This window comes from Oncorhynchus tshawytscha, linkage group LG07 (genome assembly GCF_018296145.1).
Source record: "Oncorhynchus tshawytscha isolate Ot180627B linkage group LG07, Otsh_v2.0, whole genome shotgun sequence".
NCBI classification, from domain to species: domain Eukaryota; kingdom Metazoa; phylum Chordata; class Actinopteri; order Salmoniformes; family Salmonidae; genus Oncorhynchus; species Oncorhynchus tshawytscha.
Genome location: NC_056435.1, coordinates 37,489,368 through 37,561,456, shown reverse-complemented (window position 1 = coordinate 37,561,456; position 72,089 = coordinate 37,489,368). Strand labels below are relative to the sequence as shown.

The 72,089-nt window shown below is 42.4% G+C and overlaps 1 protein-coding gene across 4 annotated transcripts; it reads left to right on the top strand.

Moving 5' to 3' along the window:
* The first annotated feature begins 23,465 nt into the window (after nucleotides 1-23,465).
* Nucleotides 23,466-71,092, top strand: phc2b (polyhomeotic homolog 2b (Drosophila)). 4 transcript variants are annotated; one of them, XM_024427056.2, is made up of 15 exons: nucleotides 23,466-23,617; nucleotides 44,540-44,750; nucleotides 45,719-45,877; nucleotides 46,090-46,167; nucleotides 46,276-46,443; nucleotides 49,725-49,874; nucleotides 50,525-50,807; nucleotides 57,818-58,188; nucleotides 58,351-58,534; nucleotides 67,406-67,611; nucleotides 68,300-68,432; nucleotides 68,571-68,691; nucleotides 68,943-69,063; nucleotides 69,166-69,472; nucleotides 69,685-71,092. In XM_024427056.2, the coding sequence occupies exons 2-15, from the start codon at nucleotides 44,598-44,600 to the stop codon at nucleotides 69,837-69,839; spliced, it is 2,589 nt and encodes an 862-aa protein (XP_024282824.2). In that variant the 5' UTR covers nucleotides 23,466-23,617; nucleotides 44,540-44,597; the 3' UTR covers nucleotides 69,840-71,092. The 4 variants fall into 4 exon arrangements, with proteins under 4 accessions (XP_024282824.2, XP_024282823.2, XP_024282822.2 ...); XM_024427055.2 differs by having other exon boundaries at nucleotides 46,090-46,176; XM_024427054.2 differs by having other exon boundaries at nucleotides 44,540-44,762.
* Nucleotides 71,093-72,089: the final 997 nt, after the last annotated feature.

The window sequence follows — 72,089 nt, the reverse complement described above, 5'->3', positions numbered from 1 at the left end:
ATAAAAGAAGCATCATATGAGATTGATTGGATACTCACAAGAAATAAGAAGGCCTTCACATATATGGAGATTGTCAAAGCATGTTTTTTAACCTCAGTCAAATTATTGAATGCTGATTTCACAAACAAGGAAGCTGTTTTAAAGCAAATTAAGAGACTGCAACTCTCAGACTCGACCATAACAGGAGGCATATAAGACATTGGCGAGGGCATCAGGAACAACTGATTACTGACATATCCGTGGCGCCGTGTTTTTCAGAGGATATTCTGAAAGCCCTTGTCATTTTTTTTGCTGATAATAATATTGACTGGTCAAATCTGGCATCTATGTGCACTGACGGTGCCCCAAACATGCGAGGGAAGGAGACAGGACTCATAGGCCTGATGAGAAAGAGAGAGGATATTCCCGAATTTGTTACGTTTCATTGTAGCATTCATTAGGAAGCACTTGTGGCTAAACTCAAAGACTGTGATTTACAGAATGTGATGCAGCAAGGTGTGTACGTGGTGAACATTATTATTGAAAGGGCACTGAATCACCGGAATACCGGACAGAATACAGGGACTTGATATTTTACAATGACATGAGATGGCTGTCTCGTGGCAAAGTTTTGGAAAGATTTCTCTCCTCCTTCAAAACCGTGAATTTTTTTGCAAGCAAGGGGAGCGAGGAGCCAGAGCTGGATGATCAACAGTGGCTTTTTTAACTGGCATCACCTGCCACGTGAACACGATGAATCTCCAGCTCCAAGGGAAAGCTAAAAGTCCGGGGAAAATGCTGTGTGTGGTCAAAGCATTTCAAAATAAAATCACCACACTGTTCATACCTGACAGACAGTTTGTTAATTTACCAAAATTCAGAGCAGTCACCACATCCAACCCAGACATACTGCAACATTTTAGCTATGATGCATTTGTGCATGTGTTGAAAGAGTTGAAGTTGGAGTTTGAGTCCAGATTCAAGGATATCATGGATTACAAGGAGTTTTTCATCTTCATTGAGAACCCCTTTCATGTGTCATCCAGTGTCATCTCTGACCCCAGTCATCACAGCCCTCTGTCCTGACCGTGCTGGAATAGAGAGTGAGATAGTGGAGCTGCAGGCAAATGACACATTGCAAGGTGAACTAAGATCTGGAGCCTTGTGTCAGACACAGAGTATCCACTTCTGAAGCAGTGTGTGCAAAAGGTAACAATTTTGTTGTCAGCACCTATTCATGTGAAGCAACCTTTTCAACAATGAACATTGTGAAACAAAAACATAGAAACAGACTGACCAATGCACACCTGGATTGCCTCACAAGGATAGCAACAACAGACTATACATTTAGAATGAATTCAGTCAAGGAGCAGAAGGGACATTTTTGCTCATACAACTACTAAGGTAACCCTTAATATGGGTCTTATACATGTGATGTTGCCTATTTGATGTGTGTACAGTATGTATATATTTGTGATGTGCTGTACATCAAATCAATTGCATGTGCTCTATTACTCTGAATTTGTTCTCAATTGATAATTGGTAATATTGGAAGAAAAAGTATAACAAATTAAAGATGTGTGCAACCCTCTGAATGATTGTCTCAACCAAAAGTGGCCCCGTCACAAAAAAATAGTGAGTAAGTAGCACAAATCCAGAGTAATAGAGCACATGCAATTGATTTGATGTACACACATAGGTTATCTCTGAGTTGTATGCGCTCACTTCTTTAGCCGCCGATGGTATCAATGTGTCCATATGGCAGAGGCTGGTGCTCATGCCTTAGTGGAATTTGAACTTTGAGATTTTATCATTTTACTTCAGATTTTTGATAAACCATGTGACAATGGTTTTGAGAAACAAAAACGTTACTTTTGAAATGATACTGTTCCACGAAAATGCACATACATTTCTTTTAAATCACAACTTTCACGCAGATCCATAGAAATGGTAGGACAAATTGTAAGCTTCCCCCAAATTTGAAACTCAGGAGCTGCTTATGAGCTTTACTATAACACTAATTAAAGCGCGTGCACACATAGGAGGTTCCTTGAAAAAAACGTGCCCACCGATGGATATGAAAGGACCGTCAAACAGATTCGCTCTGCCGCCGGCTCTACAGACCTGATGCGGCACTGTTTTTAATTGTCTAAAAAGTTTTTAATTGCAAAGTTATCAATTGTCACTATCGACATGTTACTGTAGCTGCGTTCTATGTCTGTAAAGGGTTGCTGTAGATATAAATTAATTGCCTGGCCCTAGCGGTCATACATAAGTAATAGGGACATTATTCTGCATTGTAAATTGACGTGGTTTTTTATGTTTTTTTTTTCTTCTCGTTTTAATGATAAACAATAACAATAAATGTCAGTTTAAACGTCAAGAAAAAGTGTACACTTGTCACATCCCTATTCACAACCTCCTATGCAGGACAGCAGTTGTGGTTCTTGTGCTGAGCAGATTTTTGGTGAATGACAAAGATAACGATGATGTCCTCTAGACAGAAGAGCCTCCCCTCATTATGCAGACTGCTGTAGTGAGTCACTAACCTTTCTCAGCAAGGAATGTGTCACAGGTGTTTCTGATAACCAGACTGGACCGCTCCTGTTTGGAAGCCCATCCTACAATCTGGGCATTGCGACAGTATTCAAGACCATCCCAGACAAGGATAAAACAGAAGTTGTACTTCATCAGAGAGAGCTTTACAAAATCAGTGTTAGGCCTGTTGTTGTAGAAGATGGCTCAAATAGGTTAGTACAGTGTTCGTCAATGTAATCAATGATTATTCAACCTTTGCCCAGTGACCGCTGCCTCAGCTGACAATGTTTATATTTTTTCACAGCTTCATACAAATTAAAACACACCTCTCAAATGGTTTTGCTGGCCTTAAGTCCATGCTCTTCCCAGCAGCAACATACAATTGGACCTCTGTTATTAAGGCTAAAGCCATGGCATGTTAATCTGGACCCAAGGAGATTGTTGGCCTTCTGAACTGCTTAAAACTGTGGCCAACTTCCAAGAATCCTTTCCCAGCCATCTTGCAGCTAATGCTGAACAGCATTGAAACGTCATCTTCCCAATTATTTGCTCAATGGTTGTATGTTTGAGTTATCTTAGAATGATGAAGGATTATTCAATTGTTTTCCCTCTATAGGATGAAACTGGGCTTCGAAGACATCCCTTTGTTAAGATGGTGTTACAAAGCCAGCTTTAAGTGGAACTGTACTGAAGGAATTGCCATTTCTCATTGGCAGGTAATGGACATCACATGGTTTTCGTGACTACTAACATCTAAGTCCTACAGTATATTTAGGCCTGATAGTGAATCTGACCTACAAAAAAGTATGACTGTATTTTTGTAATAATGCAGTGCAGTCCATGAGAATAGATCAAGGAGAGCTTGTGTGTCATAAAGCACCATGAAAAAGTGTTTTAGTGCCAAAGCAATGAATTATAAAGTAAGAGACCTGATCCTGTTCCTTGTCACCGCTCTCTCATTTGAGACAGGAAATGCCATGTCTTCCTCATGGTACTCTGTCAGGATCAGAGGTGTAGATTGGTTGCTGAACAACACGAAACAACGTGATATTTTTACGTAAGCTTGCTTCACACCTGAGCCCATGACTCGTATGCTCCTCACCACTGTACAGTATTTACAGTAAACTCCCAGAGAACAAATTCACTCTCCTTCTTTTATGGCAGTTGTTAACATGATTTCCTTCCACTGTTCTGATATGAACCATGAACAAAATTGTGAAACACTAAGCAGGTATGTAACAATGGTAATAACTTTTACATTTGTAATGTCATAAAACTGGTCAATGTAACAACTTGCCGGATAACGTAATAAACATGTGGAACAAGGTAGATTCATATTATGCAAACCTCTACTACTTTGTGTGTCAACAAAGGCCTTATTTGTCAAGACAGACTTTGGAATAAGCAAATATCCAAACAATGCATGTGTGTTTAAATATGTCCCTCAACGCTGCCTATACATTGTGTCAGCTTAGCTATGCCAATTGATATCAGAAACATCAATTGACCACTGAACTGACACCCTGAAATGCCTTGAGAAATGACCCCGACTCCCAACTTTGCTTTACAGCATTACAGATTCAAAAAGTTTTGTCATGTTTGAGGGTATTACAGAAGACATTGAGCAAGCATACCACAACGCGTCTTTAATTATGATTATTTATTTATTTTTACAGATAATTGAAAGAGTCTTTGGCTTACACATGGCCAAAGTCAGACCATTAGCCTTCCTGTAGAAGCACTACTGTATTTGGAGGATTATTTCTTTGGATGTGTGGATTTGGCATACTGCCATGGGCCCAACCTAATGTCTGTTTGCATGTGAGCCATTACCAACCTTTCAAAGCACTTCATGGCTACGGACGTGAGTGCTACGGGTCTGTAGTCATTTAGGCAGGTTGCCTTTGGGTTCTTGGGCACAGGGACTATGGTGGTCTGCTTGAAACATGTTGGTATTACAGACTCAATCAGAGAAATGTCAGTGAAGTTGTCAGTGAAGACACCTGCCAGTTGGTCAGCACATGCCCGGCGGACACGTCCTGGTAATCTGTCTGGCCCCACAGCCTTGTGAATGCTGACCTGTTTAAAGGTCTTACTCACGTCGGCTACGGAAAGCGTGATCACACAGTCGTCCGGAACATCTGATACTCTCATGCATGCCTCAGTGTTGCTTGCCTCGAAGCGAGCATAGAAGTGATTTAGCTTGTCTGGGAGGCTCGTGTCACTGGGCAGCTCGTGGCTGTGTTTCCCTTTGTAATAGTTTGCAAGCCCTGCCACATAAGACGAGCGTCAGAGCCGGTGTAGTATGATTCAATCTTAGCTCTGTATTGACGCTTTGCCTGTTTGATGCTTCATCGCAGGGCATAGCAGGATTTCTTATAATCTTCCGGGTTAGAGTCCCGCACCTTGAAAGCGGCAGCTCTACCCTTTAGCTCAGTGCGAATGTTGCCTGTAATCCATGTCTTCTGGTTGGGGTATGTACGTACAGTCACTGTGGTGACAAGGTCCTCAATGCACTTATTGATAAAGCCAGTGACTGATGTGGTGTACTCCTCAATGCCATCAGAAGAATCCCGGAACATGTTCCAGTCTGTGATAGCGAAACAGTCCTGTAGTTTAGTATCTGCTTCATCTGACCACTTTTTTATAGACCGAGTCACTGGTGCTTCCTGCTTTAATTTTTTCAAGTAGGAATCAGGAGGATAGAGTTGTGGTCAGATTTACCAAATGGAGGACGAGGGAGAGCTTTGTATGCGTCTCTGTATGTGGAGTACAGGTGATCTAGAATTTGTTTCCCTCTGGTTGCACATTTAACATGTTGATAGAAATTTGGTAGAACTGATTTAAGTTTCCCTGCATTAAAGTCTCCGGCCACTAGGAGCGCCGCCTCTGGGTGAGTGGTTTCCTGTTTGCTTATTTCCCTATACAGCTGACTGAGTGAGGTCTTAGTGCCGGCATCTGTCTGTGGTGGTAAATAAACAGCCACGAAAAGTATAGCTGAAAACTCTAGGCAAGTAATGTGGCCTGTAATTTATCACAATATACTCTACCTCAGGCTAGCAAATTCTAGAGACTTCCTTAGATTTCGTGCACCAGCTGTTGTTTACAAATATGCATAGACCCCCCCGGCTGTTCTAGCTTGCCGGTGCAGCGAATATCCCGCTAGCTGAATATCCATGTCGTCATTCAGCCATGATTCCGTGAAACATAGTTATTACAGAATAACTACTATAAAAGCTGTACACATATTTGTTATGTTGTACTACACAATAAAAAACACTACAGTAGTACTAACTAAAATAATGAAGGCTAGTAAGAGCATAAAACACACCACTCCAATATAATGTAAAGTTGCTCCTAGTCTAACATTCAAAACCTTTCACACCTTATTTTTTTTGTTTTCCTTTATTTAACTAGGCAAGTCAGTTAAGAACAAATTCTTATTTTCAATAAGAAGGAACAGTGGGTTAACTGCCTGTTCTGCCTGTTCAGGAGCAGAATGACAGATTTGTACCTTGTCAGCTCAGGGATATGAACTTGCAACCTTTCGGTTACTAGTCCAACGCTCTATCCACTAGGCCACCCCAAATGATCTATTATGATTATGATCTAACCATAATCATTACTAAAGACAACATTCCTGTGAAGCAGGTTTAGACTGACACATATACTCTACCTGGAACCCAAAATAGTTCTACCTGGAACCAAAAAGAGTTCTCCTATGGGGACAACCGCAGAACCCTTTTGGAAACCTTTTTCTAAGAGTGTAGAGGTGTGGCAGAATTGACTTGTGAATTATGCATGCATCAACTGTGCAGGTGTGTTCCACTCTTTTCACACCATTTTGATACAAAGTGATTTTCATAGCAGTTTAGGAGAGCATTTTCGCTAACCCTAACCCTTTTCCTTTAACCTCAGTCTCCTAACCTGCTACATTAATTCTCCTAAACTCCTGGGTAAGTTCTCCTAACCTGCTACAATTATTCCTGGTGCGTGATGATTGACAGTGAACTTTATTTGAATTATTTGGCATGGTGTTCTCTCTGATTAGGTTGATGCTTTATGTAACACCTTAAAAAGCTCTCAAATTGGTCCTGTAAAATGGGACATTTTTTTTCCTCTGGGGTCCAAGTACCATTGGAAATGGATCTACCTGAAAAGATTTTGGCATTTTTTAGGGAACATGTTTGTGCTCATTTTAAATGCCAAAGTCTTGGCTGTATTCAATGGTGTGAATCATGCTATTCAACTACACAATGGATTCTACTCAATGGGGTAAGACATAGAAAGGTTTTTCTCAGATAGATGTGTCTATTAATGTCGTGTGTGTTGTAAATGACAAAAGCTGTAGGGTCGTTCCGCCAATTCAGTGTATTTTTTGAGATGTGTAACTTGGTGAAAAATAATATTTTAATTTCACCTAATTTTAACATTCTGCCAAATAAAGTAACAGGGTTGACCATAACAGGGTTGAAGATGTCATCTTAAATCATCCTGTAACGGATGTCGTCTAGAAATAGAGAGGAGGACCAAGGTGCAGCGTGGTAAGTGTCCATAATTGAATGAAGCAAAATGAACACTGAACAAAAACAATAAACAACAAACGAACAGTCCGTAAGGTGAATGACAAAACACTAAACAGGAAATAAACACCCACGAAAGACAGGTTGAAAAGGCTACCTAAGTATGATCCTCAATCAGAGACAACTAACGACACCTGCCTCTGATTGAGAACCATACTAGGCCAAACACAAAAACCAACATAGAAAAACAAACATAGACTGCCCACCCCAACTCACGCCCTGACCATACTAAAACAAAGACAAAAACAAAGGAACTAAGGTCAGAACGTCACACATCCAAAGAAAAAGTTGTGACATTTTGGGGTTAAATGGCTTAAAATCTTCCTCGAAGTCACAGAGGGTGCCCGGAGGAATATGTCAAAATGCTGAATTCATATACTGAATGAATATAATAATATATAATTCAAATATTTATTCATATAAAAATCTGATTAATTGAATTCTCCATGTGGTCTATATTAACAACACTTCATTTAATATAACAGGCTTTTAAAATACAATATTGGTGCACAAATGTCTACTTAAAATATCAAAGGGTTGCAAACGGCACTCATTTCATGGAACGGCCCAGTCGTAGCTGGGTCGGTGTAGTTTTGCAACAGTAATCTGAATTCATGCCAGCTTCCTCACCACAGTAATAGGAGGGGAAACCATTGCCAGCCTTCAGTGACAATACAAATGGACATTTTCTCTTGATAAGCAGCTTAGCAACCTTAGGACTTGTCTGAAAATGTGAGAGTGACCAATGTTATTCTCCTGACTGATGTGTAGATTATAAAGAGTGGTGCTAATTTTCACTTTACAGAAACGTACATTATTTTTCTGCTTCTCTCTTTAGACCTGAATAACTTTCTAAACTTGATGCCAGTCAGGCTGTATGAATAAGCCCAAAGAGTTTGTTGGATCACTCTCATTCCAGGCACTTGGCCACTTGGTCCCTTTCTTCCAACAGCGGTTATTGAGTTTGAGCTGGTGTGGACCAGAGAGGACAAGTAGAGTTTGGTAATTAACTGACTTGTGTGAGCATGGTATCAGGACCAATCCCATCAGGATTTACCCACGGTCATCCTCTCACTCCACTCTCTTCCCCCTTTCCTATCACTCGCTCACCTGCTCTCTGCCCATTAAGCTGGGGCTGCCACTATGTCCAGTGGTCTCTGCCATGGGGCATGTATGTGGCCGGCAGGCTTGAGGCCAGAGCGCACCATTAGCTCTCCCTCCCAAAGTGCTGACACACTCCTTTCTCTGCTGGGCCTCTGGTCTCTCTGCCCTTAGTGCCACAGGGCCCCTAAGCCCACTGTGATTAAGGTGCCTGACCCATGTGGAAGGGGAAGGGATTTGGGGAGCTCTAAATGTGTTTAATCCCACAGTAATTAAACAGTAAGAAACAGTAGGGTCATTCAGAAATATGGGGGTTTATTGTAAATGTATAACGTTCACATTCCCTTTTCCATTGTTAGAAATAGCCTCCTACTTATCTTTCTATAGTAGGGTGTGGTTGATTACATTCTTTCCCTCCATTCTGTATGTGTTGGTCACGGTTTCTTGATATCGATGCAGTTAGTAAGAATACTTTCAGTGCCTGGAAAAAATGGCACTTTGCAGGGTCCCTTTAATGACATATTTATATAAAAAGCAATGGTGTCAGTTTAATGTATGTGGTCAGCACTTAAGTTTGCAGGTTTCCATGGGACTCGCTGTATACAAACCCATTAAAAAAGAGGAATACCCTGGATACTGAGAGCAGCTAGTCTTTCTTGCCATAGTTACAATTGCAATAATTTCACTGCTGGCAATCGCCTCAAAAAGTATACAAACATCTGTAGTAGAGGGTTTATACAATGAACCATTAACTCTTAATTGATATATTGAATTATTTCTGGTTAGGAATGTAGAGGAATGGACAAATATTTACACATATCAGCCCACAATGAAGCATGTTAATTAGAATTTAGAAAAAAATACCAGTCAGAATGGCCTGGGACTGGTCTATGAAAACTTTTTACATTCACACAAGTGTCCACTCATATATGGATTTGGTTGGACACATTCTTTGCTTATCCAAACAAATACCTGTAATTCTGACTTGAAGTTGTTATGGTTTTCTTCCTGGGAAGGAGAGGAGGACCAAAATGCAGCGTGGTTATGGTTGAACTTCTTTAATAAAGATGATAACATGAACAATATACATATACAAAATAAGAAAATGTGGCGAAACCAAAACAGTCCTAACTGGTGCAAAACACAGAGGCAGGAAACAATCACCCACGAAATACCCAAAGAATATGGCTGCCTAAATGGTTCCCAATCAGAGACAACGATAAACACCTGCCTCTGATTGAGAACCACTCTAGGCAACCATAGACTTACCTAGAATACTACACTGAACACAACCCCATCAATCTACAAAACCCCTAGACAAGACAAACACATAATCACCCATGTCACACCCTGGCCTAACCACAATAATAAAGAAAACACAAAATACTAAGGCCAGGGCATGACAGAAGTGGAGTCCGAGAGCCCTAGAATTGAGAATAATTCAAAACTGTGAACTCTTTATGAACACAGTAATAGTGTGCTATGAGAGGATTAACCTGTGAAGAAGAAAGAAGAAGAAAAGACAGCTCATTATAAGCTCAGACACACATCACAGCTATTCAGACGCATGCCTCTGAAATCCCTTTCCCTCATTCATTATGTCCAATTAGGAAAACGTCACACGGCAGTTCCTCCTGGAACAGTGCAAAATAGAAAAACATACTGTCAACCACGATTAGAGGTGAGCCCCCTGTTTTCAAAAGTCATTGAAGCATCATTGAGCCTTGTAGGCCAAGCCAACACAGGGTAGGGTCTGGCTGCAGTGACCAGAGTTAGGATAGGTTCCTCTTCACAGGGCTCAGTCAGCTACTATACCATTACTGTACTCTACTGTACTGCCTGTTGGCTGACCCTCCACCTACCAGGACAATTGTAAAGTTTAATCTATTTAGGTAGCATTTTTTTGTTAAAACCAAATGTACCAAGATGTGACACAAGTCTATTTAATATGAAGGAATATTTATCCCCATCGTGTAATAAATGTTACATATGATATCTATGGCTCTATGTGGTTATCAAATGAAGAAGGTAGTGAAAACCCTGTAAGCTAGCTACCAGTTAACATTGGCTGTAAAGGGAAAGCGAGCCAGGCTATCACACACTGAGTCCCTTTGTCTACATGGAGGATGATGATGCATTATTAAAGCATTACAAGTGTGAGGCAGCGTGCGCCTGCCAGTACACTCAGGATCTAGCTGGTTTGGGCTCACAGACACTTGAGGTTGAGCTGTCAGAGGCTGGGTCTCCGTGCTGTTGCTCTCATTTCTCTACTTCTCTCAGATGTGCAAATTACCTCCTACGTCCATTCTCATTCTTCCTCTGAGTCATGCAGTAGTGTGAACCTGGGCAGCCTCTGTCTCACTCTCTCTAAACCTGTCAACCCACAGAGGTTTAAATCTAACACTCGCTGACATAATATGGCTACAGAAGTGGTGCAGATTGGGGGTTGGAAAGGAATGCTAATTTGTACAGTGCCATGCAGAAGTATTCATCCCCCTTGGCGTTTTTCCTATTTTGTTGCATTACAACCTGTAATTTAAGTGGATTTTTATTTGGATTTCATGTAATGGACATACACCAAATAGTCCAAATTGGTAAAGTGAAATGAAAAAAATTACTTGTTTCAAACAATAAAATTAAATAAAAAACGGAAAGTGGTGTGTGCATATGTATTCACCCCCTTTGCTATGAAGCACCTAAATAAGATCTGGTGCAACCAATTACCTTCAGAAGTCACATAATTAGTTAAATAAAGTCCACCTGTGTGCAATCTAAGTGTCACATGATCTGTCACATGATCTCGGTATATATACACCTGTTCTGAAAGGTCCCAGAGTTTGCAACACCACCAAGCAAGCGGCACCATGAAGACCAAGGAACTCTCCAAACAGGTCAGGGACAAAGTTGTGGAGAAGTACAGATCAGGGTTGGATTATAAAAAAATATCAGAAACTTTGAACATCCCACGGAGCACCATTAAATCCATTATTAAAAAATGGAAAGAGTATGTCACCACAACAAACCTGCCAAGAGAGGGCCGCCCACCAAAACTCACGGACCAGACAATGAGGGCATTAATCGGAGAGGCAACATCGAGACCAAAGATAACCCTGAAGGAGCTGCAAAGCTCCACAGCGGAGATTGGAGTATCTGTCCGTAGGACCACTTTAAGCCATACACTCCACAGTGCTGGGCTTTACGGAAGAGTGGCCAGAAAAAAGCCATTGCTTAAAGACAAAAACATGCAAACATGTTTGGTGTTCGCCAAAAGGCATGTGGGAGTCTCCCCAAACATATGGAAGAAGATACTCTGGTCAGACTACAATTGAGCTTTTTGGCCATCAAAGGAAAATTCTATGTCTGGCGCAAACCCAACACCTCTCATCACCCCGAGAACAGCATCTTTTTTTAATCTGCAGGGACTGGGAAACTGGTCGGAATTGAAGGAATGATGGATGGCGCTAAGTACTGGGAAATTTTTGAGGGAAACCTGTTTCAGTCTTCCAGAGATTTGATACTGGGACAGAGGTTCACCTTCCAGCAGGACAATGACCCTAAGCATACTGCTAAAGCAACACTAGTCAAAGCCCAGACCTCAATCCAATTGAGAATCTGTGGTATGACTTAAAGATTGCTGTACACCAGTGGAACCCATCCAACTTGAAGCAGCTGGAGCAGTTTTGCCTTGAAGAATGGGCAAAAATCCCAGTGGCTAGGTGTGCCAAGCTTATAGAGACATACCCCAAGAGACTTGCAGCTGTAATTGCTGCAAAAGCTGTCTCTACAAAGTATTGACTTTGGGGGGGTGAATAGTTACGCACGCCCAAGTTTTCAGTTTTTATGTCTTATTTCTTGTTTATTTCACAAAAATATTTTGCATCTTCAAAGTGGTAGGCATGTTGTGTAAATCAAATGATAAAACCTAAAAATAAAAAAAAATAGGAAAAATGCCACGGGAGGTGAATACTTTCGGAAGCTACTGTATCCTATTTTTCCCAAACTGTGTCTTCCAACACATGTTAGGTAGACAGAGTGGGGTCTGAAATTATTGACACCTTTGATAAAGATAAGCAAAAACGTCTGTATAAATTATTCAAATACTGAGCTATATTGCATGGAACATTTATTTGGGAAATTATATTTTATACTAATACTATTATTCAGAAAAATCTTTTTTTTAACAAGTAATATTTTTTGTTGTTATTGCCTTGGATTGAATTAGGACATATCATGATCAATAAATGTCTCAAGTTTTTTAAAATATATATTTTTGGGATGGGACTGCAATTTGCATCACTTCTGTAGAATCACCCATATACAGTGCTTTGTGAAAGTATTCGGCCCCCTTGAACTTTGCGACCTTTTGCCACATTTCAGGCTTCAAACATAAAGATATAAAACTGTATTTTTTGTGAAGAATCAACAACAAGTGGGACACAATCATGAAGTGGAACGACATTTATTGGATATTTCAAACTTTTTAACAAATCAAAAACTGAAAAATTGGGCGTGCAAAATTATTCAGCCCCCTTAAGTTAATACTTTGTAGCGCCACCTTTTGCTGCGATTACAGCTGTTAGTCCCATTCCTCCTTGCAGAACAGCTCGAGCTCAGTGAGGTTGGATGGAGAGCATTTGTGAACAGCAGTTTTCAGTTCTTTCCACAGATTCTCGATTGGATTCAGGTCTGGACTTTGACTTGGCCATTCTAACACCTGGATATGTTTATTTTTTAACCATTCCATTGTAGATTTTGCTTTATGTTTTGGATCATTGTCTTGTTGGAAGACAAATCTCCGTCTCAGTCTCAGGTCTTTTGCAGACTCCATCAGGTTTTCTTCCAGAATGGTCCTGTATTTGGCTCCATCCATCTTCCCATCAATTTTAACCATCTTCCCTGTCCCTGCTGAAGAAAAGCAGGCCCAAACCATGATGCTGCCACCACCATGTTTGACAGTGGGGATGGTGTGTTCAGGGTGATGGGCTGTGTTGCTTTTACGCCAAACATAACGTTTTGCATTGTTGCCAAAAAGTTCCATTTTGGTTTCATCTGACCAGAGCACCTTCTTTCACATGTTTGGTGTGTCTCCCAGGTGGCTTGTGGCAAACTTTAAACGACACTTTTATGGATATCTTTAAGAAATGGCTTTCTTCTTGCCACTCTTCCATAAAGGCCAGATTTGTGCAATATACGACTGATTGTTGTCCTATGGACAGAGTCTCCCACCTCAGCTGTAGATCTCTGTAGTTCATCCAGAGTGATCATGGGCCTCTTGGCTGCATCTCTGATCAGTCTTCTCCTTGTATGAGCTGAAAGTTTAGAGGGACGGCCAGGTCTTGGTAGATTTGCAGTGGTCTGATACTCCTTCCATTTCAATATTATCGGGATGTTTAAAGCTTGGGAAATCTTTTTGTATCCAAATCCGGCTTTAAACTTCTTCACAACAGTATCTCGGACCTGCCTGGTGTGTTCCTTGTTCTTCATGATGCGCTTCTTCTTCTCTGCGCTTTAACGGACCTCTGAGACTATCACAGTGCAGGTGCATTTATACGGAGACTTGATTACACACAGGTGGATTGTATTTATCATCATTAGTCATTTAGGTCAACATTGGATCATTCAGAGATCCTCACTGAACTTCTAGAGAGAGTTTGCTGCACTGAAAGTAAAGGGGCTGAATAATTTTGCACGCCCAATTTTTCAGTTTTTGATTTGTTAAAAAAGTTTGAAATATCCAATAAATGTCGTTCCACTTCATGATTGTGTCCCACTTGTTGTTGATTCTTCACAAAAAAATACAGTTTTATATCTTTATGTTTGAAGCCTGAAATGTGGCAAAAGGTCGCAAAGTTCAAGGGGGCCGAATACTTTCGCAAGGCACTGTACAGCACTTAGTGGGAATAGACACAGACATTAAAATGACACTATAAGCCTGGATCAGATTGGTGTGGCATCATGTAAGAAATGCCATGTTAACTTTTTTCTTTGGGAAGTGCCTCAGGTTTCTTGTAAACTCTAGAGCCGTTTCGGAAACAGGTGGCCCGCGGGCCAAAACCAGCCTGAGAGTGATTTATTTTGGCCCCCAAAGTAAAAAATTAAATAAATATAAACATTTTAGTTTTGGGTAAAAAAAAAAAAGACAGGAATTCAGCAACAACAAAAAATAATTTAGGAAATATGTTCCCAAGTATACCCACAAATAAAATAAGAGATATGTGATTGAGATCCACAGATGACGCAATCTCTATTGCACAACATACTGCCTTCATCCACCTGGACAAAACAAATACCTACAGAATGTAAGAATGCTGTTCATTGACTACAGCTCAGCATTCAACACCATATTCCCCTCCAAGCTCCTCACCAAGCTCAGGACCCTGGCACTGAACTTCTCCCTCTGCAACTGGATCCTGGACTTACTGGTGGGCCACCTGCAGGCAGTGAGGGTATAGGAAACAACACATCTGCCACACTGATAATCAACATGGATGCCCCTCAGGGGTGTGTGTGCTTAGTCCCCTCCTGTACATTCTGTTCACCCACGACTGCGTGGTCGCGCACGACTCCAAAACCATCATCAAGTTTGCGGATGACACAACGGTGGTAGGACTGATCACAAATGACAATGAGGCAGCCTGTCAGTCCTGGCAGTGTGGTGCCAGGACAACAACCTCAGCAGATTGTGGACCACAGGATATGGAGGGGAAAGCATGCCCCCATCCACATCGATAGGCTATAGTGGAGCGGGCTGAGAAGTTCAAGTTGCTTGGTGTCAACATCGCTAAGGAATTAACATGGTCCACACACACCGACACAGTTGTGAAGAGGGCACAACACTGTCTCATCACTCAGGAGGCTGAAAAATGTTGACATGGGCCGTCAGATCGTCAAAACGTTCTACAGCTCCATGATTGAGAGCATCTTGACTGACGGCATCACTGCTTGGTATGACAAGTGTAAGGCACCTGACCGCAAGGCACTACAGAGGGTGGTGAGTACGGCCCAGTACATCACTGGACCGAGCTCCCTGCCATCCAGGACCTCGAAACCAGGCTGCGTCAAAGGAAGGCCCTAACGTTTTTCAAAGACTCCAGCCACCCAAGCCATAGACTGTTCTCTCTGCTATTGCATGGCAAGAGGTACCAGTGCACCAAGTCTGGAATCAACAGGACCCTGAAGAGCTTCTACTCCCAAGCCATAAGACTGCTAAACAAGACTGCTAAATAGATCATCAAATGGCTATCCGGACTACCTGCACTGACCATTTGTTTTCACTAACTCTCCTGCACAGACTCTATGCATACACACCAGACTATGCACACACACCGGACTATACCCACACACTCAAACATACTTACACTGACACCCTAACAAACACACACAACATGCACACTGACGCCACACATACTCACACACATGTTCACACTCATCACCTACTGTATGCTGCTGCGATTTGATTTGATTTGATTTGCTACTGTCGCTTATCTATCCTGTTGCCTAGTCACTCAGCCTGATCTCATAGTCTAGATGTTACATAATAAATGTAATTTGTATGGTTACATAAGACAGAAGGTTAAGGCAAACACAAAAGTAGGTTGGATGGATTGGTGTATGATGTAAATGTCTAGCAAACCCAAAGGTTGCGTGTTTGAATCTCATCATGGACTACTTTAGCTAATTAGCAACTTTGCAACTATTTACTACTTTTTAGCTACTTTGCAACTACTTAATATGTTAGCTAATCCTAACCGTAACCCTTTAACCTAACCCCTAATCCTAACCTTAACCCCTAGCCTAGCTAATGTTAACCACCTAGCCAACATTAGCATTTTCCACCTAAACTCAGCAACCCAAAAAAAAGAAACGCCCCTTTTTCAGGACCCTGTCTTTCAAAGATAATTTGTAAAAATCTAAATAACTTCACAGATCTTCATTGTAAAGGGTTTAAATACTGTTTCCCATGCTTGTTTAATTAATCATAAACAATGAATGAACATTCACCTGTGGAAAGGTCGTTATGACACTAACAGCTTACAGACAGTAGGCAATTAAGGTCACAATTATGAAAACTTAGGAGACTGAAGAGGCCTTTCTACTGACTGAAAAACACCAAAAGAAAGACATTCCTTAATAGGATGTCGGTGGGCGGAGCTGGGAGTGTCGTCAGCGAAATGGGATACACCTGGGCCCAGGTGTGTTCCGGATTTAAAATACACCTTTTCCCCATTCATTGAGGAGACTCTCTCCATGCAGAAACACTGTTTGATTTTGGTTGTGGCATTTTTGTGGCTTGCTTTGGCATCTTGCAACACTCCTCATTATCACATCTATACACGCAACCACTCACTGACACTACTGATTACACACACCATTGTTTATTTGTATATAGGTTAAAGGTTACCTCAGTAAATAAATATATCTTTGTTATTCCTTATCTCCACGTCTCCTTTTTTGTTACGAGCTTCAAGCCGGTCTGGGTTGCAGCAGTCACTTTGCCCCTACCTCAATTAGCATACTTCGTACCCTTGCACATCGACTCAGTACTTGTACTCCCTGTATAGCCATGTATAGCCATGTTATTGTTATTTCTTATTCAATGTGTATTTACTCTCCCATGACAACAGTGTTTTTATCCCATGATATCCCATGACAACAGGATGCAGGACAGGGAGAGTACTGTAAACATTTATATCAAGCTAGCTAGTGAAATGTCAATGAATGTTTCATGTGTTTCGACCTGTCCCCAAATTAATATAGTTCAGAGTTCGTTTTGATATTTCAACCTACGTGTCTTGGATCACGTCTGGTGTGGATGTACAAAATCAACATGCGCACGTCTAGACAGCATGTACCCCTGCTCTAGGGTCTGCGCGGAATGGGCCAAACCACCACATGAAAGCCAACAGTTACAGCTCTGTCGTAGCGTTCAGCCTGGGTGGTTCCTGTTCACTCGCCTCAGGTGAACTCATTGTTTGCATTCACAACACTCCCATTCCATTGAACCAGACGGAGCAGTGCTGCACATTATTATCATTTGTATTTGAGGATGAACATTGAGTATTTGTCCCTAATGGGCACTGTAAATTTGACAGCACAAATCCTTTTTATTTGTATTGGATGTCGAGGGATTGTGTTAATGAATGTGTGCACTATGTAAGGTCATTCAAGCACACCTCAAATGAGGCAGACACCCCATCTCCTAATCTGCTCTTTGCAAAACTAGTGGGGCTTACAGCTCATGTTCAGGCCAGGGCTGAGGCTCAGACAAGGCCCAGAGTAGGACCCTGCGGATATGCCTGGAGAGTGAAAGGTTCTCACTGTTTGTGTGGCTGTCGAAAGGCCTAACAGGCAGCTACTACTAGAGGATAGACAGGATATACATTTTGGGAACAATTACTTATTTTACTATTGTTAATTGATGTTCTATAGTATGAAATGTACGGAATAGCACCACATCTGACAGCAAAGTGCTCTTTTACACACCAACTAGAATGTTGTTCTTTTCAAACCATTCCCATGAGAACACAGTGAAATCTTTTGAAGCTTTGTACTAAATAAAGAAATATCCTTCCTCACAACACAGCCAAACTCCCTAAAAATACAAACATTCAGGAGGACGCATTGAAGAAGTATGCAACAATGAAGAACAAACTGAGGATTTCTAGCACAAACACGGAAACTTAGGTCCGAGTGGCAACTCCAAAGCCACTCCCAAGCCCTTTCATTCAGGAACATTCAAAGAGGCATAACGAGGCGGGTAGAGTCACTTTGAAGCATAAATAAATCATTTGAGGATAAACCAGAAAGACCGTCTATTCAGGAAACAACCACATATACTGTAGAGTGTGTTACTTTAGGAATTCTCATTGTTCAAGATAACAATTAGCCATGTCCTTCCTACCATCTATTTTTAAACCCCTTTGAGGAAATCCAGACTGAATAACACTGAGATGACTGCCTCACCCAGCAGAGAGGAACGTTTTTAGTCCTGATTTTTGTCAATATAGTATTTAGTCACAGGTGAATATATAGTGTTTATGTTTTTCAGCTGGCCCAGGAAGCATGCAAAGCTGTTTGATTCTTATTATTGCATCTTTGCTCACACAAAGCCACAAAGCCACACACACATGACATGGTCTTTGTCCTTCATGGCTTTCCTTCTTTTTTTTGCTTTCTAAAGGGTCATTCTTATTTTGATCTTTTGAATGTCTTTTGCAAAACAGCAACATTGTATTTGTTGGCTTCATAAAGTAGTACCATAGTTAAAACGAGTCCAGTTTTTACTTGGTTTAAGTGGACTCCAGTGCGAGTTTCATGGATGACACTATATAGATGTTGACCTTACAGTATGTTGTCTTTTTTTTCAGTAACGCATTCTTGCAGTGAATCTATCAGTCAATGAAAGATTCATTTTGAGAATTAGAACTCACTGGGCCCAACAAGCCATGCCCTCTATGTCAGTATGACCAAGATGAAATCTGTGGTCAGAAGCTGTTTGTAACATATTGGCTCCCCCTTGTGGACCAACACACAAGTCCAAGGTCCTTAACCAAAGTATGAACAGCAACAGACAGACAATTTTTTATTTGATCAAACCAAAGACATGTTGCTCAAATTAACATGAACAGCTATTCCTATTAAAAGTAACCAATTTCCATGTAACTTTTGCCATACAGGAATAATAGTCACATCTGGATACATTATTTAATAGACGGTAACCTCTGAGTTCTTCTGGACTGGGGATGACAGTAGTACAATAAAGTAGTATAGCGTAGTGTAATAGTCTAGTGAAGTAATATCTGTTTGTCCTTTGGTAGCCTCTCAGACTGTCCCCCCACTGTCCATCCCCTAACATTGGCATTTCAAACACTTTGCGTCCTGCCAGAAGACCTCACACCTAGCTGACTAAACTCATCTCCACGGTGAAGGAAGTTTCTGATGAACTCCACCAACAACGTTGAGTAGAAACCAGGCTTTGTGGAATTCAGGTCCGACTACATCGATTCGACCAAGGTTAATACTTTAAAAAATATATATATGAAACACCTACCTCGTACCTATGTTTGTCCTCTGTAGTTGCATGCCTATCTTTGTTTGCTGAAATCAATACTTTTTCAATCACCAACTCTTTGCTCGTTTCTGTTTCTCGAAAATGGCAACTCAGCGAGAATGTGCATGTGCCTAGGTCTCCAAATGCTCATTGTCCAATCAAATCACACAATCTAAGCCTACGTCATCTGAGATTCAGTTGGCACATGCACATTCTGCAGATTTGCCATTTTTGGGAGTCTTTGAAGAATTGACCATGTGTGAATTGATATAGTCAGAGCTGAGTTCCACAAAGCCTGGTCTTTGCTCAACTCCATTGGTGTGGTTCAGCAGAAACATTGTTCACCATGGAGTTGAGTTTAGTCAGATACCTCACACCCAGCTTTCACAAAGCTCCCAGCCAACACAGTGCCACCTCTAGCTAAGCTGTCTTTACAGCCAAAGCCCAAAGGGCCATATTTTACAGGCACAATGATTGATCGTTTGTCATGTACTGTGTAGTGGTAGTCCTCAGCTGCCATGCAACTTCAAACCTTAGTGTCGTGAAATAATATAATGTTGTGATGTTACTCAAACTGTTGTTCATTTTCTTGATAGAATACAGAGCCCTGTCATGTCCATAATCATCATTACTTATTGTCATCATCAAAATTACATTCATCATCATCCAGTTTGGTAGCTAACAACATTGCATTAACATGTTGTTACATACAATTTAGTAATTGCGTTGTAATAGCATAGTGATAGCAGTTTTGATACATTAATGGAATAAGATATTAAGTTTATAGGTCTATTTCTATAAGGACTAACTTGTAAATGCTGTATATTTACAGGCTCTATGACCTGGCCATGTAGCTGGACATTCAGTAGCAACCTTGACCCTCCATGCCAGACAAGATAACTGTCTGCAACACATTACCAGGTGAGAGCAGGAGCTTACTCTGGGGTAACCTGCAGAGCCAAAATAGATATGCTATGAGGACAGCACTACCCTCTGTGATATGTGACACATTTTAGTTTGATGGGTGATGCACAGTGACCAACAGACATGTCAAACTGACTGGCACGGTCAGAGTGGAATTCTGACTAGCAGAGCTCACAGTGAGTTCAGGCCAAATGTTTTACCCGCCCATATCAACTTCTGTTACAGTTGTAACCTATACTAACCAGTCAAATATGTCTGGTATGTACTATACATACAGGGCATTATTTCTGCTTTCATACCAAACAATTATCTTATTACATGAATGCAATCCTTGTCCCTCATCATTGACTCTCTCCTATCAACACAGTGTAGGACTGTACTTTGTTTCCCGGATTCTTACGCTACCACAGAAATATTGTTTAATGAATTTCTCCAACTTTTCTTTTGTCACGCTGATCTCTTTGACACTCATTCAATAAAACATGCATCACTCATGCGTCACCCTTTAGCTACTGCGCTATAATACAAGGGACTGCAAAATCGAAGTTGAAAGATATTCACTTTAAAGTAACAAGTTCCATTAAACTAACAAGTTCCTAAAAGTCTATCTACCCTATATTGGAATATAAGTAGCCTACATTGACAAAAGTATAAGTATAAATGGCCTACCATTGAACATTGAAATAAGGAGGCTCTTACCTCAGTAACATATGGCCCCTTCATCAAGGCTGTTTTCTCGGTGGAGATGACCTGCATCTGTTTAACCCCATTGATAACAGTCATCCTCAAGTCTCTGTTACCATAACAATAAATACAACAGAAAGACCATCTGTTATAGGAGAATACAGAAACAGACTTCTGAATCTATGATCCTGGTGGGAAAAGAGAGACAAAGAGAGGAAAAAGAAAGTTAGCAAATGTCAGTCAGTCCCAGAATCCACAGACGACTCACTTATCTACACGAGTCCCTCTTTCTCTCTTCTCTTCTCATCACCTGACGCACTAATGCTATGAAGCTGTTAGCTTTTCAGGGAGACCGCCAGCCCATCATGGGGTTTCAGACATTTTCACTATATACAAGGCCATTCAGTGAACATGTGGCAGTAAGTATCTCAGGTTTATTAATTGAAATAACAACTAGGCCACCTCTCAAATCTGTGAGAGCAGACTGAAGATAGTGTGCCTCAGAGATGGCATTTTAAGACTTCATAGCTTGAGCTATGAAGTCATAAGATACCATCACAGAGGCACACTATCTTCAGCCATTTTTATCACATTTTGTTTGTATTATGCTGATTTTTATTTCAGCTTTTGGTTGGTTATGTGTTCCATGTAGATTTAATGTAATCATTGTAGAGATAGGGTACCACATCCTGATTAATGCAGCTTATTTTTCCACCAGCAGGTGGCTGTATTATTTTGATTACAGAGAAGTGTGTTACTTGCTGCAGCTCATTCCAAATGCAATGAGTCCATTCTCTACGAACTCCTCACATCTGGTCAACAACAGTACCACAACACAGAATCTGTTTATTTATAAATGTTTTATTATTATAACATGTTATTCCAATTCTTCTACTCACAACAGTATATATAAATACATCCATGTCGGCTTAGTTTCAGATCTAGGACGACATATATACTCCTATATACAGGTAGCAGTTGTTGTTCAGGGTTAACTGCCTCGCTCAAGGGCAGAACAGCAGATTTCTTTCACCTTGCCGACTCAGGGTTTTGAACCAGAGACCTTTCGGTTACTGTCCCTACGCTCTTAACCGCTAGGCTACATGCCACTGAGGGTGCCATCATTAATATTTCATTATGATTCTCATGAATAATACACACTCCATTATTGTTCATGATATGGTGTAAACATGAGTTTTGAGACTCACTCTAGTCAGCCAGAATGGTGTATTGAACACACCTCATCATGGTTCATTTGAGATACTGTATTCTATTGCATTATCCTGCTGCCTGACTCTTCAGCTCATAATAACAGGTCTTTAGGGAATAACCATGTTACTGGAATGTCCCGTCTATGAAGGTTCTGGGAGCTGGGTATCAAGGGGCTATGAAATAGCAGATAATTAACTCATGGTCCAACCAAATAAGTCATATTCTGATCAATTATTCAGCATTTGCAAGCCAATGAATACACTTCATCCTCGTGTTACAGGAAACATAATAGTGTCTCCCTGAAACATTAGCAATTCATCTAGTCTATGTCCTTATTATTATCATAGGTCAACATTTTGCCTCAGCCCCATGATTCAAAGTTGGTGGATAAGGCTTTGATGTATTTTTAATAAAGGTAGAAAATGACATCTTTAGAACATTTTAGATTTTTAAGAAATAGCCTGTCTGTCCCTTGGAGATGTAACACACAAGCACAATGATCATGTACAATACTTGCTGTTCTGAAGCTGACTGTAATACATGTTACTTTTAGCAGTAGCTTGCATGAGGGAGGGTGATGAATAGAAAATTAGATTCAGAAATGTTGTTTGGGTTAATGAGAGAAAAATTATGGAGAATCTGGCAACCTTTCAAGCTCACTGAGGCTTTAAATAGGTGTCTGATGGTACACAGCCCCCTGAGGTCAAGGATAAGGTTCTGTGCCACACATGCCCCATAATGAGGTTTCCCAAAATAAATGACATTTTATGGCACCATATGGACCATTACATCTGTGACCAAGCAACATTGCCCCGGAGCCACAGAGCCTAGTGCATTTTCATGCACTGTATTTATGATAGCCCTGACATTTGAATACATTTGCATGCATTGCAGCCCCTACCCTCTGACATATAACATGGGGTTGCAACCCTTCCCCCACCCCTGAATTCTACCTTGGACTAGTATTGCCATAATTTAGTGGAAGACAATAACAGTTTGCATGTAATTGTGGGTTTATATGATCATTTTGAAAATGCCAATTTTGACTTATTTGTTCAGAATTGATGCTGACCTCATTAGATGAGATATTTAACAATGCAACATTCTTTTCTTTTTTGCTCTCCCTTTCTTTTTGATCATACGGTATTTGCAAACACTGCGCTGTCTACATAGCTACCAATTTAAAGGCATGAGCCAATAAAAACCGGACAAGGGTTAAATCCCTATGTGTTGCTATGGAGACCATGACAGGTTCCGTAGTACCGATTTGACAGGCGCGTGGAAGGGTACCGGAGGGACCGGGTCTGAAAGGGAAGGGGGAGTGCCAAAGAGGTACACGTTCTGTCCATTGGGTGAATACATGTCACATGTTCTATTTCGGAACGCTAATGCATAGGTTTTTTTCCTCACACCCCTGTTCCTCCACTCTCGCTGGTTTATTCCAAGTGTATCGTATTCAACAATATCCAATAATGGTGTAGCTAGAATAGCAGGAAAGAAGCACGAGAGTATTTCCAAGCAGGGAAGTACAAGGCCTTCGTGGAAGGTATGGCAACAACATTTTATTTCGTCATGAAAGGCCGTTCTTGGCCTCGGTCTTCTAGTTGTACTTCTGCGGTCAATGACCGTGTTAGTCTGAGCATGTGCATGCTAGTCGTGAGGGACCTTTTTTGAGTTGACAGCAACCTTCCGTGTCTGACTGACAGAGCTGGCTGGCTAGCTACTAGCTAGACAAGAGGAACTTCCAGTGCATGCGTGCAATAAACAGGAACACACATCAGTTAGAAGGCCTACACGGAACTATTTTGTGGATTAGATTAAAAAATGAATTGTTTTTAAAAAACAGATGCAAGGATCAGTTAGCTGGTGCTCAGCTCTTGCATGCTCATTTGCATGGGTTGCACATCTACGAACACAGCGCTTCCCTCCCTGGACACTTGGAGGGGATAGGTCGGTGCCTTTTGAGACCGTGTCCCTTGAGTCACAATGTCGTGAGGGGGAAGGGTTGGTTATTTTGACAAGTGCAGCATGTCTGAACTAGAGGCCTTAATGGGTCCAAAACGTTGGACCCATTGCGAAATGGACCTGGGGCTTTCCCATCTGGACTCCATAGGCATAAATGTATATTTTTTTAATATAGAGACCCGTTCCTGAACGGACCCAAGGACAACCAGACCTGGCCAGAGCCGTTTCGATCCAAGTGAGGGAAGCAGCAGAAAAGTCAATTTTGAAGATGGTTTATTAACTGGAGTTGTTAAAGCATGAGGTAGAGCAAAGTGGCGCTCTTAGCAGGGGCTGTGCTGTGCGTAGGCTACTGTGAGTGTGAGCAAGTGACACTGGGAGGAGAGAGGGAGCGAAGGTAACAAACCAAGCCAACTTGTGCCATAGTTGACTAATAGCTGCCTTAGCTAGGTTATGTGTCATCCAATATGATTAACATTACTACTGGCCTTGCCTGCATGAAACCGGGAGAAGCGAGTTAAGCTAGCTAGCTAGGCTAATTGAGGCTGCATGCGCATTCTCATCCTACAGTTACAAACCACATCTCCATTCAGAATATAAAGTAGCAGCCTACCTGTTGGCTCTTGGTCATTGTAGCCTATCCTTCTTTAATTAACTGGTTAGATATCTTCTAACTTTTGCCCCACACGGAGGCTCTATGACTGTAGCCTATTGCTGCTTTGGTAACTTATGATTGACCAACAACAAGCAGCAGCATAAATTATACTCTTTATTTCTTGCAGAAGTCATGTTCGGATCTGTATTGGTACTTCCGGACAAGTCAGTTAAAATTACACATTCCCGTGACCGGTGACAATCAGATCTGACCCGTGACATTATTTCAAATTCTGGATCCAGACCCCTATGGGTCCTGGATCGGGTCTTGAGTGTTTGGGTACAGGTGGTACCGTGTAGACCTGTAGTCTGAATGTTCATTGTCGTAACAGGCTAGTTATAGTGTCCTTGGCTCTTTCAGTGACCCAAATGAGACCAACAAGATAGGCTACATGACTACCCCACAACTCCGTTCAATGTGTATGTTTGTGTATGTGCATATTACATACTGTGCCTTCAGAAAGCATTCATACCCTTTGACTTATTCCACCTTTTTTTTTTACAGCCTGAAATCAAAATGAACTAAATATATTTTCTCACCCATTAACACACTATATTTGCATGTTACATATTTTTGTATTTATTCTTACAGCTCTGTCAAGTTGCTTGTGATCATTGCTAGATAGCCATTTTCATGTCTTGCCGTAGATTTTCTAGATGATTTGAAGTCCAAACTGTAACTAGTAACTCAGGGAAATTAAATGTCTTGGTAAGCAATTCCAGTGTATATTTGGCCTTGTGTTTTAAGTAATTGTCCTGCAGAAATTAGATTTTTTTTTTTCTTCCCAATGTCTGTTGGAAAGCAGACTGAAACAGTTTTTCCTATAGGATTTTGCCTGTGCTTAGCTCTATTCTGTTTCTTTTTATCATAAATAACTCCATAGTCTTGCCAAGCATACCCATAACATGATGCAGCCACTGCTATGCTTGAAAATATGAAGTGGGACTCATTGATGTGTTTGATTTTCCCCGAACATAACACTTTGTATTCAGGACCTAATGTTAATTTCTTTATTTTAATTTAGTGCCATATTGCAAACAGGGTGCATGTTTTAGTTTTTTCTGTACAGGCTTCCTTTTCACTTTGTCATTTAGGTTAGTATTGTGGAGTAACTACAATTTTGTTGATCCATCCTCAGCTTTCTCTTATCACAGCCATTAAACTCTGTAACTGTTTTTAAAGTCACCATTGGCCTCATGGTGAAATCCCTGTGCGGTATCCTTCATATTCGGCAAATGAGTGAGGAAGGATGCCTTTGTCTTTGTAGTGTCTGAATCTAGGCTTATTCATACACCATCCAAAGTGTAATCAACAACTTCACCACACTTAAAGGGATATTCAATGTCTGCTTTTTTATTTTATTTTTACCCATCTATCAATAGATGCTCTTCTTTACGAGGCATTGAAAACCTCCCTGGTCTTTGTGTTTGAAATTCACGACTCAACTGAGGGACCGATAGATAAGCGACAGTAGCAGCAGCATACAGTATGTGTGGGGTACAAAGATGAGGTATCCGTGAGAAAATAATTTTTAACACTACTATTGCACACAGTCCATGCAATTTGTGACTTGTTAATCCAATTTTTACTCCTGAACTTATTGAGGATTGCCATAACAAAGGGGTTGAATACTTATTGCCTCAAGACATTTCATCTTTTCATTTTTTATTTATTTGTAAACATTTCGAAAAACACAATTCCACTTTGACGTTATGGGTTATTGTGTGTATGCCAGTGACAAAATATTTAATTCATTTAAAATTCAGGCTGTAGCACAACAACATTTGGAAAAAGGTGTAAATACTTTCTGAAGGCACTATAACAATAGTCACTATGTTAGCTGTCAAACTGGAGAAAAGTATGCTCTATTACAGTGAAGCGCCTAGAATTTCCTCTAGGCTTTTGAGGTTAATTGTACTGGGACTCAATTTTATTGCTCAGTATGACTGAAAATTATTATGGATAGAGTATCTCCCCTTGGACCCCAGGCCACAGTGCTCTGGGAGAATCATTTGGAGTAGTGTGTTCAAATAGTACATTCTCAATTTACAGTCATACCCATCATAGTGTGCGTTAGTGGCAGGTTGGCATTTATTGAGATGACTCATACTGGAAGCAGCTCTGCAGTGGTCACTAGCTGGCACAGCCACAAAGTCAAAATCAGATTTGAACCTTATCCCTAACCTTAACCAAACGCCTAACCTTAAATTAAGACCAAAAAGCACATTTTTGTTTCTATTCATTTTTACGATAGAACCAATTTAGCATTTGCAGCTTGCTCATCCAGTGGAAACGGCTCAGTTCTGCCTCAAGGGCAAGACTCATGACAAAAAAACTTCTGTGTGTGTGATTCTCAACACACTCATATTACCCAACCTAATCACCTGTTCGGGTTTCAGAATATATGACCACAACATGCTATTTGCCAAGGCACTGATTCAATTTCATTCAAGGCTTCTGAAAGACTTTTGAAAGATGCAAATCTATGCTATTGGAATAAAGTAGCATTATTTTATGGTTTAGATCCTAATCTGTAAATAAGCAGGAGGGGGCACTGACCTTACCCCTTGGCTCTCCCCTGTCCCACCATAATGCCTCATCAAATATTTGTATTTATTTACCTCCTTATGGAGAGCTAATCCTTTCCCCACAGAGGTCATCATTTTGGGGCGGCAGGTAGCCTAGTGGTTGGGGCAGTAACTGAAAGGTTGCTGGATCGAATCCCAGAGCTGACAAGTCCTTCTGCCCCTGAACAAGGCAGTTAACCCATTGTTCCCCAGTAGGCCGTCCATTGTAAATAAGAATTTGTTCTTAACTGACTTGCCTAGTTAAATAAAGTAAAAAATAAAATCCCCCACAGGGAAGAGGCCTGGTCATGGGGGGGATTGGTTTCTGCAGACTTTAGCTGTATGAACCCACCAGCTCAGGCCTCTTGTCTTCTACCAGGGAATACCAATTAAGCCTAGCTCTCCACTGCATCCCAGGGAAAGAGGGATAATTAAAGACTGTTGCTGTCATGGCAGTCTGGGCCCCTTTGTGGATGGACGCTTGGCGTTAGTTTGAACCAGGAGTGTCAGTGAGTGTCTGCTGGCTTGTAACTGAAAAGTAATATTTTTTTCATCCACGACTAAAACAAGATTAGTTGTCGATTTCACTTTATTGACTGAAACTAGAGTTAGTTCAAAGTTAGCAGTAAGACAGTTCATGTCTAAGGGCAGGCTAGCCTATATTTACCATTATGACACTGAGGTGTCACAGCACATTGTGTCCCAGTGCAAACATTTCTTAAAACATTGAGAATGGTATCAGAGCAGAACATCCAGCCAAGGGTTTTGGAAGACCTTGGGAGACCCTGACTATCATGACAAAACAAGGGCATAGCAGGCCAGTCACCCAGCTGCATCGAAGATAGTTTACTGGTAAGGAGTCAAGTCAGTCAACATCTGGTTTTGCCAGTCTTGTCTAGTCCTCCCAGGGGCAGGCTGGCCCACAGCTGGCATAGACATGCTAAATGTCTTCTAATGAGGCCAGGGCTTTCAATACTCTGTGCTCACTACCAGTGATCATGCCTGACCTATTTCTCCCTTTGTAGGGGAATGGTTCTTTTGAGATTGAGTCATAGAATAGTGTCTGGGTTGACGCATATTACTAATCTGCGGCTTTGGGAGTGCTGTTTGATACAGGTATTTATAGAGTGGAGTAAGTGAGGAATGTTCGGTATGGGAGGAGATACTGTGGTTTTGTTATTTAGGTTTACAGGGGAGTCAGCAGGATTTTAACACGTAACAATTAGGCTAAAGGCATCAGCATGTTTCAGTTCGGGAACAAGTGTGCTCTCATACTCTCTTAAAAGACCTTTGCTTGAAGTACCGCAATAGTATGGTTTGTTCGTTTTGAGACACCTTAGTCAGTATACACTTCCTCAAAATACTCTGAATTAATCTAAGATAACTCAAGAAATCTGTTTATTAATTTTGATGTTTTTGCCCGGGGACCTTAGTCGTGCAATAGATGTTTGGTGCAGTATTTCACAATTAAAAATGTGCATGAAAACAAGACTTCTCTCGTTGAATGACACCAAACTTTATTGAAAATTCCTTACTGTTGACCAATCACTGACGAAAGGACATAGACTTCGGCTCTGGACTTTGGCTTTCCTCCAGAAAAAATGTGTGCCCGAAAAAACCCTCACCAAAGTCAAAAACGTCACAAAATGTTATCATATTTCCAAAAACTCTTCCGAATAGTTTTGTCTGGAAAGCATGCAGACGCCTTAAGTGGCATTCTATATTAAGATGTAGAGGTCCCTTGGTACATCTGGTGTGGGTGTTGTAGTATGCCCCACACTGCCTTAGGGAATGGGCCACGTGTGGCGGAGTGTCAACACTCACACACATACGCACAAGACACCACTGCCATGCATCCAGTACACACACCTGGAAGGGGGCCAGACTCTCTTTGTACTACTCAGCTGTGTAAGACAAGTCTATCAGAGGCAGACGGCTCAATTACACCTCATTCCTATCGGGCCTCTGGATCAAGGGAGACTTTCTCGCTCTCGTTACACACTCTAACAAATGTAGTACACTGACTGGCATTTTGGACAGTACTCATTGACCATTCTACAACCTCAAGGGATGGCCTACATTTGATTTCCATGGAGTGAACAAAATCGACAGCATTAACTTAAATTGTAAGTTATTAGCATTCTCACAAATCAATTTCGTACTTCAGAATCTCTTAAGAACCACAAGATGGCATTTCAACATTTAATTACTACGAAATTCTACATTCTGTGATCAATTTGAAATTGAACTAAATTAATTCATAATGATCAATAAGAATTCAGTCGATGACCCGTGGATTCTATGAGATGCCACCAAAGGTTTTATAAAAAGGAATGTCACTGCATTTGCATCTGGGTTGAATAAATCACAATGAAAGAAGATATTTGAAATGTTTTAACTGTTCTCAGCACACTTTTCAGACCAGGTAGCTGTTACTTTTTCCAAAGTCAAGACATAACTTTAATTTATTGATAAAACCAAGCAGAATTTGCCATCCATTTGGGTTAGATTCAACCATTACTTCCATGGTAATCGTTTGCCATTTACTGGCCAACAAGCTATGCAGTAATGATTGATTAGCTGATATAGCAACTATTGAATCAGTAATTCCCGTTTCAATCGGAACCCAAATGAATCAATCAAAGCTTCTACTGCTTCTTCAAAGAACTGTAAACCTCTGATTGTAAAATCCACATCAAGCCAGACAAAGTCCTTTCTAAAAAAATTAAGAACCACTTATCTCAGAGGAAGCCACCTTGCTGGGAGCCCAAATCTCTCTCAATAAATTTAAAAGGGCATTGGATACCATCAATAAAGGCAAATCACCTGGCTGGGATGGTATTCCTCCTGAGATCTATTTAACATTTTGGAATCTGTTATGTTCACTATTGCTCAAAATAATTAGCTGAGCCATTCACGAAGGGTTCATTTGTGAGCGATGTGAATACAGCAATAATTTTGCTTTTATTATTTTTTTTAAATGTAAGGATGCCACCTAGTGTTATCACCATCACCCACTATCTTTGATAAACACACATTAAACTGTTTAACAAAATGTTGTCCCATCTAGAGACTTTCTTACCCAAATTTATCCACAAGGTTCAAAGCGGGTTTGTAAAAAGCGTTCATCCTCAGATAACCTCAGACTGTTACATATCTTAGAAGCTTCATCAGAAACAACAGCTCCTTAGGCTGTATTATCCCTCAATGCAGAAAAAACTTTTGATAAACTAGTATGGTCATATATCACTGGTCTGTCTTTAAAGACATGGGAATTGACTTTAAAATCTACTGATCACTTCATATCATTATACATAGACAATATTTTACTATATCCAGACAATGTTGTACTCTATCCAGACAATGTAATCTCAATTGCTTCCAAAAACATTGAAGATCGTAGATATATTTCAGCTTCATCTCAGTTTATAAAATGAGTCTAACCAAATCAGCCGTACTGCCTCAAGACCCTGATTGAGGCCATTCCCATTTTAAATATTTGGGAGTAGATATATTTCCTCCTTTCAGATGAAACCATTGCCAGAAACCTTTTAACAGAAGCTCAAATCAGTTTAATCTGACCTCTGTAGATGGAATAATATCCTAGTTTCTTTAACTGCTACAAATATCAGCAAAATTAATATATTGCCACGGCTACATTTCTGTAGTTCAATGCTTCCCATGGTTCCCCCTTCTGGCTATTGGGTTGAAATTCATAGTGCTGTTTCAAAATATTCTGTATTCTGAACTACGTTCAAATAATTGTATTAAACATTCGTGACAGACGGGATGTATGTTTCTGTCAATGGAAAAAAGTGTGACGATGCTTTCAAAGCAAGGGATAGCCTCAGCACGTCAGGGCTAGCTAATAGGTAGAGAGCATGTTGTAGTTCTCATACTATACTGAACAAAAATATAAATGTAACATGCAACGACTTCAAAGATTTTTAGTGAGTTACAGTTCATATAAGGAAATCAGTCAATATAAATACATTCATTAGGCCCTAATCTATGGATTAGAGGTCGACCGATAATGATTTTTTTAACGCCAATACCGATTGGAGGATCAAAAAAAGCAGATACCGATTAATCAGCTTTATTTATTTATAATAATGACAATTACAACAATACTGAATGAACACTTTTATTTTAACATAATATAATACATCAATAAAATCAATTTGCCTCAAATAAATTAAACATGTTCAATTTGGTTTAAATAATGCAAAAAAAAAGTGTTTGAGAAGAAAGTAAATGTGCAATATGTGCCATGTAAAAAAGCTAACATTTAAGTTCCTTGCTCAGAACATGAGAACATATGAATGCTGCTGGTTCCTTTTAACATGAGTCTTCAATATTCCCAGGTAAGAAGTTATAAGTTGTAGTTATTATAGGAATTGCAGAACTATTTATCTCAATACCACTTGTATGTCATATACCTTTGACTATTGGATGTTCTTATAGGCACTTTAGTAATGCCAGTGTAACAGTATGGCTTCCGTCCCTCTCCTCGCCCCTACCTGGGCTCGAAGCAGGGGCACATCGACAACAGCCACCCTCGAAGCATCGTTACCCATCACTCCACAAAAGCCGCGACCCTTGCAGAGCAAGGGGAACAACTACTTCAAGGTCTCAGAGCGAGTGACGTCACCGATTTGAAATGCTATTAGCGCGCACCCCGCTAGCTAGCTAGCCATTTCACATCGGTTACACCATCCTAATCTCGGGAGTTGATAGGCTTGAAGTCATAAACAGTTCAATGCTTGAAGCACAGCAAAGAGCTGCATGGCAAATGCACGAAAGTGCTGTTTGAATGAATGCCTACGAGCCTGCTGCTGCCTACCACCGCTCAGTCAGACTGCTCTATCAAATATCAAATGGGTGGCAGCCCTAAGTCTAAATATTGCTGTTTCATTGCACAACCTTCAATGTTATGTCATAATTATGTACAATTCTGGCAAATTAATTACGGTCTTTGCTAGGAAGAAGTTGTCTTCACACAGTTCGCCATGAGCCAGGCGGCCCAAACTGCTGCATATACCCTGACTCTGCTTGCGTGGAGCGCAAGAGAAGTGACACAATTTCCCTAGTTAAAAGAAATTCATGTTAGCAGGCAATATTAACTAAATATGCAGGTTTAAAAATATTTACTTGTGTATTGATTTTAAAGAAAGGCATTGATGTTTATGGTTAGGTACACATTGGTGCAGCGACAGTGCTTTTTTTTCATGAATGTGCTTGTTAAATCATCACCCGTTTGGCGAAGTAGGCTGTGATTCGATGAGAAATTAACAGGCACCGCATCGATTATATGCAACGCAGGACAAGGTAGATAAACTTGTAATAATTATACCCTGATGAAGATAGCTTGGCTGTCGAAACGTTGGTATTAAATTTTTGCATCTGAGCTCCAAGAGTGTGCGGCTTTCTTTTATTTTCAAGATAACACATGGATGATGATATTACAAGTTTAACTAGTGATTGTTAGATTCTTTTTTTTATAAGATAAGTTTAATGCTAGCTAGTAATTTACCTTGGCCTCTTGCTGTACTCGCATAACGCAGTCTCCTCGCGGAGTGCAATTGGCCACAATCGGTGTCCAAAAATGCAGATTATCGATTGTTATGAAAACTTGAAATCGGCCCTAATTAATCAGCCATTCTGATTCATCGGTTGACCTCTACTATGGATTTTACATGACTGTAAATGCAAATATGCATCTGTTGGTCACATATACCTTTAAAAAAAGGTGTGGGCGTGGATCAGAGAACCAGTCAGTATCTAGTGTGACCAACATTTGCCTCATGTAGCGTGACCAATCTCCTTCGCAAATCTCTTTCGCATAGGCTATTGATTGTCCTGTTGAATGTTGTCCTACTCCTCTTCAATGCCTGTACGAAGTTGCTGGATATTGCCGGGAACTGGAACACACTGTTGTACACGTCAAACCAGAGCATCCCAAACATGCTCAATGGGTGACATGTCTAGTGAGTATGCAGGCCACGGAAGAACTGGGACATTTTCAGCTTCCAGGAATTGTGTACAGATCCTTGAGACATGGGGTGTTATCATGCTGAAACATGAGGTGATGGCGGCGTATGAATGGCACGACAATGGGCCTCAGTATCTCTGTGCATTCAAATTGCCATAGATTAAAATGCAATTGTTTCGTTGTCCGTAGTTTATGCCTGCCCATACCATAACCCCACCGCCACCATGGGGAACTCTATTCACAACGTCGACATCAGCAACCACTCGCCCACACGACGCCATACACTTCTGCGGTTGGACCTACTACCAATTTCTCTACAACGACCCTGCAGGTGGCTTATGGTAGAGAAATTAACGTTCTATTCTCTGGCAACAGCTCTGGTGGACATTCTTGCAGTCAGCATGCCAATGGCACGCTCCCTCAACTTGACATGTGGCATTGTGTTGTGACAAAACTGCACATTTTTAGTGGCATTTTATTGTCCCCAGCACAAGGGGCATCTGTGTACTGATAATGCTGTTTAATCAGCTTCTTGATATGCCACACTAGTCAGGTGGATGGATTATCTTGGCAAAGGAGAAATGCTCACTAACAGGGATTTAAACAAATTTGTCCACAAAATTTAAGCAACACTTTTTGTGCGCTTGGAACATTTCTGTGATCTATTATATCAGCTCATGAAACATGGGACCAACACTTTACATGTTGTGTTTATATTTTTGTTTAGTGTAGTTTGCGGTCTTTCCAGCTTCAGTTTGACGTGATTGTGTTAGAAGTGTAGTTGGCTAGCTCCTATGAACAGTGTCCTGACAAAGCACACTCAACCTCTAAATTGTGCATCATTATCTCAAATCAAATTTTATTTGTCACATACACATAGTTAGCCGATGTTAATGCGAGTGTAGCGAAATGCTTGTGCTTCTAGTTCCGACAATGCAGTAATAACCAACGAGTAATCTAACCTAACATTTTCGTCATCAGCTACCTTCAGCTACAAGTGCAAAGGGATGAAGAATATGTACATAGATATATGAATGAGTGATGGTACAGAACGGCATCGGCAAGATGCAGTAGGTGGTATAGAGTACAGTATATACATATGAGATGAGTAATGTAGGGTATGTAAACATTATATGAAGTGGCATTGTTTAAAGTGGCTAGTGATACATTTTTTTTACATGTATGGCAGCAGCCACTCAATGTTAGTTAGTGGTGGCTATTTAACAGTCTGATGGCCTTGAGATAGAAGCTGTTTTTCAGTCTCTCGGTCCCTGCTTTGATGCACCTGTACTGACCTCGCCTTCTGGATGATAGCGAGGTGAACAGGCAGTGGCTTGGGTGGTTGTTGTCCTTGATGATCTTTATGGCCTTCCTGTGACATCGGGTGGTGTAGGTGTCCTGGAGGGCAGGTAGTTTGCCCCCGGTGATGCGTTGTGTAGACCGCACTTCCCTCTGGAGAACCTTACTGTTGTGGGCGGAGCAGTTGCCGTACCAGGCGGTGATACAGCCCGACAGGATGCTCCCGATTGTGCATCTGTAAAAGTTTGTGTGCTTTTGGTGACAAGCCGAAATTCTTCAGCCTCCTGAGGTTGGCGCTGCTGCGCCTTCTTCACCACACTGTCTGTGTGGGTGGACCAATTCAGTTTGTCCGTGATGTGTATGCCGAGGAACTTAACTTTCTACCCTCTCCACTACTGTCCCGTCGATGTGGATAGGGGAGTGCTCCCTCTGATGTTTCCTGAAGTCCACGATCATCTCCTTTGTTTTGTTGACGTTGAGTGTGAGGTTATTTTCCTGACACCACACTCCGAGGGCCCTCACCTCTTTTTTTGTAGGCCGTCTCGTTGTTGTTGGTAATCAAGCCTACCACTGTAGTGTCGTCTGCAAACTCATTGGATGTATCATTTATCTAAGTAAATGTCACTACAAAACAGATTAAGCAAATGCAACTACTTTGTTGTTATTCTGGCTGCAATGTTTGACTTGACTGTGTTATCCGTAGTTGGCTGGCTAGCTAGCAAGGGATAAGAACTTTGCCAGCATGGCAATGGAACATTTAGAACAAAAGTCTGGGTCGCCTCCATAGATACAGAACAGAAAGACTGAATGACTGTGTCGGGTCTCTGGCAACCGAACCGATATAATGGACGACCAGCCGGCTTGGGTAGCAACCCTAGATTTGTGTCGGGACTATGTCTCGTGGAAGGATGAAATAGTATGAATAAATTTATCAAAATAATGTTTTTATATGAAAATATGTCAATTATTTGAATATGTTTGTAACCTGTTGTATAAAACTGTTAATGCCCTTGAAGCCAGTGTTTGCCGGCCCGAGACGATCCCTGCGCCAATATACCCTCTGGCTTCTTTGGCATTATCACTTAAATATGAGATGCATTTCAAACTGTGATATGTTTTTGATGCACAAGGAATAAGCCTGGATGTACATCAAAAGCATATCACAGTTTGAAATCTTCATCCAGGCTTATTCCTTCTAAATTAGGCCCACGAGATCATTGTTAGATATTTTGGAGGATGAATATTCTGCAGTACCCTAGATACAGGAACAGTGAAAGGAATTGGTTCATGCCAAAGCTGTCCCACAGAAGAAGGGAAAAAAACGTATATGCCTTCTAAATATAGATGAGTGTTTTTTCCTTTTAGAGCCCCAGAAGAGCGTCTTGGAATAAGAAATGGGCATATTGAGTTAAAGTTGTGGTCCACACCATTAACTCCACACCTTTTTAACTCAATATGCCCATTTCTTATTCCAAGCGGCTCTTATGTGTCTTGGGATGGCCAAGAGACAGGAAGTCCAGATAAACAGTGGTAGGGAGGGTTTGTGGGGTAGGCTAGACGCCAGCCTTTCTCAGAGGACATGTTTGTTTTCCAATACAAACAAGCCACACCATGGCCATCCCAAGCCCTGGGCTGTCAGTCAGACATTGCATCAAAACAGATCTGACTCATGACAGCCTTCCCTTACCATTCCTCCCTCATCTCCAACCCTTCCCGACCCATCCCAGTCCCCAAGCTCATTTTCCTTGCTTTGGAACTCAAGGTTCATGCTTTCTCCTCCACCGGCAGGCAGCTAGGCTAATCTATATGCTAATGAGAAGATTATAATCAATGAAAGCTATGCCTGCCAGGCCCCAATCAATACGTTACAGCAGCAAACCACTGAAATGTTTGCATTTCATACAGCCAGGCATGTTATAAGGTTTGATGGTCATTGGTGTTTTTAATGTGGTGCCATCATCAAGCAGCTGATTACACATGTCTGTCTATTATTCTATAGGCAATGCATAGGCCGTAGTATTTTTTTTATATAGTGACGTTTGAATTCCACTGAAACCAAAAACCAATTTAATTTTGCTCATATCTATAGTCCTCTTCAATTATCTTTTCAATTAATGTGCGCTATAATGAAATGCCTCTTTTATAATTGTGGCTCTTGTTCATGTTTCTGTCAGATATAATTTAGATAATTAATTTGAGAAATATACTCAATAAATCTTTCAAACATACCATAATACCCAATAATATTGCATATTTTTTTCCAGTTCCTATTAGCTTATTTGCTAGAGCATTCCCATGACTAGCATATATGATCCTATCCTGAATGCTCGTTGTGTGTGTAGACTATAATAATTAATGATTATAGACTGTTATAGACTGTTATGTCCTTATGCAATAATAACAGATGGAATCAAATTTTCTGTAATAAAAAAACAAAAAATATATTTAAATAGATGGGACTAAACATTTACAGATTGGGTTTTGTACTTACCCAATATGGTTTTGATGCTGGTTAGAATATTATGTGGCTGAGGCTTCATGCTACCAAATTCAGTATTCTGGCAGGGGGAGGGTAGAGGGTGAAATCATTACCACCATCTATATTAGAGGGGGTGCTGCCGACCAATCAGCATGCTGCACTGCATGGGGATTCCATAGGCACCCTGTTGGTTGTCGCTAGGATACCACATAATCAGGAGGAAGGCAGGGGATAGGTTGGTGGGCTGTGTCTGTGTTGATGCTGGGATGGGGAACAGAGCAGAGTGTTCGTAGGGGATAGAGAGAGAGGCTGTGGTTTGGTTTGCTCCAACACACAGACACAGTCAGACAAAGAGGAGCAGCATCCTACAGGACCAGGGTCCCAGGGGATGGGGCATCACACTCCTGCAGCGCGCTGGGGGGGCCAGAGGAGGTAGGAGCATCATGGGCTTTGTCTCTGTGGCACCCCTCTTTCTAGTATAGCCATAAGCCTTGCTGTAAAGCCATTAATGTACATATCCTATGCTCTTTTCCTATATTGATCATGGTTTTTGACTGTGTTTTGCGATATATTTTTGTGTCATTACAAATTGGCTAGAGCTCGTTACGTGATGGGGGCTCTTGTCCTTGCTGCACTTAGCTCTGTATAGACAGCCTGTCTGTCTTTAACGCTCTTGTCCTCTGAACTATATGCAGATCTTCAGACATATGGTTATTTTAGTCTTGGAATGACAAGAGCAAGCCCATGAATCAAATAGAATTTATTTCTGTTAATACTGGATGTAGGGGTTTGTGGGCCATGGATTTGTAAAATCTTGGTGTGTAGGGGCTTGGTTTATGATACTGTCCACTCCTAGTGTAGCCCCGTGCTCTAATCAACCCAATGCAGAATTCCTGCTGCCTGGCAGCCGAGCTGGTCGAGTGGGGGTTCCATGACTGATGGATGAGTGATTCCTCTTGGAGAGATGGGGGCAGCAGCGTTGCCAGAGGGGAATCCCTCCCTGCCTAAACAAGCTTTAAGACCCAGGCTGTTCCTGTGGAATGCTTCACCATGATGAGGAGGACAAGGCTTTGTTCGAACTAAAATCACTGTGTAACCAGACTAGATGTCAGGCATAAATTTCTCACTGGGGCAGGCAAGTTAATTATAGGGGGGACATCCAGATGTGAAGTAATGCTCTCAATGATTGGAATTATTGGCAGGAAAAGGCTTTTGCATTGTAGCTTATAGCCATGGATAACCAGTAAACATATGGCACCTATTAGCTAGTCCAGTTCTGCGTGTGGTAGTACACACTACCAAACTTTACAGGGGAACAAGGTGAGGTTTGTCTTCACTGGATGGTTCTTAACCTACCGTGCAATGTAGGCCTAGGCTGTATCAAATGACACCTTGCCTTAACCCACTGAAAATATAATTAAGAGGGGAGAGGAAATAGCTTAGGAATTGCTGCATAGTTACTACAGACCTTTTTAATTACTTCCATCGCAACCCTACCCCAACCACTCACACAGTCAAAATCCACAATCCATTCCAAACACTCAACCTGAGCCCTATGCCCCCTCTCTTCCTCCAAGCTCCCTTAACCCCTCAGCTGTTCTGCTCTCTCAGCCACTCCATCTCATCTGCCCAGTGTACTCTGAACCTCACGTCCTCTGCTAATGGAACAGTATGGCACTAGGGGGACAGTCAGTCAACTGGGATGCTTCTGCTGCTCTAGAGTCCACTACTAATCTGCTAATTTTCACATGTTGGAGACAGAAAGGGTTCAGTAGCCAAATGCCTAATATGAGCCTGATAGTAGACAGTTTCAGTATCGGTGTACTTTAACTTTGTTAAAGTCATTATCACACCAGCGGTGATTAGATACTTTTATTTAACTTAAATGTGTCACTGGAATTCATTGTTTTTCAGAATGTACTCTTCTCCCCTTATTTCACATCATGCTCACCATTAGACATGTTGAAGAAAGTGAGTTGTTGCTGTGGTAATCTGAGAATGGTGGGGAAAGTTTATTTAAAAAGGCCCCTGAAACTCAATCTCGGTTATGTATTTCAATGCAAAATCAAACACAACTGAATGGCTTTGTTCACTAGAGAGCTCACGCATAGTGTGATGGGGCCTGTGATGATGTGGACTGCATCTAGGCCTAGCTAAAGTATTGGGTGACATTATCTATTTTTTGTCTCTACTCCAGCACTTTGTATTTTAAATGCTACAATGACTGAGGTTAAAGTCCGGACTATCAACTTTAATTTGAGGGTATTTTCAATCATATTGGGTGAACCATTTAGAAATTACAGCAGTTTGTGTACGTAGTCCCCCCCATTTTATGGGACCAGAAATATTGGCACATTCACTTCTAATGTGTATTAATGGTGGTGGAAGATTGTTTTATTAAGGCAGTATGCTAGGGCTGTCCCCAACTAAAAAACAATATTGGTCGAACAAGAGTCATCTGTTCCTTCGACTGGTTGAAACGTGTATTTTTACATATATAGACACACCCCATGTGTTTTTAATAAAATCAACTATATGTAGGCTATTGTCGGATGCTTTAAGCACACTGTAATTTAAATAATCAAGACACACAAATGACTTGAGGGAGCCAGAGAAGGCCTAACCAGAAGGGGAAAAAAGCTTGTTCCCGAACAAACCACCTCCCACTGCTGCTGGCCTTCGCAGATTCTACCATTACGCTTCCGAAGTTGATGGTAGTAGGCTACACCAGGGTTCGGCAACCTTTTTCATTTGGAGTGACAATTTATCTTAACATTTGTACCAATCCACGTGCCAGTTATGATTTTCATATGCACCTTTTCATGGAACAGTTTTAATTTATTTTATTTTATAATAAAGTCTTCTCTCAATAATTTGTCACGTGATTAATAACAATTATATCTATCTAAATGAAAATGATACAAATCAAAAAGTAACTTCTATTGCCATTGCCAACTATGTTATGTACTAATACATTAAGCCTACAAATAAACATTGCAGCCTGCAGGTAGAAAATATTCTGATTAAAAAAAAATATATATATATCTATATATCATGTTGGCTATGCCTGGCCTGTCTGCAAGGAACTCGAAACATTGTATCAACTTGGTCCAGCCTCAAGCTTGCACAAACAAATTTGCAACATCCTATAAAATATTCTGGGTCCTCAGTTTCCAGAGCCAGTGAGCTCCAGACAGACACAGCTGTAGACTATTTGTGCAAGGGATAAGAAGAAATCAGGTAGGCCTATTTTATGATTTTTTTTCCCTTTCACATCGAGTGGTTATCAAAAGGGAGAGTGCTGGAAAGATTTTTCCAAGTGGGCTAAATTGAGGATCTATTGTCATTCTCAATGGATGTAAAAACAGGCTTTGTGTACTTTCTCTTAAAGGTAAAGAAGATAAAATTACTTTGAGAAGCTCCACAGCTCATTAGTGGTGGTGAGTTAAGACAATCAGAAATACTATCAGATCCCCAAATGGGCACATGTATAAGCCTACGCTTACTCAACATTGACATGAGCACTCCAAACAAAACACAATGTAATAAACTGACAACCTGTAAATGGAATGAAATAAACCAAAACTTGTTCATCTCAAGTGTAGCTTAGGTTGTGCGAACAATATGTCCACTCCAATATGTTGAATGCATTAACAGAAGTTACAGTAGCCGAACAAACATTGTAAATCAAACTTTATTTGTCACATGCGCCGAATACAACAGGTGTTGTACCTTACCGTGAAATGCTTACTTACAAGCCTTTAACCAATAATGCAGTTCAAGAAAGAGTTAAGAAAATATTTACCAAATAAACTGAAGTAAAAAAATTATAAAAAGTAACACAATAAAATAACAATAAACGAGGCTATATGCAGGGGGTACCGGTACTGAGTCAATGTGCAGGGGTACAGGTTAGTCAAGGTCATTTGTACATGTAGGTAGGGGTAAAGTGACTATGCATAGACAGTAAACGGCGAGTAGCAGCAGTGTAAAAATTAATGGGGGGTTTGGGGTCGTCAATGTAAATAGTCTGGGTGGCAATTTTATTAATTGTTCAGCAGTCTTATGGTTTGGGGTAGAAACTGTTAAGGAGCCTTTTGGTCCTAGACTGCTTGCCGTGAGGAAGCAGAGAGAACAGTCTGACTTGGGTGACTGGTGTCTGACAATTTTCAAATCAAATTTTATTGGTCACATACACGTGATTAGCAGATGTTATTGCGGGTGTAGCGAAATGCTTGTGCTTCTAGCTCCGCCAGTGCAGTAATATCTAACAAATTACGCTACACACACTCACACACATCTAAGTATGAATGAATAAAGACTATATACATATGGACGATCGGCGTCAGAGCGGAACTTACTAAGATACCATAGAATAGTATAGAATACAGTGTACAGGCCCGGTTTATGAGATGAGTAATGCCAGATATGTAAACATTATTAAAGTGACTAGTGTTCCATTCCTTAAAGTGGCCAGTGATTCCTAGTCTATTCCTATGGGCAGCAGCCTCTAATGTGCTAGTGATGGCTGTTATAGCAGTCTGATGGCCTTGAGATGATGGCCTTGACATTTTGGGGGTTTCCTCTGACACCGCAGAGTATATAGGTCCTGGATGGCATGAAGCTTGGCCCCAGTGACGTACTGGGCCGTATGCAATACTCTCTGAAGCTCCTTACGGTCAGATGCCGAGCAGTTGTCATACCAGGCAGTGATGAAACCGGTCCGGATGCTCTCGATGGTGCAGCTGTATAACTTTTTGTCTGGGGACCCATGACAAGTCTTTTCAGTCTCCTGAGGGGGTCAATGTGTTGTCGTGCCCTCTTCACGACTGTCTGGACCATGATATTTCATTGGTGATGGGGACACCAAGGAACTTAACTCTCAACCCGCTCGACTACATCGATTTTAAAGGGGGCCTGTTCAGCCCATCTTTTCCTGTAGTCTAGGATCAGCTCCTTTGTCTTGCTCACATTGAGGGAGAGGTTGTTGTCCTGGCACCACACTGCCAGGTCTCTGACATCCTCCCTATAGGCTATCTCATCATTGTCAGTAATCAGGCCTATCACTGTTGTGTTGTAAGCAAACTTAATGATGGTGTTGGTGTTGTGTTTGGCCATGCAGTCGTGGGTGAACAGGGAGTTCAGGTGTGGACTAAGCACACACCCCTGAGGGGCACCTGTGTTGAGGATTAGTGTGGCAGATGTGTTGTTGCTTACCTTAACCACCTGGGGGTGGCCCGTCAGGAAGTCCAGGATCCAGTTGCAGAGAGAGGTGTTTAGTCCCAGGGTCCTTAGCTTAATGATTAGCTTTGTGGGCACTATGGAGTTGAATGCTTAGCTGTAGTCAATGAACAGCATTCTCACATACAGTGGGGCAAAAAAGTATTTAGTCGGCCACCAATTGTGCAAGTTCTCCCACTTAAAAAGATGAGAGGTCTGTGATTTTCTTCATAGGTACACTTCAACCATGACAGACAAAATGAGAAAAAAAATCCAGAAAATCACATTGTAGGATTTTTAATGAATTTATTTGCAAATTATGGTGGAAAATAAGTATTTGGTCAATAACAAAAGTTTCTCTCAATACTTTGTTATATACCCTTTGTTGGCAATGACAGAGGTCAAACGTTTTCTGTAAGTCTTCACAAGGTTCAAATACTAGAAATACACAAGGTCTAAATACTTTTTTGCCCCACTGTAGGTGTTCCTTTTGTCCAGGTGATAAAGGGCAGTGTGGAGCGCAATTGAGATTGCGTCATCTGGATCTGTTGGGGCGGTATGTGAATTGGAGTGGGTCTAGGGTATCCGGGATAATGCTGTTGATGTGAGCCATGACCAGCCTTTCAAAGCACTTCATGGCTACTGACGTGAGTGCTACGTGGCGGTAATCACTTAGGCGGGTTACCTTAGTCCCTGTGCCCAACAACACTATGGTTAAACACGTAGGTATTTCAGACTCTGTCAGGGAGAAGTTGAAAATGTCAGTGAAGGCACTAGCCAGTTGGTCCGCGCATGCTCTGAGTACACTTCCTGGTAATCCATCTGTCCCCGCGGCTTTGTGAATGTTGACCGGTTTAAAGGTCTTGCTCACATTGTCTTCCGAGAGCGTTATCACACAGTCGTCCAGAACATTTGGTACTTTCATGCATGCTTCAGTGTTGCTTGCCTCGAAGAAGGCATAAAAGGCATTTAGCTTGTTTGGTAGGCTCACGTCACTGGGCAGCTCGCAGCTGGGTTTCCCTGTTGTAGTCCGTAATAGTTTTCACACCCTGCCACATCCGACGAGCATCGGAGCCGGTGTCGATTCGAAATTATGGGACTTAACGGTAAATGTAGTACTGATGATACTGGTGTGCCATCCCCGCGGCCTCCGCAATGGATTAGTACACCGAGACAGCAAGACATGACATAATTATTATATATATATTTTTGCAACTGCTTGACTAAAAAATGTTTGATCAACCAAACAATCGTCCGGTCGACTAAATGGGGTCAGCCCTACAGTATGCATATTTTCCCAGTTTCTTTCCACCAACAAGTTAAGGAGGAAACTGACGTCTTTCTCGGCGCAAATCATAATCCATGGTTCGTTTGTTTTAGCATTTATCAGCATTTTATAGTTTACACATTTCTGGCTCACTACAATTCAGTAGAAAACACATAGCAGTTACCAAGCTACATTCATTGGAAAATATGTTTACATCCAAATATTATTAGCATTTTGCCATTGCATTTCTTAATTGTTAAGCACGTTTGTTACTTCCCGGTTCTACTGATGTTTTCCTGCGCTCTGCCAAACGGCGTCCTTGCAGAGGAACACACTATTATTGATTGGCATGACATCATTGGGGAAGACCATTTGGCCTAATATTCTATTATTATGGTATGTGTATTTGAAAATATGAATCCAGTAAATATTTACTGGAAACGCATTGAGAATTCCTGTTCACCCTACGCATCGTGCCAATAGGGTTAACCCACTTTGTGGGAATTGTAACATGGCTGATATAGAGATGATCGCCACACTGCCCCCTCCCAATGGGAAGGCACGCCCTCGTGCTTCAACTACTCAGCCCCCTCACACGTCCAGGCTGTGCGTTCAGGTGCATCACGCAAATAGGGTTAACCCACTTGGTGGAAATTGTAATGTGGCTCATATAGCGAGGATCGCTACTATGTCTATGCCCAGTGTCTATGCCCAGTGTCTATGCCCAGTGTCTATGCCCAGTGTCTATGCCCAGTGTCTATGCCCAGTGTCTATGCCCAGTGTCTGTGCTCAATTATGTGTCCCATGTTAGCACAAGTGCTGAAATGAGACAAGTACAGTATGTATACATGCAACATTTTGCATCATCTTAGGGAAGTCATGTCATTCTTATACAGGCTTATAGGCTTTAGGGTTGCTTCATGAAGTTACAATGAATAGGCCAACACAGTGACTGCACATGACATGGTTGGACATGGCCCAATATGTCTGAGCCCTATGGCTGTATTGTAACTCTCCTGTTTTGTAGGTTCAGGAGAGCTTGTCCAAAGGGCAGCAGGGGAAGGGCCAAACGAGGAGAGGGCACCATGGACAATGAACATGTGCCTCCAGCCTCCAGTGCCAGCAGCACTGGGACCACTGCCTCCAGCACAAGTACCACCAGCAGCAGCAGTGCGGGGAGGCAGGCTGTGCCTCACATCTCTGTGTACAGCGGGATTCCTGACAGGCAGACGGTTCAGGTAAACTTCAGGGTAAAAAGAAACATGCCAGTCCAGTGTTACACACACATTCACATGTTTTGCATGAACTGTCTTCCCATTGCATTCCCTGCAATAATACAATTATTGTCATTACTCTACTGCCATCTGCTGGTAAAACATGCATGTACCGTAAACTGCCCAGTATTGCACTTAGCTCACTATAGAATTTTGGAATGCTATGGAATGCTCATAATAAATGAGACACTGCAATTTTATAATTTTATCTCATTGTTTATTCGATGTAGTACACTGGCATCATGCAATCTGTCAATACTAATGACAGCTGATCAGTGTTGCTATGTTTCCACGTTCCAGGCTCGGTCCTCTGCTATTTGACCCTTGACTGATGTGAAACCCAGCCTGAATTAGACTGTCAGCGTTTTGAAGGGTGACAGACAAGTCTTAGGTCTCTTCTATCCTTTACCCTTTCTCTCATCTGCATGCTCTCCTCTGCCTTAGCAAGAGAACTAGCAGCATTGTCACTACTTGCCTACTCAACATAGTGGACTCCTGGTCCTTTGGGCTCAATAAGAGAGAAGTGAATGGATGTTTCCATCACAATCACCACCCTCTCTGCCCCCTGGAGGCTTAGGTCAGAGAACCTCTATTAGGCCATGTGCCCTGGGTCAATCCCTTTCTCCTGTTGCCTTAGCAACTGTGGTGAGGTTGTCAGTCAATTTGAGTCATGAATAAAGGACATGCTCAGGGACCGAAGGACTTGGCATTGGATGAGAGAATACATTGGTGAGCCTACTCTCCCTAACAGGAGGAACACATTTCCACCCAAGGAATCTCTCTACCTGCTTTTAATGGATCTGTAAAAACAATGTAAATGGGAACTTATTTTTTCCAAGTATTACTCCAACTCTGTAAGTCCCCTTTTAAAGCCTGTTGTTGAGAATATTACCCCAACCGCTAACCTGTTTCTTTCTCCTTGTGTACTGAAGGTGATCCAGCAGGCGTTGCACCGGCAGCCCAACACGGCTGCACAGTACCTGCAGCAGATGTACGCAGCGCAGCAGCAGCACCTCATGCTGCAGACAGCAGCACTCCAGCAGCAGCACCTGAGCAATGCACAGCTCCAGAGCCTGGCCGCCGTACAGCAGGTGAGCAGCGGAGACGTAAGGAACTGTTAAACTAGGGAATGAAACAGGCCTCCAACAAGGCTGGGGGCTAGTGTTAGGGTTTTGACAAAGATGAGAGATGAGGCCAGTGCTGGGGTTTGGTTGGTCAATCAAACAGTTATCTTCAGATGAAGAGGAATCTAAGTGTTGACCCCTACATACTCCCTTAACGGTTCTCACCTGTCATGTCACAGGCCAGTATTGCGGCAGGAAGGCAGAGCTCCACCCAAAATGCCACTTCGTCCCAGCAAACAGGATCATCCCAGACCACAGTGAGTGCAGTGAGTCATGTCTAGTAACTAAGGGGTTGGGTTCCAAGATGTGTAGTGTTTTTGTTGAAGTTTTTTTAATCCTTCCTGTCTTCCCTGTCCTGTCTCCAGATTAACCTGACCACGTCCCCGGCTGCAGCCCAGCTGATCAGTAGAGCCCAGAGTGTCAGCTCTGCACCCGCCGGCAGCATCTCCCAGCAGGCCGTAATCCTGGGAAGCCCGTCCAGCCCCACCACCCTCACTGCCAGTCAGGCTCATATGTACCTGCGTGCACAGATGGTAAGCCCCCAGAAGCATGCCGACTGGCACATACACTAGCTGGCTCAGCCGCACTTCTGGAGGCTTTGTGTGATGAAGGGCAGTGTTGGGGAGTAGTGAACTACATTTTGCAGTAGCTTGGTGGTAGTTGAACTAAATTCAAATCTTGGTAGTGTTTTATTTTGCAATGTAGCTAACTACTGAAACTACACACCACATAAAATAGGGGATTTCCTTTTTTTGACATCAGACCTGCCTAGTTCTCACTTGAAACAGTTTTTTTGTTTAATAGGCTAAATTACACATTCTGTTAACATCTGACTCCAGAGCACAGGAGGTTGGTGGTACCTTAATTGGTAAGGAAGGGCTCTTGGTAGAGGAATCAGTGGAATGGTATCAAATACATCAAACGCATAGTTTGATGCCATTCCATTTGCGCCGTTCCAGCCATTATTATGAGCAGTCCTCCCCTCAGCAGCCTCTACTGCTCCAGAGTGATCTGTTCTTCCAATTTTTTTGTCTATGACATTTAGTTATGGAAATTTATCATGAAGTAGTGACCTTTAGTTAAGTACACTTATATTTCTCTTAAAGGGTAGCTTTAGTGTTGCTTACCTTGTTCCAATGTGAAGTAATTGGTAGCTTAATAAACTATATTTTCAGATAAGCCTCCCCAACACTGAAGTGTTTGTTTGTTTGCTGTTTGTGTCGCCACTGTTTATTTTTTATTTTTTTAACATTTTATTTCACCTTTTATTTAACCAGGTGGGCAAGTTGAGAACAAGTTCTCATTTACAACTGCGACCTGGCCAAGATAAAGCAAAGCAGTTCGACACATACAATAACACAGAGTTACACATGGAGTAAAACAAACATACAGTAGAAAAATAAGTCTATATACGATGTGAGCAAATGAGGTGCGATAAGGGAGGTAAAGGCAATAAATAGGCCATGGTGGTGAAGTAAATACAATATAGCAAGTAAAACACTGGAATGGTAGATTTGACAGTAGATGAGTGTGCCAAGTAGAAATACTGGGGTGCAAAGGAGCTAAATAAATAAATAAATACAGTAGGGGAAATTATAGATGGGCTATGTACAGGTGCTGTGATCTGTGAGCTTCTCTGACAGCTGGTGCTTAAAGCTAGTGAGGGAGATAAGTGTTTCCAGTTTCAAAGATTTTTGTAGTTCGTTTCAGTCAATGGCAGCAGAGAACTGGAAGGAGAGGCGGCCAAAGGAGGAATTGGCTTTGGGGGTGACAAGTGAGATATACCTGCTGGAATGCGTGCTACGGGTGGGTGCTGCTATGGTGACCAGCGAGCAGAGATAAGGTGGGACTTTACCTAGCTGGGTCTTGTAGATGACCTGGAGCCAGTGGGTGTGGCGACGAGTATGAAGCGAGTGCCAGCCAACGAGAGCGTACAGGTCGCAGTGGTGGGTAGTATATGGGGCTTTGGTGACAAAACGGATGGCACTGTGATAGACTGCAACAATTTGTTGAGTAGGGTGTTGGAGGCTATTTTGTAAATCACCGAAATCGAGGATTGGTAAGATGGTCAGTTTTACGAGGGTATGTTTGGCAGCATGGGTGAAGGATGCTTTGTTGCAAAATAGGAAGCCAATTCTAGATTTAACTTTGGATTGGAGATGTTTGATGTGAGTCTGGAAGGAGAGTTTACAGTCTAACCAGACACCTAGGTATTTGTAGTTGTCCACATATTCTAAGTCAGAACCGTCCAGAGTAGTGATGCTGGACGGGCGGGCAGGTGCAGGCAGCGATCGGTTGAAGAGCATGCATTTAGTTTTACTTGTATTTAAGAGCAGTTGGAGGCCACAGAAGGAGAGTTGTATGGCATTGAAGCTCGTCTGGAGGGTTGTTAACAGTGTCCAAAGAAGGGCCAGAAGTATACAGAATGGTGTCGTCTGCGTAGAGGTGGATCAGACACTCACCAGCAGCAAGAGCGACATCATTGATGTATACTGAGAAGAGAGTCGGCCCAAGAATTTAACCATGTGGCACCCCCATAGACTGCCAGAGGCCCGGACAATAGGCCCTCCGATTTGACACACTGAACTCTGTCTGAGAAGTAGATGGTGAACCAGGCGAGGCAGTCATTTGAGAAACCAAGGCTGTTGAGTCTGCCGATAAGAGTGCGGTGATTGACAGAGTCGAAAGCCTTGGCCAGGTCAATGAATACAGCTGCAAAGTATTGTTTCTTATCGACGGTGGTTATGATATCGTTTAGGACCTTGAGCGTGGCTGAGGTGCACCAATGACCAGCTCTGAAACCAGATTGCATAGCGGAGAAGGTACGGTGGGATTCAAAATGGTCGGTGATCTGTTTGTTAACTTCGCTTTAGAAGACCTTAGAAAGGCAGGGTAGGATAGATATAGGTCTGTAGCTGTTTGGGTCAAGAGTGTCCCCCCCTTTGTAGAGGGGGATGACCGCAGCTGCTTTCCAATCTTTGGGAATCTCAGGTGACAAGGAAGAGCGGTTGAACAGGCTAGTAATAGGTGTTGCAACAATTTCGGCAGATAATTTTAGAAAGAAAGGGTCCAGATTGTCTAGCCCAGCTGATTTGTGGGGTTCCAGATTTTGTAGCTCTTTCAGAACATCAGCTGACTGGATTTGGGAGAAGGAGAAATGGGGAAGGCTTGGGCGAGTTGCTGTGGGGGTGCAGTGCTGTTGACCGGGGTAGGAGTAGCCAGGTGTAAAGCATGGCCGGCCGTAGAAAAATGCTTATTGAAATTCTCAATTATAGTGGATTTATCGGTGGGGACAGTTTCCTATCCTTAGTGCAGTGGGCAGCTGGGAGGAGGTGCTCTTATTCTCCATGGACTTTACAATGTCCCAGAACTTTTTTGAGTTTGTGTTGCAGGAAGCAAATTTCTGCTTGAAATAGCTAGCCTTGGCTTTTCTAACTGCCTGTGTATATTGGTTTCTAACTTCCCTGAAAAGTTGCATTTCACGGGGGCTGTTTGATGCTAATGCAGAACGCCACAGGATGTTTTTGTGTTGGTTAAGGGCAGTCAGGTCTGGAGAGAATTGTGCATGAGCCTGCTGGAAGAAGTGTTGTCCTGCATGTCAAACTGAATCAGTTCAGTCTGATTAGATTACATTTTATTCCCTTAAAGATTTGTTGACACACCATGCATAGGAAGAGTGAGCTTGAGAGAGTGTGAGAAAGCAAGAGAAAGATCAGCTGTTTACAGTATAATTTATCTCTACCCAAAACCAAGGAGAGATTATTTACATATACTGTATGTTGGTGTGATTTATTTATTTTCATTTTTTTTTCAGGCACAGCAAAGTAACCTTGTGCAAGTAGCTAGGAGCCTAGGCCGTGCTGTTCCGTTGTCCCCCCAGCTCATCTTCACACCTACGGCCACAGTGGCTGCAGTCCAGTCTGAGAGCTCCACGCGGTCCTCTGGACAACAGTCCTCCTCACAGGTACACTATTATTATCTCAACTCTATAGGCTAATGCCATACACACAGTGCTGCTGTAGTAACCTGGAGCAGCACTAGAGGGCATAGATCAACACAAGTCACCATAATTCAAACGAGGGGTATAGCCAAGGCTTAAAGTTATCCTTCACTGCGACAGACTTCCATCATGATGATGCATGAGTTTATTTTTGGGATGAGGGTGGGGGGGGTTAAACACTCCTGGCCACACTTGAACGTCTAAAACTAGATAGTTTCTATGTAGAAATGCTAATGGACCTATATATTTTCAAATCACATTTTTCTGGCCCGTAAATCTTTTGTTGACTAACAAATCGGTCAAAAAATAAATCTGTGTGGCCCTCCATTGAACTTCGAAAAATCCAGATGTGGCCCTCGAGCCATAGTTTGCCCGTTGATTTGACATTGACTTAAGTTTCATTCAAGGGATTTTTTGCTGTTGTTTTTAACCCCTAGCTGTAGCAAATGCATTAGGTTTACAGTTATGCTGTGATACCTCATTTAATCTAAAATGAATTTCTCACTAATTCTGCAGATGGCCTGTGGGTGGACCCTTGACTGTGGTGCTCCCCACCTCTCCTGCCCTAGGCCATGTCTCATTGCCTCCGGGACCTGACCTCTGTGTCTTTTCAGGTCCAGAACCTGGCTATCCGTAGCCAGCAAGGGGCGACCACGTCCTCCTCTCAGACACACAGCCTGCAGGCCCTCAGCCTAAAGCAGAGCCCTATCTCCATCCAGCCCTCTCCCCTGATTAAGAACCCCAGCCAGGGGAGCCAGGGCGCTGGGGGGAAAGGCAGTCGGCCCGACGGCGCCTTGGACGGGAGCAAGAAGGGAGAGAGCATAGTGACGGAGGTGCACGCAATAAACATGAGTCGCAGTGTCACGGCTGTTAGTGGACAGCCTCTCAGCACTCCAGGTATGTATCCAACCCTAATGTTAGCTAGCTTTTACAGACACAGGCTAGACTCCTATATTAGGATTTCATGAAATTGACACCATTGCACCCTTGGACAATTAGGAATGTTTCCGCAAATGATGGAGAATATTCGGATCAGTACTGGCTATTGTGATATGGGATGGGTTTTTCTGCACTCTGATGATGTTGAATATTCTGCCGCTGTGACTGAGCAATTTAGTCTGGAACATTAATCATGCCTCCAGTAGCCTGACAACGGTGCATTCCTCATGCCTCTTCTGGAACACAACTACATTTCAACAGCTCTGTGTTTGTCAGGGATATAGTATCTTCAACCTAGCTTCCTTTTCCCCTGAACCGGATAGGAGGCCCCCGCTCAGGCGCTTCTTTTACGCTTCTATGTTTGGTTACATTTCAACCAGTCAAATGATTTTACCAGTGTTGCTACTTCCTGAGTTTCCTGCTTTTGGAAACCTGACCCTATGTTTACAGTAAGCTAAGAATAGAGTTGTAAAAGTCTACTAGTTATTTTTGATAGATTTCTCTACTGTATGCAGGGGTTGTCACAGCGATGGATTTCAGTCATGTAGATTATTTTTTTATAAATGGTTTTTTTTTTTGGATTTCAGTCATGTAGATACATTTTTTTATAAATGTTTTTTTATTTTTATAAGGACTAGAATTTCAAAATTAACCTCTTTCCCCACAAGCATGATGGCCATGACTTTATTTTTTTTATATTTTTTACATGAAATGGGAGGTAAACTTGGCCCCGCAGACAATTGAGTTTCAGTCATGGGATTTATTTATTTATTTTTTAAAACCCTGTGTTCGTGGCATGTCGAGGCCTGTACCGACCACACTGTATTCACGACTACAGGGTAGAACATGGGCTCTGCCTCCAGAATAGTCAAGCTGTTTTTTCAATGAGAAGCCATGGAGGGCTCTGTGCCACAGTTGTCTTTCTAGACCACTTATTGTGTCACAGAGAATGGCTGCATCTATGCCAGCAGTAGAACAGAATAACTCTGACTGTGTGCGAGTGTGTGTGTTGTGTGTGTGTGTGTGTGTGTGTGTGTGCTAAGCACTGCATGGCTTGTGTGTTGTGCCAGACTTGATGGATAAGCTGCGCATGCGACTGCACAACTGTGTCTTTGTCTCGCTTTAAGTAATGGATTCAGATGAAATGAAAGGGAGGAGGTATCTGAAAACCTGACTACATAAACTTGTAAATGTACATGGGCTGCCCTGGTAGTGGCCATGGGGGACAGAGAGGTGTGCCCTGGACATGTGAGAAGCACTCTGTCAGTTCAGTGGATTACACTAGGGGGAGATGGAGTAGCAGCTGTGGTGGCTGACTGGGTTTATGGTTGGATAGGGGCTCCCACTGATCCTATGTGCACTGTCATCTACTGGGTCATTCATTATGCATGTTGATTCACAGTCATTTTGAAGAAGGAAATACTTGAATGAAACAATTCTAATCAACACCTCAATAATAGACTACATAACAAATGGCTCATGTAGTTTTATTTTTGACATCTGAGAGAACACTGCCACAGGAATAGGCCTAGTTAATTGTCTATTTTCATACTGTGTATTAATTGAGCCTCCAAGTGAAGGAGAGAGCAGATCTTGTGGGAGCAGCCGTGTGTCTGCTTCTCCTATCACATACTGGCTGATTTTTCCTGGAATGGAGATTGGCTGGAAGCAGCTGTTCCGCAGTTGGGTTCATTGTGTACTTTAGTCTTTTCTTCACCACCTCCTTGACAGAGAAGCTATCCCAGCACCCTACTACTAAACCTACAGCACAGCACCAAAGACCACCTTGCAGACTTAGTCTCATTCTATGACCCTGCTAACTGCACAGTGGTGTTATGTTTTGTTTTGTCTCGTTTTTTTCCAAACTTGGCGTGCAGTTCCGTAAGCCTAAAAGGATCTCCCCATTCTTTTACATTATCAAGCCATTGTATGGTTCCATGTGTACATACATAGTAGCTCCAATGCAAGTACTTAAAACACACAACGTATTGATATGTTTGGTGTAGTTTTTCTTCTCAAGCTATATGTAACTGCCAAAATAAAGGAAACGCCAACATAGGGTCTTAATAGGGCATTGGGCCACGATGAGCCGACACCTTCAATGCACCATGACATAGGTTCTACAAGTGTCTGGAACTCAATTGGAGGGATGAGACACCATTCTTCGATGAGAAATTCCATCATTTGGTGTTTTGTTGATGGTGGTGGAAAACAGTGTCTCAGGCACCGCTCCAGAATCTCCCATAAGTGTTAATTTGGGTTAAGATCTGATGACTGAGACAGTGTTAACTCTCTATGCTCCTTTGAGAGCCCACTTTCAAAGTCACAGAGATCTCTTCTTCTGATCATGGTAGCCAAAATAAGTACAAGGCCCGCTATGAATTCCCCAGAGTCATCAAACGAGCAAAAGGACAATATAATATTAAGGTGGAATCATTGCACAGGGTCCGACACCCATCGCATGTGGCAGGGGCTACAGTTACAGATTACTGAACCGTGATCTGCCCAACGATGCCTCTCTACCAGACTAACTCAATTTGTTTTATGCATGCTTCGATAACAACATCGAGCCAGGTATGAGGGCTGTCACCAACCCAGAGGATTGGGTGATCTCGCTCTCCGAGGCTGACGTGAGAAGGGTCTTTAATCAGGTCAATACCCCCCAGGCCGCGGGCCCCGCCGGTATTCCAGGGCGCATTCTCAGAGCATACACAGAACAGCTGGCAGGCATATTCACGGTAATTTTCAATCTCTCCTTGCCTGTAATCCCCTAATTTTAAGATGACCACAATCCTCCCTGTTTCTAAGAACTCTAAGGCTTAATTCCACAATGACTACCACCCTGGAGCACTCACTTCTATAATCATTAAGTGCTTTGACAGGCTGGTTGTTTCACACATTAACTCTACCATCCCAGCCACCCTAGACTCACTTTCATACCGCCCCAACAGATCCATAGGCGAGTCAATCTCAATTGCAATCCACACTGCCCTCACCCACCTAGATAAGAAGTATACCTATGTAAGAATGCTGATCATTGACAGCTCAGTGTTCAACACCATTGTCCCCTCCAAGCTTGTCACCAAGCTTAGGACTCTGGGTCTGAACATCTCCCTCTGCAACTGGATCTTGGACTTCCTGATGGGCCGACCCCAGGTGGTGAGGGTAGGCAACATCACCTCCCCATGCTGACCCATAACACAGGGGCCCCACAGGGGTGTGTGCTTAGTACTCCTTGTTCACCCACAACTGTGTGGCGACGCACAACTCCAACACTATTATCAAGTTTGCTGACCACATGACATTGGTAGTCCTGATCACCGGCAACGATGAGTCCACATACAGGGAGGAATGTCGGTGACCTGGCAGTGTGGTACCTGAGCAACAACATCTGCCTCAATGTCAGCATGACCAAGCGGGGGGAGGAAGAGCAGGGGAGCAGGTCGAGAGCTTCAAGTTCCTCGGTGTCCATATCACTAAAGACTTAAAATGGTCCAAACACACGCACAGTCGTGAAGAAGGAGCGGCAGTGCCTCTTGCCCCTCAGCAGGTTGAAAAAGTTTGGCATGGGCCCTCAAATCCTCAAAAGGTTCTACAGCTGTACCATTGAGACCACATTAACTGGGTGCAGCGCTGCTTGGTATGTCAATGGCACTGCCCTCGATTGCATGGCGCAACAGAGGGTTGTGCGGACAGCCCAGTACATCACAGGGGCTGAGCTCCCTGCCATCCAAGACCTCTATATCAGGCGGTGTGAAAAGAATGCCCGGAAAATCGTCATACTCCAACCACCCAAGCCATAGACTATTTTCTCTTCTGCCGCACTGCAAGAGGTACTGGTGCATCAAGTCTTACACCAACACGCTCTCGAACCTTCTATCCCCAAGCAATACAGCTGATAAATAGCTAACAAATTAGCTACACAGACTATTTGAGAGAACTTATATATTTTATTGCCTTTTTATTTTGGTCTTTACACTGTCTCTATGCACACTCACTGGGCCCTACACACAGTCACTCCATCTCACACACACACTCACTCACTCCGTTATTTGCTCACTCACACATAATATGCACATTTACAGTGCATTCGTAACGTATTCCAACCCCTGAACTTTTTCCACGTTTTGTTACGTTACAGCCTTGTTCTAAAATGTATTAAATTACTTTTTTCCCTCATCAGTCTACACACAATGCCCCATAATGACAAAGCAAAAACAGGTTTAGACCTTTTTGCAAATGTTTTACCAATAAAATAACTGAAATGCCCCTTTACGTTAGCAGCAATTACAGCCTCGAGTCTTCTTAGCTATGACGCTACAAGCTTGGCACGCCTGTATTTTGGGAGTTTCTCCCATTTCTTCTCTGTAGATCCTCTCAAGCTATATCAGGTTGGATGAGGAGCATCTCTGCACAACTATTTTCAGATCTCCAGAGATGTTCAATCAGGTTCAAGTCTGGGCTCTGGCTGGGCCACTCAAGGACATCTTCCTTCGTTCCGACACCACAATCATTCCTGGCTGTGTGCTTCTGGTCGTTGTCCTGTTAGGTGAACCTTTGCCCCAGTCTGAGGTCCTGAGAGCTCTGGAGCAGGTTTTCATCAAAGTTCTCTCTGTACTTTGATCTGTTCTTCTTTCCCTCGATCCTGACTAGTCTCCTTGTCCCTGCTGCTGATAAACATCCCCACAGTATGATGCTGCCACCATGCTTCTCCGTATGGATGGTGGTAGGTTTCCTCCAGACGTGACACTTGGTATTCAGGCCAAAGAGTTCAATCTTTGTTTCATCCAACCAGAGAATCTTGTTTCTCATGGTCTGAGAGTCTTTAGGTGCCTTTTTAGCAAACTCCAAACGGACTGTCATGTGCCTTTTACTGAGGAGTGGCTAGCGTCTGGCCACTCTAGCATAAAGGCCTGATTGGTGGAGTGCTGCTGAGATGGGAAAACCTTCCAGAAGGACAACCATCTCCACAGAGCAACTCTGGAGGCCACTGTGTTCTTGGGGACCTTCAATGCTGCAGAACTATTTGTTTTTGTCTCTGAGCTCTACAGACATTTCCGCCAACCTCATTGCTTGTTTTCTACTCTGACATGCGCTGTCAACTGTGGGACCTTATATAGACAGGTGTGGGCCTTACCAAATCATGTCCAATCAATGGAAGTAACCACAGGTGGACTCCCAAGTTGTAGAAACATCTCAAGGATGATCAATGGAAACAGGATGCATCGGAGCTCAATTTTGAGTGTCATAGGAAAGGGTCTGAATACTTATGTAAATAAGGTATTACATTTTTTTTAATTTTTTTTACTTCAACCTGTTTTTCGCTTTGTCATTATGAGGTGTTGTGTGTAGATTGAAGGGGGAAAAACATATTTTAATCAATTTTAGAATAAGGCTGTAATGTAAAAAACAAAAATGCAAAAAGGGGTCTGAATACTTTCCATATGCACTCTACCTGTTTTGTTATGAAGTGATTTACAGTGTGGGTGAGGTTTCTAAACTAAAGCAGCAATAGTAGATTGCAGAAACTCCGGTATTTTCCAGTCTGCTATTGAAACCCCATAGGGAATGTGCACTGAGTCCTTTCCTCTAGACATTCTGAAACAACACACAGGTATGGGGGAGTGGTTGCTTAGTGAGGCCTTAATCCAAAGGCCTTGAGGGACAAAAGGCATTTAAATGAATATCCCTTCCTCTCCTTCCAAGACTTTTCTCTGTTACTCATTACAGTGCTTGAGAAAGCTGTCGAGCAGGACTGAGTTTTGTTGCTTGTATCCGGTGTGCAGTCGTTCGGAAATCCACTCATCTGTTCACACAAGTGCTAGGCCTATATGCTGAATTGATAGCCGTTATTATACAGCCTCTTTTCCATTTATCCTTAGTGAGGGCTGGGTGGTAGGTAGACCTTTACTATGTTATCATGTAATTGAGAGTATCCGTCAAAGGCTTTTATCATGCTACTTTCTGAGAGATGTCAGTCTTCACCCTGTACTTAGTGAAACTATAGCTAACCACATGCTGTGGGTTTCATAGAGTTTTGCCACGTGAAAATCAAGCACTTTCCAGAAGATCCTGTGGTATAAATGACTAATGACATGCAACTCTGCCGGATGGAAACGTCTCTATTTTCACAGCAGGGTAGACTGTGGTTACCGCGAAACAGAGAAACATTCATACCAGATGGAGCCTATCCCACACAAAATATACTAAAAAAGGGGGGCAGGGAGGAACCCTAATATCTTTGGCATCAATCCTTCATAATCAAAAGAGATCCACGAAGGTTAATGTTAGACTCCTCAGACACTGTTAGTTTACTAAGATCATCTGAGTGAAGCTACTGTAAGGCCCTAGGGCTTACACCTGAGATAAACAGGTTAACAGCTCCTAGGAGAGATGATTCATGAGAACCCTCCCTTACAGTAATGATGAGGGCCAGATCCAACCTCATTGTTTCCTTGGGAGAGTTGTTTGGGAGTGTTTGGGCAACTGAAGGCTTGGGGGATTGACTCACAGATGACTACATACAGCATGTCATGGAGCATTGGCTTCTTCTTATTTCCCTCTGGCTTTCCTCCTGCATATGTTTGGCTACTCTGGCTGTTGCTGTGTAGAGCCCATTTCACTGAACGACAGTACAATACATGAATGATGAGTTGTGTCCCTGGGTTCTGGGAAGTTAAGTCCTCAGGTTGTCATTTTGTCAGCAGAAGCCCTGTCAGGTGATGACAGACCCTTTGGAGACATTAGTGAGTAATGGCTGGTCAAAACCTCAACAATGGTTTAAGGCAAGTCTGCCTTGTGCTTTTCAACAAGGTCTTTTGACAACAATAGCAAATAAATTAATTCCTTTTTAGAGGTCCACTATTCAGGGTTTTTCTTTTGTGGGAAGAGTCGATTTTTCCTTTTGTGTACATGTACTGACTTTAAGATTTTTTTAAATGTATCTTAATCCTCGATTCTTGTTCCAGCATACACCCAGATCCAGCCCCACTCCCTGGTCCAGCAGCACAAACAGCAGCAGTTTGTGATCCAGCAGACCCAGGCTTCCCAGAGGACCCAGGCTTCCCAGAGGACCCAGGGCCAGCTACTGCAAACTGCCTCCATCCAGCCACACCTGCAGACTACCTCTCTGGTCCCCCATTCCCCCAGCCAGCCAGGCCCTATCCCTGTGCTGCCGAAACCCACCTCTCACCACCAACCCACTACACCCAGTCAGCAGGCAACCATCTTTCACTCCACCATCAGCCCACATGCTCTCCACTCCAACCTGAGCCAAGCCAAAGCCCAGCCAGTACAACTCACAGCCATTAACCTCCAGATACAACCAGCGCCCTCACAGGTTAGTACACAGCAGTCACAACAAGAATTATGGAAAGGGGAGAGGATTACTCTGTAACAATGTGCCAGTAAGCCTAAAGTATATCAATAATCTCTTGTCATTAGTCAAATATGTTTCACTAAACTCTCTCTCCCTTCTCTCTATATTCTATTACGTACTCAGGCTTCCCGATTAGTCCAGGACAGTAAAGGGCAGGACAAGCCCACGTCATTGGTGGTCAGAGAGCGCTGCCCAACTACCAGAGTGCAGCAGCAGTGTACCCCATCTGCCCAGTCTCCACCACAAGCCACCAAGCCAACAGAGCAGCCAAAGACTGACCCAGTCACACCCATCAGCCAACCACAAGGTAGCAGGACATTTGGTTTTAATGATTCATGTTAACAAGCTTGTATCACCCCATCTCTTAGTTCTATTGCCTAGAGGCAGGACTGGGGGTGGTCTATTGTTGTCATATCATATTTACAACCAATTACAACTTTGGAAAGCCAGATCAAACATAAGCCACTCTGCCATGTACTGCTCTCTAGGGGCCTAATTTATCAAAGGTGTGTGCACAAGAAAGACTCGCAGGTTGGTATTTATCCATTTGGAACCTGACGGGAAAGTGTGCGTATCTCACATGCAGACCAATGCGTATGCACAACTTCTAGTGGTTGATCAATTCTATTGCAAGAAAATATTGTTCTTCTGGGGAAATTTTTGTTTGATGCACAGGAATTATAATGGTAGGCTAATAAAGACTTTTGAAACGTAATGATAAAACCGATGCATTTGATGTTGGCAAGGAGATCACATAGCAGTATACAACCTAATATGGTTCTTTGACTTTTATTTTATAGGCATAATAATATTTTCTAACATGACTGGTTTATTCCCGCTACACAACAATTATTAGCCTACCATTTATCCATCGCTCATTCAATAGATGTCGTGAGGTGCGTACTGGCGTCAGAGAAGTCAGGCGCAGGAGAGCGAAAACTGATTTACAACGGTGTCGTTTAATATGCGTAAACCACCGTTAACGTCTTTGGGATAGGGGGCAGCATTTTCACTTTTGGATGAATAGCGTGCCCAGAGTGAACTGCCTCCTACTCAGTTCCAGATGCTAATATATGCATATTAGTATTGGATAGAAAACACTCTGAAGTTTCTAAAACTATTTGAATGATGTCTGTGAGTATAACAGAACTCATATGGCAGGCAAAAACCCAAACAGGAAGTGGGAAATCTGAGGTTTGTAGTTTTTGAACTCAGCCCCTATCGAATACATATACACATATGGGTTATTTTGCACTTCCTAAGGCTTCCACTAGATGTCAACCGTCTTTAGAACATTGTTTCAGGCTTCTACTGTGAGGTGGGAGCAAATGAGAGCTGTTTGACTAAGGGGTCTGGCAGCAGCCTCGTTCTCAGTCACGCATTCACATGAGAGGTACCTCTCGTTCCGTTGCTTTTCTACAGACAATGAAATTGTCCGGTTGGAACATTATTGAACATTTATGATAAAAACATCCTAGAGATTGATTCTATGCATAGTTTGACATGTTTCTTCGACCTGTAATATAACTTTTTGAACTTTTCATCCGACTGGACCTGAACAAGCGTTTGGATTTGTTTACCAAACGCCGTAACAAAAGAAGCTATTTGTATATAAATTATGGACATTATCGAACAAAACAAACATTTATGGTGGAACTGCGGTTCCTGGGAGTGCATTCCGATGATCATCAAAGGTAAGTGAATATTTATAATGCTATTTTTGACTAATGTTGACTGCGCAACATGGCAGATATTTCTTTTGGCTGGTTTGGGCTCTGAGAGCCGTACTCAGATTATGCTTTTTCCGTAAAGTGTTTTTGAAATCTGACACAGCGGTTGCATTAAGGAGAAGTGTATCTAAAGTTCCATGCATAACACTTGAATTTTCAAAAACATTTATAATGAGTATTTCTGTGAACTCATGTGGCTTTCTGCACAATTACCGCATGTTTTAGAACTACTGAACGTAACACGCCAATTTTAAAATTAGATTTTTTGATATAAATATGCACTTTATCAAACAAGATCATCAAAGGTTAGTGATTCATTTTTATCTCTATTTGTGCTTTTTGTGACTCCTCTCTTTGGCTGGAAAAATGGCTGGGTTTTTCTGTGGCTTGGTGGTGACCTAACATAATTGTTTGTGTAGCTTTCTCTGTAAAGCATTTTAAAAATCAGACACTGTGGCTGGACTAATGAGAATTGTATCTTTAAAATGGTGCCTAATACTTGTATGTTTGAGAAATTTGATTTATGAAATTTCTGTTGATTTGTATTTGGTGCCCTGCAATTTCATTGGCTGTTGGCGAAGGGTTCAGTCCTAGACAGGTTAACAGAACAATACAATAAATGGGTCAAACAAAACCCGGTAAATACCAGCATACCGTGCATAAGCACGACAAGAAACAATTACCGACAAGGACATGAGGGGGAACAGAGGGTTAAATACACAACATGTAATTGATGGAATTGGAACCAGGTGTGATGGAAGACAAGACAAAACCAATGGAAAATGAAAAGTGTGTCAGCGATGGCTAGAAGGTCGGTGACTCCAAACGCCGCCCGAACAAGGAGAGGGACCAACTTTGGCAGAAGTTGTGACAGTACCCCCCCCCCCCCTTGACATGCAGCTCCAGCAGCACGTCGACACCAGCCTCGGGGACGACCCGGAGGGCGAGGCGCAGGGCGATCCGGGCGAAGACGGTGGAACTCCTGCAGCATTGAAGGGTCCAACACGTTCTCGCCCGGAACCCAGCACCTCTCCTCTGGACCGTACCCCCTCCCACTCCACGAGATCCTGAAGGCCCCTCGCCCGACGCCGCAAATCCAGTATGGAACGGACGGAGTACGCCGCCCCCCCCCCCGATGTCTAGAGGGGGCAGAGAAAGCTCCCGCACCTCAGACTCTTGGAGCGGGCCAGCCTGAGGAGAGCCTGAGGAGAGACACATGGAACGAGGGGTTAATACGGTAATTGGTTGGAAGCTATAACCTATAACAAACCTTGTTCACTCTCCTCAGGACTTTAAATGGCCCCACAAAACACGGACCCAGCTTCCGGCAGGGCAGGCGGAGGGGCAGGTTTCAGCAGGCGTCACGGCCTGCTGAAGGTGAACACGGACAGCTTCCCATATCTCCTCCACGCACCTGAACCAGTCGTCCACCACAGGAACCTCGATCTGACTCTGATGCCAAGGCGCCAGAACCGGCTGTTACCCCAGTATGCAGTGGAAGAGAGAGGTTAGTGGAGGAGTGGCGAAGCGAGTTCTGTGCCATCTCGGCTCAGGACATGAACACCGCCCACTCCCCCGGCCGGTCCTGGCAATAGGACCGCAGAATCCTGCCCACATCCTGGTTCGCTCTCTCCACCTGCCCATTACTCTCGGGGTGAAACCCTGAAGTAAGGCTGATCAAGACCCCCAGATGTTCCATGAATGCTTTCCAGACCCTAGACGTGAACTGGGGACCTTGATCAGACACTTTATCCTCAGGCACCCTGTAGTGCCGGAAGACGTGTGTAAACAAGGCCTCCGCAGTCTGTAGGGCCGTAGGGAGACCGGGTAGAGGGAGGAGACGACAGGACTTCGAGAAACGATCCACAATGACCAGAATCACGGTGTTTCCTGTGAGGGTGGCAGATCAGTCAGAAAATCTACCGACAGGTACGACCAAGGCCACTGTGGAACGGGTAAGTGGTGTAGCTTACCTCTGGGCAGGTGCCTAGGAGCCTTACACTGGGCACACACCAAACAGGAGAAACATAAACCCTCACGTCCTTAGGTATGCCACCAGTACCTCACGCTCAAATAGCTCACTGTCCGACCGATCCCAGGATGACCAGAGGGTGACATGTAAATAGACTGGTAGCCTATTTAAAATATTTGATGGTATGGGTAGGCTACTGTATTGCTGTGTGGTAGGCTGTGATGTAGCTCTCCTATTTAAACTCAGAGTCTATACCAAGACAGGAGATAAAACTGTTGATTTCACAAAATATTGAACCATAATTTGAATTTTGCATAGAAGTGTGGGCTGTAGCATTTAGTCTACTTTCAAATTGTTCAAATAGACAATCTTGCGTAATGCTCAGCCAGTGTTTGTTTTGGACTCGCTGTATAAGCAACAGGCATTTTTAGTCAGAAAAAGTCCCTGTAAACATTCTGCCCACACCTCTACAGAAATGTGATCAAATTTGCCTTTGTACTTTCTTTTAGAAACTGACATGGCCCAGTTCCAACATTTCCGAATCATACAGCAAATGAGGGCATTTTTGTTACCATAAAAGGGGAATGGAGGGAGTTTTCCAGCCGGGGTTGTAGCGCTTGTTCACGACTGAAAAAATATGTATACAGTACCAGTCAAAACTTTGGACACCTACTCATTCTACATTGTATAATAATAGTGAAGACATCAAAACAATTAAATAACACATGGAATTTTTTATTTAACCTTTATTTAACCCGGTAAGCTAGTTGAGAACAAGTTCTCATTTACAACTGCGACCTGGCCAAGATAAAGCAAAGCAGTGCGACAGAAACAACAACCCAGTTACACATGGAATAAACAAGCGTACAGTCGATAACACAATAGAAAAAAAATAAAGTCTATATACAGTGTGTGCAGATGGCATGAGGTAAGGCAATAAATAGGCTATAGTAGCAAAGTAATTACAATTAACACTGAAGTGATAGATGAGCAGATGATGGTGTGTAAGTAGTAATACTGGTGTGCAAAAGAGCAGCGAAGTAAATAAAAACAATGGGGATGAGGTAGGTAGATTGGGTGGGATATTTACAGATGGACTATGTACAGCTGCAGCGATCGGTTAGCTGCTCAGATGGCTGATGTTTAAAATTAGTGAGGGAAATGTAAGTCTCCTGCTTCAGCGATTTTTGCAATTTGTTCCAGTCATAGGCAGCAGAGAACTGGAAGAAAAAGCCGGCGGGATTCAAAATGGTCAGTGATCTGTTTATTAACTTTGGCTTTCAACGACTTTAGAAAGGCAGGGCAGGATGGATATAGGTCTGTAACAGTTTGGGTCTAGAGTGTCACCCCCTTTGAAGACAGTGATGACCGCTGCAGCTTTCCAATATTTAGGGATCTCGGACAAAACGAAAGAGGTTGAACAGACTGGTAATAGGGGTTGCAACAATGGCGGCAGATAATTTTAGAAAAAGAGGGTCCAGATTGTCTAGCCCAGCTGATTTGTACGGGTCCAGGTTTTGCAGCTCTTTCAGAACATCTGCTATCTGGATTTGGGTGAAGGGGAGCTGGGGAGGCTCGGGCAAGTAGCTGCGAGGGGTGCGGAGCTGTTGGTTGGGGTAGTCATGAGGAAAGCGTGGCCAGCTGTAGAGAAATGCTTATTGAAGTGTTTTGATTATCATGGATTTATCGTAATGACTGTGTCACCTAGCTCAGTGCAGTGGGCAGCTGGGAGGAGGTGCTCTTGTTCTCCATTGACTTTAGTGTCCCAAAACGTTTTTGGGTTAGAACTACAGGATGCAAATTTCTGTTTGAAAAGCTAGCCTTTGCTTTCCTGACTGACTGTGTGTATCGGTTCCTGACTTCCCTGAACAGTTGCATATTGCGGGGACTATTTGATGCCATTGCAGTCCACCACAGGATGTTTTTGTGCTGGTCAAGGGCAGTCAGGTCTGGAGTGAACCAAGGGCTATATCTCTTCTTAGTTTTACATTTTTTGAAAGGGGCATGCTTATTTAAAATGGTGAGGAAATTACTTTTAATGAACGACCAGGCATCCTCGACTGACGGGGTGAGGTCATTATCCTTCCAGGATACCTGGGCCAGGTCGATTAGAAATGCCTGCTCGCAGAAGTGTTTTAGGGAGCGTTTGACAGTGATGAGAGGTGGTCGTTTGACCGCGGACCCATAGCGGATGCAGGCAATGAGGCAGTGATCGCTGAGATCCTGATTGAAAACAGCAGAGGTGTATTTGGAGGGTGAGTTGGTCAGGATAATATCTATGAGGGTGCCCATGTTTACGGATTTAGGGTTGTACCTGGTGGTTTCCTTGATAATTTGTGTCAGATTGAGGACATCTAGCTTAGATTGTAGGACTGCTGGGGTATTAAGCATATCCCAGTTTGTCACCTAACAGAACGAACTCTGAAGATGGATTGGGGGGCAATCAATTCACATATGGTGTCCAGGGCACAGCTGGGAGCTGAGGGGGGTCTATTAAAGGCGGGAACAGTGAGAGATTTATTTCTGGAGAGATTCATTTTAAACATTAGAAGCTCGACCTGTTTGGGCATAACTCTGGAAAGTATGACAGAACTTTGCAAGCTATCTAGAATCTAGACATGTAACCGACCGCCTTGATTCTGTCTTATGTAGCAAAATTTGAAAGTTGATAAACCTGTAACTTCACTTTTGAGAAAATGGCCTTGAACGTGTTGGTACCTACTGGAGAGCTCTTCTTTTGTCTACACCCATTCAGCGTCATTCACACCCTTTTAAGTTTTAGCCCCCACCAATACTCAGACCATTTTACTCAACCTGGTAGAGCTGGTTAAGTTGTTTTCATGTTATCCGGAGCGTCAGTGACTGTGCTTCTTGCAACAATTGAATTACGCTTTTTCTGCCAACATTTACTGACACCGGTCATATTCAACGGGTGTTGAGTGTTTGTAAATTCACCAGTTATTCTATGCTGTGGCACACAAGATTGCTCTGAAATGGAACACACCGAAATGGTTACTTGCATAGTGGCAAGCTAGCTAAACAATGAACCATAATCACAACTCATGACATTACTACCCTGCATGAATCTGCAGGTAGCTAACCAACCAGGTTCAATGTTAGCTAGCTAACATTAGGCTATAACAGGCCAAGCAAATGGTTCTGCGATATGAATAATAAGATCATACAGGTAATGTTAGTTAGCGAGCCAGCCAGCTAACGTTAGCTAGCTAATAGTACACTAACTTGAAATGAAACCACTTTCTGTCAAAATTAGAAATGTGTAATATCTGAAAATGTAGCTAGCTATCTTACCTGTATATATCATGGATGGATGCGTCTCCTGTTGGATGCCATGGTTGCCCTTAGTTTGAAGAAGTAATCAGGAGACGGTTGTTTTCTCCATCTCCTTAGCTATCATACTCAAATTCCACTGATTTCAAAACTTGGTCCTCCATAAAGTGGAGAGCAACACTTATGCAGTTTTACTATGTGGTGAATAAAAAAAAAAAGCTGTGTTAAACAGGATTACCTAGACATACTGACCAGCTCAAATGGACAGACGCGTGCTATATGGCAGACCAATCCAAACTCGTCTCTCGGCATGTCCAGCCCACTCATTCTGAGCCAATCATGACTAGCGGGAAGGTTCCTGCTTTTTCTGTTGCTAAACCAACTATGCTTGTAATTTAACAATCTTATTTGTGTATATACAGATGGCATACACGTTTGTTATTAAGACACATGAAAGTTCACATGTTCGAGAAGGCAATTCTGCCACAAAAAAAAACACCTTTTGATGAAAAAACATTTTTTAAGTTCAAACGGCTCTCCTGTGACGTAGTGACCCGCGATATACGCCTAGTTTCCTGAAACGGGTCACATATGCCCTAATTTAGTAAGACATTTACACACTGTTGATAAATTATGCACCAGGTTTGGAGGCAGATCTGTTCTTAATGTTTGTCAGCTGTGCTCGTGGCTTTGGTCAGGGATGAGGAATCTTGTCTGGTTATCCCCAATGGAACCATTGAGGAGCAGTGGACACGGTGTTCCTGTCGGGGAGAGTTAAATGTCAAATTTGTTATGGACAAAAATATTGTGCTTTAATCTTTTAGTCAAATGGAAAATGTGTTTTATGATGGTAGTAGTCTTAAACTCTCGCTCATTCAAAATGCTGAACATGCAGATCATATTAAAAGGTTCCGTTTTTATTGCTACTGTTCTTGTAAAAGTGAAATATGTAAAGCCACAAGGCTCTTTTTTTATGACTAGTGCTTGGGTGTGAATGCATAGTCGAGGTGCTCCGCTTGCCACTGAGGTTCAAAATAAACAGACAGTCATCTTTGATGTCTAAAAATAGAGGCAGGACCTCTGGCTCTCTGCTTGGACCAGATTGCAACACATTCAGAGCCTACTGTGTGGTTGAACATAACCCAATGTTGCAGAATATAGCCAACTGCTCCTGGTATTTATTATGCTTACTTAAACCATATTTTGTGCAGTATCCTGTAGTATGTTTCCTTATAAAGAGAATGAAGGTTTCTTTTGGTTTGCAATTGTGGAATTTGATGCTACATTGGGTCACAGGACCTGCATTTGTATAAAGACTAAAGAGCGGTTCCTGTGTGTCAGTAGTTGCTCAGATAGACGTGAGCCCTGTGAATTAGCAGGGCTGAGATTATTCACGTGAGAAGAACCAGAAATGTGTCTGTCAACATAAGTGAAGTGTTTTTATTTTCATGTGTCTAATTGTTAGTATAAGTGCAGAGTACATGTCTATGGAGGAAAAAGAGGGCGGTACCTTTTTTTGAAGTATTTAATTATTCTGCTCTACCCACCTCTCACCATTGGTGCAGGGCTCGATCGAGCGAGTGTCTCTGTTCTGTATTGCGTGCTTTGTAGTACAGTTATTGCTTTGAAAGAGAGAGGCAGGCCATAGCGCGTGCTTGTGTATTGAATCGGATAAAAGCACAAGTGAAGCGGCAGGAAGAATTTAGGTGAGCCAATTTTTATTTCCCTTTTGAAATGGAACAGTTGTTGAACTTTATCAGTACTTTTAAGGGTTTTAACATTTTTGCAAACAGCCATGGAAGCGTTTGTTGTTTTCATGCATAGGTTACTACTTCATTACGTTAGCCATAAGTATTTTTGTGGTGGCCCGTCAAAAACGACTGCGCCGTTTTCGTATTTTGATATCCTGATACGCATTAGTTACTGATGAAAATGTGAGTTACATTACAAACGCTTGGTAATGGAAGTGGGCCCCTTACACAGGATTTGACAGGTGGATGATCAATATAATTATTTACATTAGTACTTGAATGACTAGAGAAGACAACAGTAGTACACACCGTGAAATAATATTGTAGCTCAATTAAAGTGACATGAATACATTCTGAAACATTGAGTACAAATGTGGGCCACATCATTGAATGATGCAATGCGTTATCTGCTCCTTTTAATTTGTAATTGGCAGGAGTCACTACTACCAACAGGGTGAATGCTGCACCTGGGACTCCACCTCCAGCCATGACCTCGGGAAATGAGAACGAGGCGCCCACTCTGACAGGGAGCATCCCACAGAATGGGGAGAACAAGCCACCCCAGGCTATCGTCAAGCCCCAGGTCCTCACCCACGTCATTGAGGGCTTTGTCATCCAGGAGGGAGCTGAACCCTTCCCTGTAAGTGCCTTCTCCCATGGTACTCCTTAGCAGCTAGGAGTAAACAACATGCCACTATCTCAAGAGTGATTTCCCACAGGGGCATATTCCTAATAGCAACAAACACAAACAATCATGCAACATCACTCTCTGTGCTAAGCAATGACAAAGGGCAATGTCTTACTATTGTTTGCCTTGGTCATAAATTCTAATAGCCTTCTGTAGTCCAAAATATTGTTCCATACAGAGATGTCTGTGAAAGAAGGCACACAGATGTTAAGACCACAATTAAGTGTTATTTTTGAGAGAGGTGGGGCGCAAAATGTTGATACACACTTGAGTGACTGTGCCTATTTGACTTATCAATTAACAACTCCCTGTTTCCTAGTGGATGTTTGCTGCACAGGCTTTATTATAGCTTATGGACACAGCATTGTTAGTTTGCCATTGTATTGCTGTCATAGGGGTGGCAGGGTAGCCTAGTGGTTAGAGCGTTGGACTAGTTGTAAGATCAAATCCCCGAGCTGACAAGGTACAAATCTGTCATTCTGTCCCTGAGCAGGCAGTTAACCCACTGTTCCTAGGACGTCATTGAAAATAAGATGTTTTTCTTAACTGACTTGCCTAGTTAAATAAAGGTCAAATTAAAAAATTAAAATAAATAGCTTGGAAAGAGTGCCATTAAGCCATCACATGTTGTCTTCCCCAGATTGAGCGGTTGCCTGTGATGATGGACAGCCCAAAGAAGCTGCATGAGCAGCTCTCCTCTGACCCCGACAAGACTCCTGTTAGTAACCCCACCAACACCACAGACTCTGAGACAGAGGAGCTGACCCCTCAAGGTAAGGGATGTCATGTATGGAGTGATTTAAGCCATCTTATTTGGCAAGCAACACAATTATGGACTTTCTAAGTGCTACAGCTTCATAACAATGTAAGAGATGTAGATCTTTCATGGAATTATTTTGATTTGTCCACAGAATTAAAAGACCAAGAAGATTCAGATTCTCCCAAACTGAGCTGTGAATTCTGTGGCTGGGTGGACTTTGCCTACAAATTCAAGGGGTCAAAACGATTTTGTTCCATGGTGTGTGCAAAAAGGTAATTCACATTTGGGGTACCATTTCTAATCAATCAAATGTATTCATAAAGCCCTTTTTACAAAGAGCAGATGTCACAGTGCTTATACAGAAACCCAGCCTAAAAACCCCAAACTGCAAGCAATGCAGATAGATGTAGAATTTTTAGATCCTTTCAGTGGGTTAAATCCATCATGGTCAGAGCTCCTCAGTAGTGTTGCTTTGAGATGTGGGATGGGAGTGGACATAACTATTATCCTTGTTGTGGAACAGGTATAATGTTGGTTGCAGGAAGCGGATAGGCCTTTTCCATCCAGAAAGGAGCAAAACATCCAACCGCTGGCACAGAAGGTCACACAACAGCGGCCACCAAAGTATCGATTCTAAGAAGCAGGTAGAATAATCTCCTACTTCTCCACTGACATCACAGCTCCTCTGTGAACAAACATGCTCCCCTCAGTGACACCAGAGCTGACTCATGGGTTTTGTGTTTCAGAAGCTGTCCCCTATGCCTCAGCAGACCCAGGGGGGTTCAGTGTCCTCCCCGATTCCCTCCCAACCCAGCCAGGAAGAGTCCAGCCCCTGCTCTGACATGTCCAGCTATGAGGGGCCTCCGTCGCCCCTGTCAGCAGCCAGCTCAGGGCCCCCAGCACCCCAGGCGGTGTCACTCCTGGCGGGGAGAGGCTCGGACCAGGAGTCCCCCCGGAGCCGAGAGCTGCCTCTCCTCACTCAGCACTTCCTGCCCAACGACCCCACCAAGTGGAATGTGGAGGAAGTATACGAGTTCATTCGCTCCCTTCCAGGTAAGTCTCATAAATACAGTATTTAGCTTAGGCCTACATCATAACTATATTCTTCTGTAGGCATGATGATGTGATGATAGTAAGCTTATTTTCCCTCTGGGGATCAGTAACGTTTATTAATTCCTCAGTGGATTGTCTTATGTAGACAGTGTTCATGCTTGCCTTTGACGTTAGATCATTTATTTAATGGGTTCGCTGTGGCTTGTTCCTAGGCTGCCAGGAGATAGCAGATGAGTTCCGCACTCAGGAGATAGACGGGCAGGCCATGCTCCTACTGAAAGAGGACCACCTTATGAGTGCCATGAACATTAAACTGGGACCTGCACTTAAGATCTACGCAAGCATCAACATGCTCAAAGACTCTTAGCCATGATGGGTTGATATGGTGCTGATGTGTGTGCATTTGTGTATGTCTGTGTGCGTGTTAGTCTGTGTTTGGTGGGAAGGAGTCATACTCTGGGACAAGATTAAACATGTCGCCATCGCACTGATGACTACCTTACCTCTGCACTACCATTTTTCATCCCACCTTTGGATTGGCTCCTTCATGGTACATTTATCCATGGCCTACAGACAGGTGGACAACTGGTCATTCCATTGGTTGTCAAGGAGAAGTTTCCAGGGAAATACTTTAATGGACTGACTGCGTTAGAGTAATGGCACAAATAGTGCTAAAAGCACTGCAAGGATATATTTGAGCTTGTAGGAAAAGATGTGAAAATGTGGGTATATCTGCATTACTTTCTTCTGAAGTATAATTGTGATTTTTAATTATCATTGTGGTATGTTTTATTTTGGTGCTGATCTGATGTTATTGACAGCCGTACGTGTACAGTATGTTTGTCAGGGAACAAATGATAGCCAGTCACCAGTTTGAGTCTTATACAACAGAAGTTTAGCTCCATTTCATAATGATCAGAAACTATACACTGCATGGCATTTCACTGTGCTCAGAGCAGTTTACGCTGTTACTTTGTGACATTGATACTTTCTCTGTACATTTTACGGGCTTAGAGAGACGATCTTCTTTCCAAATGCGATTTACCAAGATGCCATGCCTTTTATTTATTCCTGGGTCAGATTTCACATCCTGTGAGGTCTTCTATGACTGTAGGGTTGACCCATGCTATCTATGGGTTGACCACAAGGCTGAAAAGATTCATAACTCAATGAACTCACTGTGGATGTTCACCATCATACCTCTTTTATTCCACTAGCACTTAAAATGATTGGTTCTCTTCTCCATAGTTTAAATTAATACAACCAACATTACTTGATTGGGTTTGAAATTCAAATATTTGGTTTGGTGAGTTGTCAAGATCTGTATGAGTCTAAAGCTACCTTTAAGGAATTACATGCTTGTATTTGCTTTTAAGTTATCCATAATGTTTTATATAAAAATTGTTAAGTATTTTGAAATATGCAAACATGTAAATATCATGGCTTGGGGAAGGTGTCTTTTTAGTGTTTTTATAAAAAAAATATTGTATGCTTGTCATGTGATGAATGGTCAATTGTGTTTTTAATTGTTTGAGATGATGCTTTGTCAAATGCCTGTATTTATCGAAGTACTGAATTTGTTACACAACATTTTTCAATGATAAATCTGCAGCATAGTCAGTTGTATGTTTTTATTTTTGTGTTAAAATCTATATTTGTTTGAGTTTGATATTATGGCATGTCGGTACAGTAGCAAGACCAATAGCTTCACTGATCGCACATAGTCCTTTGGGTGGATTGCAGTTGTCTCCAGAACTCCGAAAGATCCTCCTTTCTTCCTGCTGTCTTGTATCATTATTACATGGGACATGTATTAGTGTAAGTACATGGTAACATATTTATCTGAATTATATTGTCACAAATGTAGCCTGTCCTCTAGTGGTGCTTAAAGGGTAGTGATTGTACAACAATTGAAGTACAGTGGGTTTGAATATTGAATAGGTTGGTGTATTGAATATGTTAATAGTGGCTGCTTTCAAGTCTTTCAATTATAATATATGCAATTGAATAGTTAGGATATGTGGCAGACAAACGTCACCATTCAGTGCGCGGGAAGAATTGATCAGTGATTTGGGATTATTTTAGTCCTAGTGTTATGATTGGTGAATCCTTTCCTATCACTCAAAGTGATGTGTGGTCTGGGGTTTTGCTTTTAGGCTTAGCCATATGTCAGTCACTTCTAAACTCAAACTTTTTCAGGACCCTGTCTTTCAAAGATATTTTGTAAAAATCCAAATAACTTCACAGATCTTCATTGTAATGGGTTTAAACACAGTTTCCCATGCTTGTTCAAAGAACCATAATTAATGAACATGCACCTGTGGAACGGTCGTTAAGACACTAACAGATTACAGACGGTAGGCAATTAAGGTCACAGTTATGAAAACTTAGGACACTTAAAAGAGGCCTTTCTACTGACTCTGGAAAAACACCAAAAGAAAGATGCCCAGGGTCCCTGCTCATCTGCGTGAATGTGCCTTAGGCATGCTGCAAGGATGCATGAGGACTGCAGATGTGGCCAGGGCAAGAAATTGCAATGTCCATACTGAGACAAAGAAGACAGCGCTACAGGGAGACAGGACGGACAGCTGATCGCCCTCGCAGTGGCAAATCACGT

Coding starts and splice junctions, on each gene's coding strand:
- phc2b (XM_024427053.2), top strand. CDS start 44,598: ATGGACAATGAACATGTGCCTCCAGCCTCCAGTGCCAGCAGCACTGGG. Junction 58,189..58,350: donor TACAACCAGCGCCCTCACAG/GTTAGTACACAG, acceptor TTACGTACTCAG/GCTTCCCGATTAGTCCAGGA. Junction 68,433..68,570: donor AGAGGAGCTGACCCCTCAAG/GTAAGGGATGTC, acceptor ATTTGTCCACAG/AATTAAAAGACCAAGAAGAT.